Raw genomic sequence first — 60,948 nt, 5'->3', positions numbered from 1 at the left:
ATGATTTCCCGTGACAAGTGTGTCTTAAATCTGTATGGCCCCCTAGACCTAACTTTGGCTCTTAGATCTAACTATGGCCCCTAGAAGCTCTAAACTAAACATAAAAAGGTCGGACACCAATGAACTAAATCTAGACATTTTATTTATCAGAAAGAAGAAAAAAAAAAGCTAAAACTTGTGTGACAAATGATTGCGCCAATATCATTCTACTCTAATTTAGCTGCTCTTCAGTTGCCCATCGTTGAGCAGCAGTTGCCCCTCACACATACAGAGAAATACACAACGGCAAATGTCAAGATTAGAATAGTCAGATGAATACAGTGATGAGTGCGTAGACAAAGACACGACACACTAAGACATCTCTTTTCTCAAGTTTTTTTGTTGTCCCATTCTTTCTCTTTTTAAATGTTTCTTCTCTTGTGATGGCTTCTTTCTTTTCTTTTTTTTTTCTCTATCTGTGATTATTTCAAAACACGAATCTTGCGGGTAAATAAGACAAGACGAGTTTGAAGACTCCACGATGATGACAAGTTGTTGAGCACGCTTGAACGTCACCACAAGTCCCTCTCATTGGCTGTTACAGACGTCACTCAAAAACCTCTCAGGGCCTGGGAGTCATCCACTCCAAACACCCCGCTCTCCGACGTCCAATCGCAGCCGGGTAGAAGTGGGCGGGGCTGCAGCCAGGTCGATAAGGCTCGCAGTCCAGGACCAGCTCAGAGTGTTACCCTCCGGTGTCTTTCCCTCCTCCTCATCTCCTCAAGCACCCTCCCCTCCCTCCTGTGTCCTCTCTCGTCTGCTTCTTGTGCCAATGGACTTCAGCCCCAATGTGTCTTGATTCGTCAGGCACCAGGGGGGATTACTCCGGGTGAATGCACAGCTCGACAAAGGGTTCTCCTCTATCTGCTGCCTTTGGTTGGTTCGCGATGTCTTGAGATACTTCTCCAAAAGCTGTCCAGTAGTTCAAGTGTAGAGTTTCAAGTCTCTAAGTTTGAAGCTCTCATTCACGGTCAGTGATACTTGTGCAGATACGATATCTTCTATTATTATTATTATTTCAGTTTTTTTTTCAAATTAGCCTTCTGACCTTACACACTTTTCAAGTGGTCGGCTGTCCAGTTTTAGTGATTATCAATCGCGGCGTTGCTTGGTTTAACAAACTACCTTCTGGAGTATATTTCATGTTTATGAATTCGATCACAAGTAAAATTCACAGAGAGACCCTCTTTTTTGGTAATCGCTTAGTATATTATGGAATGGTGCTACCGAAGATAGATCTAATTCTATATTAAAATGTACCGCTTTCAGTGGGCCAACTTAGGTAGCTTTCTTACAGTGTGGTTTTAATGTGCCTACTCTAATTGGACTTATGGATTCTTGTTGCATTCATTATTCATGTAAGTACCACTTTATATGTTCAATAGTAACTCTGGTAGTATTTCAGGCGTTTAACATACTTTACAAATTATAAGACATAATATGGTCCCAATGATAAGTCGTGTCCTCTTTAAATAGAATTGTAATCAAGATTTCGCATTTGAAGAAATAAATGGAATATTCCCTGTAGATCTAACAACTTATCCAGTCTATCACATTGTTTTGTTTCATAGGTTTCAAACCTTTTCCTTTAGAAATTAAGATTATTACGTCCTCGGCTAAACTCACCTGCCGGAGGGAGGGTTCGAACTCTACTATTTTGATGACAGTCCGAAGAGTCTATCCCTCCACACGACCAGTTAGCCTATACGGTCCAAACCATAATGTCTGTTGAGTATTTTTCGTTTGTTAGTAGGAACTCTTAAGACCCGAAACCAAATGAAATTAAAAATAATAATAGCAATAAAACCTTCCTTGCTTACTGTATATATCAAAAACTAAAATAAACAAATATATTTTAAACAAATAAATAAAAATGAATGTAAAACTTAACACGGTCGTAGATTTAATATTTAAGTGACCAATTTTGTGCCCTGCTCAACTATAATGCATATTGCCTTATAGTTTGGGTTTTATTATTTGTAGAGTCTGCCTCTTTAGGCTCTGAGATCTAAAAGAGCTTTTGTGTTTGGTTTTCAAAATAAATACTAAGATATTTTAATTTTTTTTTAATTGTTAAAAAACAAACAAACAAAGAAAACAAATGATTGTTGGAGAAACAAATAAGAAATTCTGGCTTCCCTCCACCCCCCCCCCATCTTTGTGTCCAGAGTAAACATTTATTTTAACCGGTAAACTATTGCCGACCGATGTTGTTTGGTGAGTTGAACACTTTATAGCAGAATTCAGATTTATTGTACTAAAAAAACTCTACAATATTAGCCTCATTATTAGGCAGCGTTGCAAGCTATTCTGTTAATACACCCCGACGTAAGCATTGTAGAATGGAAATAAATGTGTAAACATGTTGTTGTTTTTTTTCTCGATATGTACAATTTTTTTAATATCAAACTATTGAACAAAGGCCTATTTATATCTGTACATATGTGTATTCACTATGATTTGAACTCATCAAATAAAGCCTGGGCGATGTAGATCACTAACAATGATAAATCTCGGCCGCCCTCGTCTTAATTAGTTTTCTTTACACTGTATGCGGATACATCAATAACAAACATATGCCGCATTGACTAGCGCCCCGAGTCCCCCCTGCTCCCTGTTCACGCTTTTAAGCCAGAGATTAGATTGTGTTCCAACTGGGGGACAATGCTCATTGGACCGGCTTGCAGTGCTCTAATGTAAATACCAAGCACGTGAGACGTCAGTCAGGGAGAACTCAGCCGGAAGACATTGATTCCTGAACTTATTCGAGGGCGTCTCTTGGTACCACACTTAGTAATTGGTCTACTCGTGTCTGGTAGTGAATGCAGGGTTAATACAGTTAGTGAAAGTGTACAATACTGTGTCAATATTTGCCCCTGTCGTCCATCTTGGTTGTGTGTCAAAGTGATGTGGACACAGAAATAAAGACTAGAGAAGCTTGTCATGATGCGGCTTTGTTTTGGTCTAAGTTTGGAGGCCACACATTTATTGCTTTATTGGAGAAATGTATTTATATTGAAAATAAGTTGTTGGTTTTAAAAGTTTACCCTTTGTTGTTTGTGTGTAAATAGTTGTAGGCCTATGTCTTTCATTATGAAATGCAGTATACATGAAACAGAAATGCCACTTACAATTACATATGCATAAGTCGTCTTAATAAGCAATAACAAACTTTACACACCGGTACAGATCTATCTTTCATTACATTAATAGTTGAAAATTGAATGTTACGAGGACTGCATAAAATCGATCCCATTTTCTCGTTGGGTAAATTTGATATTAAAAACGAATCGCGAGAAAGACAAAAAGCTTCATTCGTAAAATCAAAAATTAGAATTTATTGTTTCCTCTGTGAAGAATGAGAAGAAAATAAATTTAATAAAGAACAATCTTGTCAATGTCATGGTGTGGTTTGGTAATTAGCGAGACCTTTTTTTAAAAAAAATGTTATTTGAAATGTTTGTTCACCCAGAGATGATTTTCGCTGCAAGGAGCGGGCTCTGAATTTGAGTTGTATAAAGTCCATTATTATGTAGAACTACTCAGAAAAATACATTCCTGGTGAAGTGATTGTTAATTGATCAGATAATGTTCGGGTGGGCATGTGTAGCATCGATCAACATATGAACTTAGACATGAGATATGGTTTACAAAGTGGCCAAGGCTAAAGTAGCCCGTCTCATACGTATCGTATTTACACCAGGCTACCATCTCGCGGTCAAATTTCAATGCCATGGCCACTGTCCAAATACCGCTGTTCATCCTATAGATAGACTGTGTTGACTTAAGTCAAATGACTTACACATTCGTTGACTGTTAGCGTGTGCTGGAGAAGGATGGGCTCCCTTGTTATCTACACCTCGGCGACACACTGAAGCGACACACCTGGGCCACACGCTCCTACAAGGCCAAACCATGCATTCATAGAGTCACTGATAAAAGCGGACAGGATGGCCTATGACATTTGTTGTGTCAGCAATGCACTAAGCCCTAACTATTCGTGAATGACCAGGAGGCCTGTAAACTGCTGAGTTATCAGGACATTAAATAGAGCATGACTTTAGTAGGATGATATGTTCTGTGTCTCTACACATCGATATAATACTAAGAGATAGACATAGAAGCTGTCAGCTCTAGAGTCTCGTATCTCGTGGCGTGATTACATATGTACATTTTTTATTCAGTTGCAGAAATATGCTCCTGGATGTTAATAGAGACAAAGAAGATTTATTAGTATAAGGAATATTTTACCTAAATAGTTTTCAGCAGCAGTCATTCAATAACTTGCCTATGTCATGATTCTAAAAATTAATAAATAGAATAAAATACAATATATAATATATATATGCATAGATATATAATTTTTTTAGAGTACAAAGTATAAAATATATTAATGTGTATCGAATCTGAACTTTTAGAAATATTAATTTATTTAAAAAAAATACAAATTCACGATCAATCGGTAAAGTTCTCAAAATAAGTAAATATGTTCTATTTTTTCAACGATAGCATATTATCAATCCCATCTAGTATTTGCCAGCCTTGAGAAGACAAAGAAAAGAACTATTTTATCCGTGAAATAAGACTCGGCATAGAATATTAGCTCTATAGATCCGCCCCATTTCAAGGTTTGAAAGATAGCTAAAAGTTTGTTAAATAGATATAACTCACTTTTCTTATAGTCTAAAAAGCCAAAAAGTTGTGCATTTTGGTAAAAGTCAGAAGTTTGCAAGTTCGAATTTAAAAGAAATATTCTAAAGTTTTTGGGATGCTGCTAATATGTTTACATTTGGCAAGTGTTGTTGACTTTCTTTTTAATTGACGCTAAACAATTAGCTGTAAATTAATTAATAAAATTACTTGGTAATAATGCTGGAAACCTACAATAATCAATATTTAAATCTTAAAATCAAAATAAATTTAAATATTGATTATAGTGGGCCAGCATCTATTCGGCTTTGTCCGCATAAGTTGTAGCAAAATATGCAGGTCACAACTGGGTCTGCTTTGTTACGTGAAATGTGTCACTCATTATTCATCTTTGATCTCGAAGACGATTCCTCGCAGTCATGTGTCAGAAATTAGATTTCTCGTCTAGAGATCAGAAGGAAACAAGTCATTCTAAGCGAAAGGAAACAAATTAATAAAACAACACACATCCAGATGTCATTCGTTGCATCAGTGCGTTGCATCAGTGCGTTGCATTGGTGCGAGTCTACAGAGGCACTAAAGTACAATTTTGTACTTCTAAAAAAAATATGTTTTCAGACATAGAAATTTTCTGTCCACGATACCTCGAGAGAACGGCTTGTTTTATTGATTCAACGATTAGCTTGTGGCTTAGTCGGAGCCTCATATCTCATCGCCCATCTCAAAGCTACGCCCTTTTTCTTTGTACGAGAAGTGTTCGTAGTATGGATTATTCGTTCGACCGGTCTAACATGTGATGTAGTAAATACCTTATCAGAAAAGTTGGTTCAAACAATGATTCTATGAAAATTCTTGTATCCACATAATTTGTATGCGACAATGTATGTATATAAAATTGGCAGACAATAGTAGGCTACATGTTACCCATGTACATGATACTTAACAATTGTAGTATATATATATATAAACCATGTTATTTTCGTATGCAATACTTTTTTATTAAATTATCGCCTGCAAATCCACCAGAACAGATCCTAGGGGCCAATTCAAGATTGATGTGTTCCCCTTAAGTAAGAATTACGTTTTGACAATTTTTATTTTCCCTAAACATTGATTAAAATATAGTTATACGTCTCATGCATAATCTAATTAGTAAACAATTTTCAAACTGGTCGTCTGCCAGGGCAGGATTTTTATGGAGGCCCATACAATTTTTCGAAAACTTATGAATGAAAATATTTAAATCTTAAAGGATGCTAGAGTTTAGACGAAAGAAATAGAGTTCTTCTAAATTTTATCTTACTATCTTTAAAAGAAAAAACAATATGCATATTTTTTTTTTTTTTTTGAGTTGTGGGTAAAGGCGCTTGCTAGCTGTATTGACTTATTCCGAGCATGCTACAAGCGTACACTTCTTATCAAGACATTGTCGCCAGACGTAAAAATCGAATAAAAAAATAATAAAAATAAATAAATAAACTTAAAAGTTTCTGACCCGTCAAAATTCGGATATTTTTTAAATCTGGATGCCCCCTTTCTTGTGGAGTTCCCGGGGCTGTAGTCCCGCCTGCCCTCCCTCAAATCCAGCCCTGCTTACTAAGATCCGGTACTGGTTTTACGGCCGGGATAAATGGGGGAGTGGAAGGGGTCTTGAGCCAGAGATTATATAAGATAAGATAAGATATCCCTTTCGGACACTCCCAATGCTTTCTTTGAAGATTAGGGGGACGCTTAAATCTTCACAAGACTTGAATCTTTGTCTTTCTTGTTTGATAGATTTTTTTTTCGCCACGATTGAAGTCATGCGGTCAGGTTTTAAGGTCAGACTTAGAGAAAGTTCTGAGATGTGTATATCTCTTACATAGACAAGATAAATTCTGTATAGGTTATATAAATTGCAAATATAACTTTAGAAAGATACCTCTATCTATGTTTCATTTAACATTAGATGTAGGTTAATACAATGTTCATTTCTCTCCCTAAACACACATATTATAATTAAATGTCTCCAAAAAAAATATTTTTTTCAATGAAAAACATCGTTCGGAAACCTAGGGAAGCTAAAACTTATTCCAAGTAAAAAACAAAAAAAAAAAAAGTCCTGCTCAATTAATCCACAAGAAAAGTGAAGATTGTGCACATTGAGATCTTTCTTATTACATATAGCCTATTAAAAAGTTATTTTACAAAATGATAATAATAAATTCCCATGATTCTCAGCACCACTGCATCGTATTCAGTGTAGTACACTCACTAGCAGATGACCAGAACTTGGTTGTGTAATTAAATAAAGACTTGATACAACGCAGTCAAATCATTATCTCAATTATTACCAAATATAACATTGAACTATAACTTTGAAATATAACATTGGAATATAACATTGAAACAGAAAATATAAACATTTTAATATAAACACAGGGAGTGTTACGTAGTCTGTTACGATGAGTACTGGATAAAATATAATTCTCCATTTTTCCAGATAAAGAAACAAAAATGGTGTAGATAAACATGAATAATTTCATGACATTGTTTTTGGTAAATAATGAACCTCATTGCCATTGTTATTTTTATCTTCCATAACCAAATACTTTTCTTAATGCCACTGGAAATTTGTGGGACGCGGTAGCTGAGTGTTAAAGCTCTTGGCTTCCAAACCAAAGGACCTTGGGTTCGAATCTTGTGAAAACTGGAATTTTGAATTTCGTGATTTTTATGACGCCACCCAACTCAAATTAGTTGGGAAGAGTAAAAGGCGGTTGATTGTTTTGTTGGCCACATGTCATTGTCGTTAACCGTCGGTCATAGAAACAGATGACCTTTACATCATTTTCCCTCCCCCCTTTTTCTGTCTTGTGTTGAAAATATTTACACACTATTGAGTGATATATGGGCACTAATACTAGGCATAGCCGGGTGGGTAAAATTAGCTCGATACGAATATGTAGAAATAAATATTTATCAGGCGACCCGAAAGTAAAAACACGAATGCTTGCAATGGTAAGGAAGTTCTGTGTTGGCTTATCTTGTGGTAGCTGGGACTGCCCAAGTGATTAGTGGACATTCAGACTATATAATGCAACCGTCTTATTGATTGATACGGCAATAACTGGTCTAATAGAAAACTCATCTAATAGAAAACAATGCACGACGCAACGGCATTTTTTTTTCGTGATCGATGCTGATAATGTAATAGCTACTTATTCAATACACACACAAACACATACACACAAACGGATATACACACACGCGGGTAGAGACAATTGGGCAACTCCAGCCAAGACCATAAGAAAAGATGCCAAATTTATTAATAACTGACAGAAATGTTCGCCTGGTAAGACAATTATCGAACGAGACATCATGAGATTGGTTCATCTCGCGGTTTGTCTTGCGGTCTGACCATCATAGTCTATTAACAACTAGAGTCTTATGAACCCCCCTTCTCTCTCTCTCTCTCTCTCTCTCTCTTTCTCTCTCTCTGTCATAAAACCATTCGCGTTGTTACTAACAAACCTGAACCCACATTAAAATAATTTTAGCACCTCGTCATTGCTCTTTTATAAACTTTGTCTTCGAGTCCGAAGATGAATGAGGAGTGAGGTATTTCACGTGACAACGCAGCCCCAGCTGCGACCTACATACTTTGCCACAACAAGTGCAGACGTAACCATTGTTCGCCGATTTGGATTCTCTTTTTGAGTCTACGTCTGTTCTCGGCAGTGGATTTTCTATTCGTCTCATATGTGTGTCTCATGTGTGTCTCATATGTGTGTGTCTCATGTGTGTGTGTCTCATGTGTGTCTCATATGTGTGTCCCGCGGCCTTTGTATGTGACCTAAGACACGATCGTTCCCATTCTGAATTCAATCATTATATTAAAGCTTCCTTTAATAAAAAAAATACTTTCCTTTCTGCAGTATTGGTAGAGATTAAACTAGGAAGCACAGGATTTTATATTTTAGATACAGTAGTCTCTACAGGTATATATTGATTAGAATGGAACATGTGGTTTGATTTGACGTACGTAAGTCACTATTGATCACAACTAAAACTAGTTTAACGAAACACTAAAATATCAGTTTAATTTAGAGTTTTGATTATTTACATTCTTTCACAATGATAAATTTCGTTTAGATGAATGGGTTAGTGTTTAATAGTTGAGCCCTTGTGAGGCAAGTTGAAAAAAAAAATGGTTCAGGTCATTCCATCAATTAAAAGAATTCTATGGCGACATCTCAGACACAGAACGTAGAGGTAGGTGCGGAAATTTGGGGACATTCATTTATAGAGTTATAATCAATTTAGGTGATGTAACTGAAGGTGATAGAGATATCAAATGTATTTCACATCATTGATTAATTAATTTGGTCAAATTAAACATAGACTTTAGTTGTAGATCTCCTTTATACAGTGATATAAATTCTTACATTCTGCAACTTCAGACATTTTATTTGTTCATTAATAAAAAAAAAAATACAAACTTTATTTCGACCCACTCTAAATGGAAAAAAAAAACGTTAGTAAATAAATTGTTTTAAAATATTTTCCAGTGTGGGTCTGGGACATAATGAGGGTCGGGTCGAACAAAACAAAACAAAAGGTTGGCAGTGCAATGCAAGGTTTTCTTACTTAACAAAATGTCTCTTGCCACTAGGACTCATTATCAGGGTAGAATATTTAAGCGAAATTTTACTTGAAATATACAAAACAAACAAAAAACGAATTAGTCTCTAAGTAGATCAAGGAGAATTTACTTTAACATCTAGGACAAGATTTAAAAAAAAAAACGAATATAGACGCAAGTCACTTTGTTATTGAATTACCTCTACGACTTCATATCTAGCTACATGTCGCATAGTGCTCTCTCTCTATCTCTGTTCTTTAACATGTCAACGGGTGTAAAGTTTAAATTTAGTTCTTTTGCGTATTAAAACTATTTTCTCGCTCCAATAATCTTTAATGTGTGAGAAAAAAATATCCGTAATCCATATTTATGTATCTTTATTTTTAAAAAGGATGGTGCGACCGTGCGTCTACACATTGTCGTTTTAAATAATATTAAATTAAACAAACAAGTAATCAACTCAAAACTGGTGTACACATACAAACAAACAATTCGTTTTGCTGATACTCCTATATTAGTGACTATGAATTCATAATTCACAAAGTGTAGCAATGAACTACGGAACTGAGCCATTCAAACTTTCTCGATGATGTTGACGGTCTGATTGTGTTGTTCAGTAAAATTATATTTCAAAACAAAACAAAGCACCACATCAGAGACCATCTTCTTTAAAACACTGCCCTTTGTCCCTTTTAACTATCATTTGATATTGATTGCGTAGGTCCATTTGTTTTGCACTCTCCATCCAGACCTAGTGCTCCAAGGGGAAGATACATCCGCTCATCCATGGCCGACGGTCATTAAGGCCAGAGAAACTACCGACCAGACTTAGTTGTGGGTGGACTCAAGAGAAGTTCCAAAAATCCATACATTCGCATTGGTTAATTAATATGCATGACTAAATGCATGACGCGTAGGACGTAATCATCTTCTTTTTTGAAGTAACGTCTTTATTTTATAAGATAGGATCTCTGTCATTCTAACATAGGCGCCCGTTGGTTATTATCATGTTTGTTTGTTCAGCTCAGATTCAGCTGCCATTTCGAGTCTTCATTGGTGGAGGACGCAAGTTATGGGTGGGGGGGGGGGGGGAGTGATAGACTCGAATGAGACTCAAATCAAGTTTCCAGACATCTTTGAGGGTAATGTAGTTGGTTAACGAATTTACATATATTGGACTAGTAATACTTTTACCCAAGGCCCCGTTAGCTCTAGTCCCGCTCTGTTCTTACTTTTCACTCCTCTCCCCATTACGTCAGGATGTAGAGTATCAATTAACATCTTTCGTCGCGAGCCTATCGTCGAGTGACAGGGGCGCCTCTTTATGTTGTCCAATAAGTTTTTGTATCCACATTCAAGAAATATTTAAGCCCAGAAATCTTGATTTGTCTGAACTGACCAATGAGCTCATCGCTTCATGAATGTCTGTGTTAGTCCAGGCACCAAGTGCAATACCAGAAACTAGGATGACGGAGCTTCATGAATATCTCTGTTAGTCCAGGCACCAAGTGCAATACCAGAAACTAGGATGACGGAGATCTTGGGAAACAAAATGTATCGGTCCATTAATGAAGAGTTCGTTTCCCCCTCGTTAAACTCAACCTCCAGGACTTTCTTTTTCTATAGAGAGAACTTTCTAGAGAGTTCTCTCTCTGTCTTGTCTTCTTTCTTGCACAAGCACATAGTACTTTAAGTTAGTGGCCACATAGTACTTTAAGTTAGTGGCCACATATTACTTTAAGTTAGTGGCCACATAATACTTTAAGTTAGTGGCCACATAGTACTTTAAGCTAGTGGCCACATAGTACTTAAGTTAGTGGCCACATAATACTTAAGTTATTGGCCACATAGTACTTTAAGTTAGTGGCCACATAGTACTTTAAGTTAGTGACCACATATACTTAAGTTAGTGACCACATAGTACCTAAGTTTGTGACCATTGCGTCCTTTAATATATTTTGGCACTAAACTCCTATTATGCTACTAAGTACAATGCATGTTGGTCATTGGGTTGAAGTACTATTAGTATCATACCACAATAACCACATCAAATATGATGCTAAAAATATCCATCTATCTATCTATCTATCTATCTATCTATTGTAGTGAAACTGAATTTCCATTTGAATGGACCAATAAAATTATCTTATCTTATCTTATCTGTCTATAATATATTAGGGGGTATAGAATATATGTATACTGATAGAAACTTAATATTCATATATACTAATTGTTTGAATTTATTGAATGCAGTAAATGTTTGTATATTACATTTGTTAAAAAAATAAATGTTTTATGCCCTGGTGTTGTTAAGTATTTTGCTAATAGATTTCGCTTCATAGTTATTTTGACATGTAATTAAAAGTTTTATCAGGACAAGACTAGACCAAGACTTATTTAATACTGAATAAACTAAACTAAGAGAGCTATCTGATATACAACTTAGGATATATTATCTACATACTAAACGAAAAAACCATAACAAACACAAAATTAGATGTTGTTTAGAAACATAGTGAGCTCAAGTGATTCAGGTCTGTTTCTGATGGAGCCGAAACAGAAATTAAAACAACAGTACTTAGATATTGACACTACAGTATTCTAATAGTGTCTTTGTTTCTTGATTGCTTATTAATAGGCTCTCACCGCTATCACTATGCAGTAGAAATGGGAATAGTAAGTTATCTCAACAGCAGCCATTGATGTTATTACCAATGCCATATTATCATTATCCACCTATTCAATACAATTACGATTCTAATTTAGAAATAATTCTATTAGGATAATAATGAACGCAGCATTAATATGGTTATTCTATCGTGTTTGTTGCATAGTACGTAGGTATATCTATCTAGATATATATATGTATACATACATTAATAATTGTATTAAAATAGGTGAGTACTCTATTTACATTTAGTTAAAGTCAAGAGTTAGCAGTAATTCATTGGGAAAAGTAATTAGGAATTGCTTGAGCAATGCTGTGTTCTGAGTTATCAGTGTTAACAGGAGTGAAAGAAAGAGGGAGAGAGAGAGAGAGAGAGAGAGAGAGAGAGAGAGAGAAGCAGAGAGAAGAATGAATAGCTAAATGGTAGATTAATGGATAATTTATTTCTTTATTACAAAAGTTATCCAAGAAGAATCAAGTAAATACCAGACATAAAGGTAGTCTTTATCTGGTGGAAATTAAGTCAACAGCCTTCTTAATGAAGATGTCTTTTATTATATATGCAATCTAAATTGTGAATGCTAGATGACTGTGTATATTCTCTGACATTTTACTTTAACATAGTTTTAGGTTTATGCACCGATAATTACAATTATTTTCTACTTTTTGGGGCCACTTATGTTTAAGGGAACAAAGTTTATAAAAATTTGAATACGTCAAAATTTGGAGCCTTACTATTTTCAACTTTTGCAATAACAGAACACAAAACTTGTAAACTAAAAAACTCTACATATTACCCTTTAACCTCTCGGTATAATTAGATCTTCATTACAAAAAAAAACCATAGCTAAGAAATTTAGTTTTCGAATGTAGGAAACAGGGTCGGCCTTTGGTCAATTTGACCGATTGCTCCATATTCGGCCCCACAATTTACATTTAGCATATCACTATCGGTCATCGCTATGTCGCAGGCTTTAAGGGTGTAGGGGTTAATGGGTTAACATATCTAATATATAAATATTTGTGTGTATGATATATGTATATGTATGTGTATGATATATGTATATGTAACGTTGCTCTTTATTATTATGTTATGCCATTGCAGAAAAAGGGGGGAGGGCGTGATCCCTACCCCCTCAACCCTTAGTCTGTTGGACCATTGGGGCACCACACAAGATCTGTCAACCGTCTTTCTCCATTCCTCTCTGTCCTTCGCCTGGATAGAATTCCTTTCTTTGATGTTGTCTTCCCATCGCTTTCTCTGGCTTCCTCCTCTTCTTCTTCCTGGTACTGTTCCCTGAGGAGCTTGTGATGTGGCCATAGAGTTTGAGTTTACGTCCTACCTACCCCTACAATGGCCTACATCATTCTAATTCCCTCCCTGAGTGATGTCCGTCCATTTCGTTAATGTTTTCAGTGTTCTCTTCCCATCGTTTTTGACTCGAATCCTTTTCATCTAAAAATAATGTTCTTGGGTTTAATTAAATAATTTGTAATATTCAAATTTTTGAAAGCTGTATCTATCGCTTCATTAACAATACATCATCGAGAGGCTCTCCATTCTTTTATCTGATCCACAATAGCGGCTAGTCTATCTGTTGAATAAATGAAGAGTGCACATTGAAAAAGAAAAAAAAAAAAGGGCAGAGATTTAAAATTTAATTAAATATCGTCATCTTCTGTTGTTCTAATATGGAACATCAAACATAACCTCATGATATTTCAACTAACTTTGTATAAAGTTTCACTTTTAAAAGAAAAAAAAAGAATAAATCAAGTAATCTCCATAATATTGTACTATGTACCATTGCGTAGTCAGAACGCCATACATATTTTTTTTGTAGTCATTTATTTGTGTCCTATTATAATAGAATTCTGCATTCTCGTAAAAAGAAAAGTTTATTTCTCATCTTTATGACTTATTGTAAAAAAAATAAAACTGGTACAGTTTCTCGTATTACCTCCCCTTAATCTATGACTAGATTTATCTCAATTGATGAGGATATATTAGACTATAATCTCGAACTTCAATACATATACAAACATATAATAACAAACTCACGCTTGTTAGCTGTTGTGTGAGGGACAGATCAACAATACTAATCATTGCAGGAGAGATTTAAAAAAAAAGTGGCTAAAATATGACACTGGTGGTCATTATATACAGGTCAAGTACCTTTATTATTTCCGCAATTTACTTAGATATTTAGAGTATATAACACGCCAGTGCATAAAGATAGATAACACTCTTTGCAAATAACCGTTAAATAAAAGATTTAAAAATTAATTCATACAAGAAGTTGTTTTCCAAATGGCATTTCCTATCTAGTTTTATTATATCTTGTGGGTTCATATTGTCACGAGGTGTAATCTCATTATATGTAAAACTAACATGTTGCTTGATATTATGATATGGTGTTGTATTGTTAAAGAGTATACAATAGTAATAGGGCAATATATTATCATGTTGTTATGTGTTTTTTTCTCCTTTAGCATCATATTTCATCGATTTGTCTTTGCAGATTTAAATTAAGTGACTCGGCCAGTGGACATCTATCGTCAAGGAAGGCGGCTCAACTTAAACAGCGAAGACCATTCTCTTCTGGCATCGTTCAGCAGTTGACCCTTAGGAATTATTCAGGACAACGACGCCTGCAAGTAGTGTGTGAAAGTTCTCAACACCAGGCCACCTCCAAGGGTGGTAGCAGGAGATGTCATTGAGCCCTCGGCCTCCCCACTTACACCCCCATTCCACCCCGTTCTCCGTCTCCGACATTCTGCACCCGCCATCTGCCTCCGCCCTGGATCCCGACTTCAAGAAAACAGTGGAGTCAAGCATTCCGCCTTTGGGAAACTACCGGTCGCCCCAGCACCAGACCATGGGATCCATGGGCATGGGGAGCATGGGGGGCATGGGAGGCATGGGCGTCTCCGCGCAGTACGCCAACTACGTCCCAAACTTCTCACACCACGCCTCCTCTTTCCCGGGACAATACTGCACCGGAAGTGACCTATCAGCGTACGCTGACCCCACCGGCAGACATAGTACTGCAGGATGGTACGGACCTAGTGCAGCAGAATCAAGGTTCAGTTGTAAGTACCTGTTTATTTGACTTTTACATCCATACTTTAAGCACATATACACAGTTCAGGCTGGTAGGCGTCTCACTTTTGTAAGCTTAAAGCACTCTTCAACAAGAAAACGAGTCAGAGACAGTGCTTTGCCTATTCTTGTTCCAGAAAATCAAAACATAGGGATTCTCTCTCAAAATGAACAACTAATCTTCCTCTTGTGAAGCTACCGATAGAAGCCATTGCACCTTTGTTGAGTGACATGCTAAAGTTATACACAAGATGAGACTTATTAGGTGTCATTTTAAAGGCCTGTTTCTAAGACTTGACTTGGCACGATGACCTGTTAGGGTTACGACACTTTCGGCAATAGGAGGACATTTCCTTCGTTTCAGGGGCCGTGTCTTCCATCCGGATGGCATTGACCTAAATTAGGAAAATGTTCGTCCTTTACTGTGTTGTTTATTGCAATGACCTATGACCCAGCCACCCTTCATCCTTCCGGTTTAAACAGACAACGTTGAGTATGACACAGTTTGAAATCTCCTATCTGAAGTGTGAGGTCACACTGTATTTATGTTACTTTAGCTTAGTTCTAGTCTCTTTAAAATGTGATATTAAAACACAATTACGAAGTCATAATTTCATTACATAGTAATAGTATAGTTTATGGGGGGGTCAATGTAGTTCTATTGAAATAATATTTCAGAGCATTAGCATGTTAATTCAACAAAAATGTCACTAGACTATTCGCCTAAGACACGAACTAAAACTAGCATAATTCCACAATGACCACAGTCACACATTTTAGACTCCCCCCCCCACCTCCATTTAATTTAGTTCTCAGAGAACTCTACTGACAAAAAAAATCAATCTAGGTAAAAGAAAAAAAAAAAGACACCGATCCCATTAAACAAAATAACATAATATGCAGGCCACTTTCGGCCCATGGCCCACTGTCGCTCTGCGGCAATTTACAAGATAGTCTCACTGAGTGAGTGACCTTGTTTTCGTTTAGCTGGAAAACACGACAGATGGAGATCGATAGAGGGACAACAACAAAAAAAAAAACTCAGTTTGACTTTCACTCCAGACCAAGTACCACTCATAAATTTACTCTCTCCGCTCAACAAACGCACACGATTAGCGTAGTTACTCACTCATAAGCTGCTCGCCTCCATCTCCTAACTCTGTCTCTAAGGGTGGGCGAGCATTGGTCCGCGGGCTGGATCCGTACCCATAGGGCATAAGTATCCACTTTTTGGATTTGTATGTTGTAATGTTTGGTTGTTTGCAGTTTGTTCTATTTAATATCATGTCTAAGTACAGTAGTTTACATGAGCCTATCACATCCAAGAGTCTGGCTAGAACATCTCTAGCACACACACACTCCTTTAACACGGACACAGGAAATCACAGCCACACATGCACGACAGTTTAAAACTGTGAGGCCTTCACATTTGAACAAGATGCAACTATTTTAATAAGAGATGCAAATTAAGCATAAGAAATTTAAATTACAAGTAATATTTTTTTTGTATGTACACATTTTAGAATTAGTAATACTAATATAATTAAGTGCATTAATTGTTAAGCTTTAAAAGGGTAGGAGTCTCCGCTAAATCCTATCCAGAACCTCCATTTGTAAAATCTGGCTCTGTGAGAAATACGAATAGATTGTAATTAACTCTTTCTCTCCGTAATTATTTACCCCATTCTGGTGGAATCAACGTTGGTATCGTCAGTTAGGAGAGAAAGAGTTAATCTTGATCATCCAGCCGGTCTATCCCATTTTCCCAGGACAATTTTAATACAGATATCTGCAGACTCCAGTATTAGTGTGTACACACCGAAAGGCTTTTTATTCTTATATGCGTGAGTTTGGAAAAAGCGATAATAGTTCAATGCGAGTTGAGTTGTTAGTTAAGAATCTCCTTCAGACTTTAGAAATATAGATTAAACGTTTGAGATCCACGTTGAGTAAATTCGATACATTTTAAAAAAAAAAATCGGGGTTTAATCGTTTCCCAAGTCGAGGCATAACCCGACAATGATTTAAACTAGAAACAATGTTTTATAGGGTAGCGGCTCTAACTGTACCACTTGTGTAAAGCTGATAATCTCAGAAGAGACCCAAGAGTCTCAAGGTATCCTCAGGTAGGGGCTTACCCTACAAAAGAAGGCTATTCAGAGATTTACAAAATACTTGAAATGATTTTCATAAAAGGTAGACAAAAGTGTTGTTAGTAATTTTTGCCTCCACATGTCAAATGTCGGTGTTGTTTGATTTTGTTGTGACGCGAGCGTCGACATTTGTGGAAAGTTTTACTGTTGATACTTAGTGCTTAACATCATTGTGCATCGACCACTGAAACAGTTACTGACACAGTCGCTGACACAGTTACTGACAGTCACTGACACAGTTACTGAAACAATTGAAACAGTTACTGAAACAGTCGCTGACACAGTTACTGACACAGTTGCTGACACAGTTGCGGACACAGTTACTGCAATGTGACTATGAACATAGCATACAGTCTAATAGAGACATGAGCAGTTTAGAAGCTAGTATTATAGCTCTAAGGCTCTATATGTGTTAGTGTGAGGAGTAGGCTATCTGTGTAAATGTTGGTGTGTGTGTGTGTGTAAGCGCCCGAGGTCTCTTGGGATTAAGAAATTCAACGTCAGATGTCGTCAGAAGGTAGAGAGGAGTCTCCCTGGAAGCTGTGGAGGTTGAAGCATAGATATAAACCATAATGACCCGCATGGCATAGTGACTCTCATCTACAGCTCGGCCACAATTATGTATCATGTGTGTGTGTTTGTGAGTGATTCTATCTATCTATCTATCAATCTATCTATCTATCTATCTATCTATCTATCTATCTATCTATCTAACTGTCTGTCTGTCTGTCTGTCTGTCTGTCTATCTATCTATCTATCTATCTATCTATCTATCTATCTATCTATCTATCTATCTATCTATCTATCTATCTATCTATCTATCTATCTATCTATCTATCTATCTAACTATCTATCTATCTATCTATCTATCTAACTGTCTGTCTGTCTGTCCGTCTGTCTATCTATCTATCTATCTATCTATCTATCTATCTTTCTTCCTCTCTTTATAAATATTAAGATGCACCTTCGACACTTACTAACACTTACACTATTTTGGTGCGTCATCTAACAGAAAGATGTTGTAGTTATTGCCCTTGAACTGAAGACAATTGCATGTCGCCTCTCACTAAAATATCTATGTACACTTATACCAGTTATTACTAGTAATGTCTAAGCTGTGTCTAAATATAATAATAATAATAATAATAATAATTGTCTTTATTGTCCGTATGGAAATTTGTCTCACAATTTGTGCATTACACCAAACAAAAAACATTATAACTATAAGAAACCAAAATATACATTCACACCAGACTCACTCATAACTTACATGTGACAAAGTTTATATCAGATTCTACATATGTAATGATCATATTGCCAGGGAACAAAAGAGTGTTTGTGTCTGTTTGTCTGTGCTATAGGTGTCTTGTATCACTTTTGTGATGGTAAAATCACAAAATCTTGACACAAAGGGTGATTCTTTATTTCTATGATCTTGTTAGCTTTTTTATAGATGTTTGTCTCAAACAGCTGCCCAAATATCACTCACTAACGCTCACGCAACGCAAGTGAATTATATTAGCTGTACAATAAGCAAATTTAGAAACTTAAAGAATTGAGAGTAAAAGTCATGGTTAAGTGTCATGTATCAGGTTTTAATTTTCAAGGAAATCTAGATATCTTTGCCTGGCTTGTAGATCTTGGTCTCAGAAGAACTACACTTTTTATAGTCATGATGGTACCAGGTCAAATAGTTGTTCAGTTGTCTTCTTTACACTCAACACTTCCAAGGATCTTTAACTCTAGCCCCCCTGACACTGGTCTCCGTTTAAGAGGTTTAACGGAGCGGTTGTGTTACTGCCTGGGTCCTCTTTTGTCCTAGCACAAGGACATTGGTAAAGCTTAGTACTTGATTGATGGCCGAGAATCGATTCTGCCTGTTTGTCAGGACGATACTGTAAACTTAGAAGGGTGCGGAGAAATGACAGGGATTTGGAAGGGGGGGGGGGAGTAGGAATTAGGAAGTATGCGCAGGTCAGAATGCTGCTTTAAATATACCTTCTATTCACACACAATTGAGTATGTGATTATTAATATATCTGAATTTAGCTTCTTACGTATTCTTGTGTCGGACACTGTGACTGAGAGGTGAGGCCCAATGTACGCTTGTTTTTTGTTTTTTTTTAAAGTATTATTTTGAGAGGATCAGTTGATAAGCCATGGTGGCGACACGTATGCTGTTCTGTGCTGGCCACGCATTGCTCAGTTTAAACATTGACCCCAAAATGTAACCATTTCCATAGTCTGTTCATCTTCAGGTTTAAAGGGTTAATAATTTTTTTTTCTTGATGAACGCATCTAAGTCACAATAAGGTTTGTGTTCGAGTCCAGAGTCAACATAGTCTTCAGAACACATACACAATGGACATTTACACACACACTCACTTTTCACCACCTTCTGCAGTATTACCTTCTCATAACTTATGTCCAACATATGTCTAACTCTAACTGTATAATTTATTTTCCTTTGTGTAATTGAACAGTATACAAAGGACTGTTCGAGAGTACGAACTAATTAATGAATTGTAGTTAAATTCAATAAAAGTCGCAACTAGGTTTATGCAAAGTAATTGCTTGCTTGATAGAAGTTTGGAGCTTCAGAAATCAAAGTCACTGTGTGCAGAACAGCACTGGAAAGGGGGGGGGGTGGAAGCGGCAGGGTTCAATCTGTGGACTAACATGATGCCAGTTCGAATCGAATACCACATGACCAGGTAGCCAAGCAATCCATCTATGTTATATCAACTGTAGTCTCTTGCTAGCCAATCAAAACGAAATCGAATCTTGTACAAGAGATTACATTAAACCAACGTTTTCATTTTGAAACTGTCTCGATCTTTACCAATGGGTGTGATGTCTCCTTTTAGTCCGGTCAACTGGTCACAACAGTGACAAGGCCGATTGTGTTTCAACCTCATGTACCCTCCACTAGTTCCCCCAGGGCCTCGCATGTAACACAGACGTGCAGAAGGAAAATCGGTAACAATCAAGAGACTAAAATAAAATCCTGGACACTTTGAGTTCCTACACCCTCACAAATGGAACAGCAGCGGCATTAAATAGGATATGGCTATCGATTACCCACTGTTTGTCTGTGCGTGCGTGTGTTGGTGAGCGCAAGAATTGCATATCATTGCCCTCGTGAATAAACTGTCATATCATAGGATTGTCAGATTAAAACAATATGTTTAACGAATGTATTTAAATATGTATGCTGAGTATTGGTCAGGTGCAATTTTAGCATGCAGCCAGACGGTGCTGTAGTGGAATTCTATTGTATCAATAATTTTTCATTATCCGTTCCCATCTTACAAAACTAATCTTGTCTTCTTCACCGAAGAACTGCCGTGTCCAGTCTTTGAATGGCATCCCCTCCCCAGTTTTAAAATGTAAAAATGTAAGTTGTAATCAGCTAATTATTGCTTTGCGTGTCCTCTGTGTCATTGTTCTTCTTCGTCTTCGTCTGAGAAATCTTTTTTTTTTCTTCTTCTTGATCTTACATTACATTACTTTTGTCCATCTCTCTCTTTCTTTCTTTCTGTCCATCTCTTTTGTTCTTCCCGTCTTTCCACTTTGTTTATCCTACTTTAAAATCGTTTCACCCCCCCCCCTCCACCTTTGTCAACTCGTACTTCCTTCCACGTCTCTCCGGTGTGTGCACTTAATTAGATGTATCTACTCACTAATAGCATACAACACAGACATCATTGCAACATATTACAGGTGTACTGGGTCAGGCTTGGAACAAAGGTCAACCAGTATCAGACAGCTAATCTATCGACTGCCCTGACTTTTCTCCACCCCCACCCCACCCCCACACAGCAGAGAGAAACAACCTAAAAGCAGAATAGAATAGAATAGAATAGAATAGAATAGAGTAAAGTAGAATAGAATAGAGTAGAATAGAATAGAAAAGAATAGAATAGAATAGAAAAGAGTAGAGTAGAGTAGAGTAGAATAGAATAGAATAGAATAGAATAGAGTAGAATAGAGTAGAATAGAGTAGAATAGTAGAGCTAGGAAACATCTGATACTTTAATACTCTTGTTTTGGAGTCGTAGAAACATACAAAGTTTCACACAGTTCCGTTCAAAACTAATCTTTTTAATCTTCTAATTGATTGTTAATTAAATTGACCAAGGGAGAGATGATTTTAAAAGAAAGTAACACAGATCGGTTAGAAAGGATACCATGCGGTCACTTGCGGTACCGTCCCATGCGAAGGTCGGGTAGCTATATTAGATTAAGGGCATTTTACGTGCACTTTGACCTTTGAGCCTGAACTCAGTTCCGGGAAATGTCACAGGTCATTTGTTGCCTATTAAGAATAAAAATAACCCTTCTCATACAGTGCCATAGTGCGGGTTGGCTGAATCAGCCAGGAAAACAAATGACTCCATTAAGCATGCATGACTAGATTAACACACATGGATGCGCGTAAGAAGTAATTATCTTCACTTTTGAAGGAACATCTGTAATTTATAAGATAAGATAAGGTAAGATAAGATAAAACATTTAAATTCTTTCTAGCTTAAAGCTATCTGTGGGAACAGAAATGTATAAAATGCAGAAATTAATACTCTAAAAAAAAGAAGTTGAATAAATTGGAATTATTTTTGTTTGTTTCGAAACAATCTAGATCTACATACGCATTAAAAAGTAGTCCCTGAGTCACAGTCTCATGTGTAGGAACACGAGTTGATTATTTTAATCCCATCATTCCCTACCTCAGTATCCGCCATTGTCCCAGCGTCTTGTTATGATCCCATCATGCGGCCCAAGGTTTAACACACGACAGACGGACAGACCAAACCCGATTAGTCCCGTCCACATCAAAGAGCGGCATCGATCTCAGGTCAGAAATATCTTCGATCAGTCGCATGGAAAGATCGTAAGGAGAAAAAGAGAGAGAGAGAAAGAGGGAGAGAGAGGCTAACAGTTTAAGACATTGAATGTTCTAGTATGATGCTTCTATCAGTAGAAAGCAACAATTTCAACAAGAGTTCGTTCGTTCAAACGTGTAATGGTAAAGTACCACTTCCGTCTGTCGAGTGAATTAGACATGACCTCTAATCGTTGACCGACATGCTCTCTTTCGATTTTAGACTTACCACAATGCAGTGGCGCCGTGCACAATGGCTTCCTCCGACTTCCGTGCAAATTATGTATGTCTCATTGGCTAGTTAGATACATTCTATTGGAGTAAATATCAATACATTGACTAGTGAACATTTGCAGGTCTTTGTAGTTGAATTCGAGTCTCTGAGTTAATCTTATGTCTCCATCCACATAGACATAGTATCTAAAGAGAATTAGAACTGTATTGGGTTAGATCTTAAAGACTATAAAGAATAGTTCAGAAAAACAAAAAGGTCATAGTGGGCAAGACAAAAAAAACTAACTTTAATACATTTAAATCATTTAAACAGAATTCAGAAATCAAGTATCCCCTGAACTGATTGACATATTTATTTGCATCTAGATTGATTGTTTGGCTTATCGATCGCTTCATTGAAAACCTTATTCATTGATATATTGAATGTATTGTTTATTGATTATTTATTGATTGATTCATTAATTGACCCATTGACTAATGCACTGAGTGATGTATGGATGCTCATATGAATTCGATGATTGACCATATAATCATTTTCATCTAATATTAATACATTCTTTCTGATCCTATCCGCTTACATACAACTGATAAAATCGCCTATGATCAGCTACCTGGCAATGACTGACTACATTCTACCATTACTTGCAGGAAGTCTAGGCATTTTTTTTTAAATTATTTACCCATGTTGAAAACTAACTAAAGGCAACAACCAGAAATTGCTACAGTACAAACACTGGGATGTCTCCGACCTATATACACGCCTCAGCTTAACAGACAAAAACATATTTAAAAACATGAAGGCAAAAAAAATATAAAACTGGAATTAAACATTTCTGTGGTCGTAAATTCAACGTGAAAGGGTTAACTGTGATAGTACAAGGGAGTAGGTTATTAGGGTTGATACATATTTAAACACCTATTAGGTTTGATAGCAGGCCATGGAAGAAACGCAGAATGGAGTCGAGAGCTGTATAGAGCGTATAATCTCCTCCGGAATCGTCATGGGAGCCTTCTTAAATGACGGACGATTGGTGTCTGAGCGAGACGGCCGCGCTCGGAAAACGGACGAGATATGGTAGAAATAAGTTGATGTTGAGGCCCTTGTTTTTAGTAAATGAATATTTCATACGACTATATTAGTGATACACCCAATGCAAGGGTAAGTGATTTTCAATACCAAAAAAAAATAGTCCATTACATTGGTATTTCATGGTTCAGAGGACGAGTACAACAGTGTATAGAATACTTTTTTTTTAAGTTAAAATAGGCAAAGGGGATTATGAAGACATGGATGAGTTATGCATGTGGCACCATTGTGAACACATCAAAGCCATCAAGGTCAATAGGTTAAACGAATGCACTTGAAATGTTTCTAGAAAAGTCTGGATACTTTGGAAATTTAAACCAAAAATCAAAGTATACATCTGGTGTTTCTTCCAGAACATTTTTTTAGTTTTTTTTATACTTAAAAATAAACATACATTTTTAAAAAGCTTTCTCTCCTCTGGCCACTGCTAAATCTGGTCATTAGGTGTACACAAAACCAGTCATAAAAAGTATCATTTCATCTACACGGACTCTTCACAAGAAGAAAGCTCAACTGAGTCAAATAAAAATGGAAAATTTTAACTTCATTTGGGGAAAAAATATTGCTATTCGAAGTTTGAATTTTTGTGTTGTTTTATTTTTATTTTATTTCTAAGGTGAACTCAACATCATCTAATAGGCCATCTTCATGTTCATTGACTAGATATCTGTCATCAGTGTTTGAATAAATGTCTTTCTTAGCTAGATGTCATCCATTGAAAATACTGTATATTTCTTTTAAGCAAACTCACAGCTGCGGTACACTCTATATAAATAGTAAAATATGTTTTCGGTATAGAAATATGTTTATTTTTACAAAGCTTATTTGCACTCACTCTGTCTGTCAGTCTGGTACACATTTTTTTTTACATTTTATTTCTCCCACACCGAATCTCAGATCAAGTTAAATTGTTCACAATTATTTCTTCTACCTGACAAAACAAGAATCAATTTTAAAAAATCTAACCAATAACTAACTCAATTATTGAAACTTAATTATTTTGGTTGGTATCGAACAGCGGAAAGATATTGTACTTGACAGATGTGGCGGTATACGTTGAGTTAGTCCCCTTTACACTTTGTTTAGAGACTTACGTCATCGCTAAAAATTTTAAAACTATGAAATCCTCTTATTTTCATAAGCACTTCGCTGGTATAGCGGTTCGTGTATTGGCTTGAGGCGGCTTGATTCCTCGAGTTCAAATCCAAGTCGTACATCTTTAAAATATAAAATAAATTTAAAAAGCTATCACGGTGACCTTCAGCCATATTCCACCTTCTTTCTCCACCCAGCCCTTCCCAACTGGTCCAGACAAGTGAGAGTATTATAGTGCATTGAGAAAGCTAAAAGCAATAAATTATGTTGAACAAAAACAATTAGTAAAAATATATATTTTATATTGCAAGTCTAAATCCATTACAAATTTAATGACATGACTGATCCAAACTACTTGATATAATTATACCAAATGTAATCTCTGTTTAAACAAAAATATATCTTTTATATTTCTCTTGTTCTGTGTTAATATGTTATATTGAATTCTTCTAGTTCTAACGCGATATCAGCGCCTGCTTGACCAAACAAACCAAAAGACTTATGGCAAACCTTTTTCACAACTTCCGCAATCCACATAGTCAAAGCCACATCGGTGCGCACTTTATCAAACACTACCATTCTTACTACGCGCCCCCGAGCAGACACCGAGCGCCCTGAATTCATCTATGCCTATTCCGTTCATATTCGCCCGATGACAAACAAGAGATTTTTTCTGTAATGAACATAACATAACAAAGGGAGGGAATATACTCCCCCCCCCCCCCGAGATAAACGAAATAGTATCTAACAAAAAGTCAAGGGCTAATAAATATTAACTCTGACAACACAGGTATAAATGAGGGGGAGAGCGGTCTTCTCCCCTTACCTTAGTCTGTACGGAAAGTTGTTCATCATCTCTACTGCGGATAATGCGCGCATGGTCGTATACGTTATTCAACCGTCTTTTTTTTTTCTTTCTATCCTAATATCTCCAAACTAAATGGCGTATGAGGGCGATAGGATGGCCGAACTGTAAATCATTCAACAAATTGACGCCCACCTATCTCTCTATCACGATCCAAACTCCCCCCCCCCCTTTTTTTTTCTCCTTTCCCGTCGTGTTCCTTTCTGGCTACCTCATATCCTCACCTGGGGTTTATTAAATTACCATCTGATAAACGCTTCGGGTCGGAGGAGGAGGGGGGGGGGGAGAGGGAGTCAGGGAAAACCCGCGGCCTGCACGTCTTGTATGTTCAGCCTCACTTGTTCTTTTGTTGGCCGGATAGACGGAGGGGGGGGGGAGAGAACCCTAGCGGAAAATTTGAAGCTTTAATTTGAGAATTCAAATGCATGTCGGTCTTAGATTTAGAATAGATCACAGGGAACAGAATAGGAAAGGTTGATAGAAAGATAGAGAGGAAAAGAGAGAGCAAGAGAAAATAGAGCGCGATAGAGAGAGAGAAAGATGGAGTGAAAGAGAAAATGAAAGAGAGGGAGTACGCGAGAAAGAGGGAGAGAAAAAAGAAGGAAAACGAAAAAGGGAGAAGGGGAGAGAGAGAGAGAGAGAGAGAGTCAAGATGACCATGTTTGATTCTTGCCTATAATTGTTTATTAAACTACATTTAATAAAACTCTAAAATGTTAATAAACTACATTACGATTACTTTAACCCTGACCTCTTTTGACTTGAACTTTCCCATTCACCAAATTAGAGCTTTTCTTTTACGAGCACAAAGCTAAGCACACACACACACATAAGGATACACGCATATATACACACTGACTTTCAATTCATCAACTACAAGTATTTGTAATGTCATAAAATCTTCGTAAAATTATTTCTTCACAGGTCAACTTATTCCCCATTTTACATCAATCTATAATCTATAATCTCTACTTCCAGCTATTCTCATTCACCTCATTCTATATCTGCGTAGAGTCATTCTTTCAACGTTACAGTAACAGTCACAGGAAACATCACAAGTCCAACAACAAGCACACTATTTCCAGATCTTAATGTTTTAATAACTTTTGGACTTAACACTTAGATCCTCCCGCGCCGTTCGGCGCATTGGGCAGTAAACTGTCTCCACAAGGATCTGTGTCTGGCAATGTCCGATGCCTCTACCCACCTGGTGTCCACAGCTCTGAGGTCCTCCATGAAAATGTGGCGCCCAGTTATACGAGGACGTCCCTGTTTGCGCTTTCCTCGTATTGGCCTCCATGTCATTGTAACTCTTGGTACGCGTATTTCATTTTGTCGGAGAACATGTCCCGCAAACCTCATGCGACGCTCGATCACAACACCATTAAGTGGTCGACTTCCAGTTCAGCATAGGATTTCCTTGTTTGAGAACCGCTCCCAAATGACTTATTAAACTGAGACATAAAAAACAAACAGTGACAGGACCCCCCACCCCCGTTTTTTTTTGTTTTGTTCTTCATTCAGGTTTGAACTTTATTCTTTTCTATATTAGTCTAACTAGTTATCTGATTATTTTACAATCGTAGTGACTGGAAGAAAGAGGAGTTTGATCCGTGGAGAAGTCAAATTTCCTGCAGAGCTTATGATGACATAAACATCTTGTAGGCGGAGAATGTCAAGACCCTAGGAGTCTCATCACCACAGGCTTCGAGAAACATTCGACTTAAGATGAGTTCACCTCGGCGCTAGCATTTATTAAAACTGCTGGGGAAGATCGCACACACACACACAACACGCGCGCACACTCTTACACACTTGCACGATTTTATAGAAACACACAACTCTACACACACACGCACATGATAGGTATTTTATTTTGGTTGAATGTTTCAAAGATTGAACTTTTCTTTGACAATTATCCCAGCACTGGGCGCGGTCATTACCGCAACTTGAAGTCACTCAATGCATGGGGGGGCTCAGCAAGAAACAATCGACTCTTGCTGGAACAGGCACTCCGGACCGAACCAAATTGAGCGCCGTAACGTTTAGCGACATCCACAGCACATCACCAGGGCAGTCTCAAGACAATAAACACGTGACGAGTGGTCCACTCCTGTTGTAGCAATCACCGCGCGCATATTCATATCTGACGCCCGATTGTCAGAAAACTTATTTTGGCTTACAGATGTCTCGATGGGAGGTAACCTCTAATGATGCCAAGGCTCTTCGTCCCGTGGAAAGTTTACTTACTTAAAGATCTGCATTGTTGAGTGTATGTGTCGTGTGTGTGTGCCAATGCGAGTTTCACTTCAATACAATTAGCACTCTGACAATGACTCTTCCCGAAAAGGTTAAATAAAATTTGACTCAAGACAAAAAGGTAAAGTACACGAGAAGAGTAGTTTCGAATCACGCTCTTCCAGTTATCACAATCCCTCCCTCACTTTAAAAAAAAAAAGTATATTATCGGTGGAAACATTTAGAGATGTTGCTGTTGATCAGGTCGCCTGGTGAAACCTTGTGACATTCCGAGTCAATGACGTCACGCTTCGTGACAAACAGAAAAATAAGTATACAATAATTTGTCATAATTATGTTATTAGGGAAAATATCCACCTCATTGGAACAAAGTTTTCCAGAAAAAAAGGACTAGAAAAGTATGGCGCCCCTTCTAACCTCTTATTGTTATCATTTGTGTTCTAAAAAGATAATGTGTACTCTTAACAAGTTGTAATCAAAAGGGAGAAACATTTTTAGATGTGATTACCTCCCCTTGGATGAGATTTCGTAATTTGAAAAAGGCCGAGCAAACAGTCTGGAGTTCTTCGAATTGAGGACTAAGCTTATAATCAGCAGCATGAGTGAACAGGACCAAACAATCTGATTAGTTTCATTATTCAATAAGTTATTTGAATACTCAATTAGAAATACAACTAACCATTTTAATAAATATAAATTTAGTAATTTATAATAATAAATAGTAATTTATAAAACGGATGACATGGAGATCTAATTTTAAAATAGCCTATCTAATTGTGTTGTTAAATATATGGCGTCTCTCAATTTGGGTTCTTACTATTGTACATAGTTTATTCATTTTAAATTTCTCCTAAGTCCATCCCTAAGCAAAGGCACAGTTAAAAGTTCAAATATGTATTATACCTGGTGAATATATTTCTCAATGAAGGTAAATTCACATTAGTAAAGCCACAAAGTTTGTGTTTAGGTGCGGGTGGATTTTTACAGTTGAGATGACTAGTTAGATCTACTTGAATTGACGACTACATTTTAAGAGGTGCAGTACTTCAGCATGGGTTAGTGACAGCGATTCGCTAAACCGAGACCCATCGTCATAGAAGGCCTGACCGCTGACCTGCAACGTCGCTACCTTTGGGCAGTGGAGACCATAGTTCGTTGTTACGTCACAGGTCTGTGCGACGTGGCAAAGAGCTATTGGTCTCTACTGCCCACAGGTTGTGAAGTCAAAGGCCAGTGTTGAGGCCTGATATAACGGATGGTCTAGGCTAAACTCCACCTAAACTCCACCTAAACTCCACCTAAACTCCACTGAATTTCTTGACCAGACCTCGTGTTTTTTTTTTGTATTGTTTTTTGTTTATTTGGATGTAACTAGGTCGGCGCTGTACCACGTGATAACTGAATCTATCAGTGACGTAACTCCTGGTAATGTTGTCAGTAATTGTCATATTACCCGCCCCTAATCTCCTCTCTTGGAGTGTATGAGACTGCGTCCCGGAAAGTTGCTTAATTATGTTGCTATTACCAAATTACCAGTCGATGTGTTCCAGACATTACAAGCACGTGATGGTGGGTTTTATTTTTTTTTTTTTCATAGAGAAACTTTGAACTCAAGTTATCAAATGCTATAATCAGACGAACATACCATTTCGTCATGTATACAAATGTCGTGCATTTAGCCTTACATCCACTAAGGATGGTTTAGTTGACTCTTAAATCATAATATTTTGTTCTGGTGCAATTAGATTTTCTGTCTGTCTGTCTGTCTTGACCCAGATATTTTATTAACTATGACGGAGACAAAGCGCCGTTAACTGCTCGGGGTGGAGGGGTCTATTTAGGAGTTCCTCTAGTCGTAGGCCTATGTACCTGACTTCGGCAGTAGCTAAATTATAAAATATCAACTTTTCATCATGAATCGGTTGTACATTTTAACGTTGCGCCAGTGTGATTCTGTGGTCAGTGATTTATTAAGAACTTAAATAGCCATCAAGATGGCCATCTTGTATCAATTCCCAACGCTATTTCTAGCGCACATAAGTTTTCTTATGTACAGAGATGCGGATCTGACCGGATTCAAACTTATGACATTTGGAGAGGCGTCGACTGTTGGATGTCACCATCCTTCCATAGAATGTCTTTGTGTGTGTGTGGTTATAAATTGTTTATTTTTTATTTTTTTTACGGTTTGTTAATGTCGATGTGATCGTATGTTAAACCCCTTTTTTTTTGTTGATTTGATCTAATTATGTGTTATTCCCCTTTCATTCAATACTATTACATACTAGAGCTGAGAAGACTAATTAACCATCCACATGTCACTTGATGAAATTATTTAATTAATAAAAACATATTTGAACAGTTATGATGTTGATAGAGTCACGGCCACTACTTCATTCTACTGAATGGGCCAGCTGAAACATCATTAGTGAACTCCCGATAAAACTGGCGGATGTTTTTCGCAGATAAAAATGTTAGCAAGCACTTTGAGAGGACGAAAATAATGTCGGCCTGGTGCTACAAAAAATAAATTGATATTATGCGAAATGTAGTAACCAAAATTGTGATGATTCAGAAAAAAATACGAACACGTTCTGATTCTTGGCAAAACAATCCCACAACTACTGCACTACAATATACCTGCTTTTAAATCCAAGATAGACAAAAGGATTTAAAGAAATATAGTGTTCTACCTTCTAGGGAATGAAGAAATGTCTTCTATAATGCGTTCTCGGCCTTTCTAGCCAGTGCGCGCTGTGTACCCACTGTACCATGCATATGTCATATCAATGTGCTTTGTACATACTGCAACAAAATGTTGCGCACATACGCTTATAAAACATTAGAACAATGCTGTTATACATATTACTATTTTTTTTAATGTGATGAAGTCTATTAACAGATTGTTTAAAATATCACAAGCGAAATAGAAAATGTCCTTTTTAAAAAACAAAGCCTATCTTAAGGGAAAGAACTCCTCGCTTATAACCATATCTGTCAATTATGTAGAAGTTATTTCCCTTATTTGATATCAAACAAAATAATTAATTACCAATAATTTATTGAATAATTGGATTATTTTTACAAATGATTTATGTTTTGTTAAACACAATAAATAATTGTTTCAAGTTTTACATTGATCCATGGGGAGGGTGTGGGAGAGAAATGCGTTCATTTCATTAAGGGGACGAAACCCTACTTTTTAGCCGTATCTGTGAATACTGACGGATTCATTACCCTTGTTAGTATAAAACAAAATAATTAATAACCAGTCATTAATGGACTAGTTAGTTTTTTTTTTTTTTAATTTATACTTTGTTTGGAATAATGAATAACTGTGTACAGTTTCAAGTTGAATGGTTGTGGAAGAAAAAACGTGTACAAACCATTTACCAGACAGACAGAGTGAGTTGATATTTTATTATAGCTTTTATATAGCGCTACTTTCATGCTTATAGCATGCTCAGAGCGCCTTTGGTCCAATCTCATTTGTGGACCGGTTGGGGTATCTAGGAGTTGGTTTTCCGTGCTGCCTTTAGGCACTCAGTAAACGCAACTCTGCCCGAGTCGGGTGTCGAACCTCGAGCCTTCTAGGTAGCCAAGACAAGCCAAGTTCAAGCGCACTTGGCCTCTTGACCACGCTTCCCACAATAAACTTTGTAAGAATCGATGAGCGTTAAGCTCTACCATATTTTGTTTTATCTGGAATTTAACACAAACACACACTCACAACGTCTTGCAACAAACCGAAAGCTAACACATAGACAGGCACAAACACACACACACACATATGCAGAGAGACATATATATATATATTTGTTCCCTTAATGACATGCACGACTACAAACTTAACCCATGGGCACGTGTCCAAACTAATCATCTTCTTTTTATAAGGCACATGATTAATTTATATGGTAGGATTACAGCTAGTAAGAATAACACCAATTGTCGATAAATCATTTAAATGTATTAACTTTTTTTATAGACAGATGTCTAAATAGTCAAAGTTGTTAATCCCACATAAAATATAAAAACTTTACACAAGAACTTGCACAAAAACATGCAACACTTATAAATAGACAAGCAGAAATTGTATATTCCATATATGAAGACAAAAACATACAAGAACCATTTGTTTTATAGAACTATTTATAGAACGCGGATGAATTCAACCTCATTCCGCGCCACGTCAATTGGTATTGACCGAATTTAAATAATCCTTAATGTGTCGTCACTAGAGTTCATGAAATTAATCATTTAATTTTGTACAAAATAAAATGTTAGTCTGCCCTACACGTTTTTTTGGATCGTCTGCCTATCGTTTAAAACATCGTCCCCACAACCTTTTAATGTGCCGGTGCCAGGGCTATTGATTTCACCCGATCCAGGGGAAAGTTGGCGCACCCTCCTTTTCTTTAGCAAGACATAGTGTCCGCCATAATTTTTTTGTTAAATACAAGAGGGGAAAAAAGAAAAAGATGCTAGCTTTTTGGAACAAGGAGGGGGAGGGGGGAAGCAGAATAGAGGAAGAAATGGAAGAGGGCGGAGGGCGCTCCATGTTTGCCTACAGAATCTGTTGCGTTGTCAGTCGGAGAGAGCAAATAGGAGGGTGGTTTATATTCCCATTGACACAGAGGGATTTCTGTTTGGCCACGGGTCGTCCGATGAAGGCAGGTCTCGTTGGCCGATGACACGCCGGTAAACACAACACATTTCTTCCATTCACCCTCAGCATTGTGGCAGCCAGATTGAAGGAAGAGACGAGGGAAAACGAATATTAAAAAAAAAAAAGGCGGAAGCCACCCTGGCCACCCTCCACGAGCTGCCAGGTTCACTTCCAATTTCTACGCCAAATAAATAGGGAAATTCCGATCATATGATACCGGGGGACTTTGAAAAAGTAAATACGAACTGGATTTTGATAATAATTGGACAAATTATGGCAAGCCGGCAAAGGGGAAAAGGAGCTTTTAAATGTGTCGATCGACTTGGTATTGAAATGTATTTAGACAAGACAGCTCGCTCATCAAGGGTTAGTTGACATCGTCAGACACACTAGAGACACGGGGCCATCTTTTTTAAAAGCACACGTATTTGAAGATTGAGATTTAGGAACACGGTTTGGTCTGAAAACGGACGTCAGTCGAGTAGAAACAGTTCCAGCCTGTTGGGTACGTGGCAGCAAGGACTACATTGACTCACGGATACGCGTAGGACGTAATTATCTTCTGCTAAGATAGAACGTCCGTGTATTTAGAAGATAAAAAAGATTACGCAGAATGTAAAAGAAACAACACAAAATTTTTTTAAAAAAAAGATTATTTATTTTATGATGTTTATCAAAATTGTGATTAATGATTAATGTGTTTGTAAAGTAAAGCGAGTGTCCATGCTAGCGGGCAGTTTGCTTAGTTCTCTCTGGTCCTTTCCGTGCAGAAGTGTAGAACAGGCAAACAAAAACTCCCCAAAATAGCGAAGTCTCCATCGGGACTCGAACTCAAACCCCCTCACTTAAGTAGACAATGGCGATATATCATTCAGCAACACGCAGCGCAATATTAATATATAAGTTTCCACATTGACCGCCACATTTACAAATAGCAGCTGCGAAAGAAGTAAAAACAGAAGTGCCTTATACTTTGGACACGTTTCATAGGTAAAAGTAATTTGTTTAAAAGTATGTTATCAATCGACCATTTTCAACTATAAGGAACGAACTGGTGTAAATGTTTGAACCGTGTGACGATAAATTTACAAATCATTCCATTTAGCCTATATAAAAATAAAAATATAAAAATAAAACTTTGAACTAAATTTTAAAATCTAGATCTAAATCTAGAGGATTGTTCTTCTTTCTCTCTCCCGTGTTCTTCTCTCTGGAGTAGACATTGCTCTAGGACTTGACAAACATCATTCTTATTAGAAAACATGCGTCCATGGTACACTTTTGTAAAAGTCTCATGGTGACAGTCGCACATTTACCTAACATCTTCCTTGGGGGTCACAATGTGGGGTCTGAAGCAATCACAACCCAAGGTCGTAATATAGGCCTACGTATTAAAAAGTCAGTGTTCTCTGTACTTGTCATGAAAGTCTATGATCGCTGTAGATACTTCAAAGTCGAGACTATAACTGTCGTTAGACCTGGCAAACAAGCGCATGCGTACACATACACACTACCACTAAACACACACACACACACACATGCATGCGATAAAGTGTAAACATACTCACAGGCTGATCTACACACACACACACACACTTACACCAGGACTAGAGCCATATTTAATGGAGCATTTTATAAGGCCGGGTCACGGGTCAAGGGGGCTTAGCAAACAGATCGCGCCTCGGCTCTTTTTAGAAGCAGACGTCAACTTAAAAGGTACGCGGAGACTTTATAGTGAGCTATTACAAGTGTGTAGGCATGTTTGTCTCCTGCCTGTAAGTATGTACACATGTACACCTAGATGTGCCATAGAGTGCATATTCAAATATGTAACATATTATATGATTATAATGGTGTACAGTCGAGGTCAGGATGAATTGGCACTTCTCGAGTTGACAATGGCGAAGTTATTAATATATGAAATGTTAGCTTTTGTTATCTCGCTATTATGGTGTTATTTATATCAAACAAATGTGAGCTATGGCAGTACGATATCTTTAAGTGAATGAACCATATCTAGATATATAAGTCTTGGTTCTACATTAAATGAGTGAATGAACCATATCTAGATATCTAAGTCTTAGATCTACATGAAAGTCAATGCAGTAACAAACTGAGAAAGTTTGGAAGAACTCACTAAAATAAAATTCCCTCTCCTCCCTCTTCCTGTTTCTTTTTCCCCTCCCTCCCTCTCCCTCTTTCTTATCTTTTTTTTTTTTTGTTACTTTCTGGCGAGTGAATGTGACATTTATGAATGACATTGAACTTACCAAATGACATTTGCAATGTCGTCAGTTCGGTCACGTGATGCGTAACAACAACAAAATCCCTCACCCAGTTCACATCAATGTGTGTATCAGTCGTCTGCTCTTATGTACTTCCGGGTCATCACACCCGTATAACTCTCCGCGTGGATAGACATTTAGAGGCATGCTATAAACAAGATAATATTTAGAGCATTACATGTCTGGGTAAAATAGTCCGCTTTTTAAAAACTTTTTCTCTCCTAATCGACGATACCATCGTTGATTTGACCTCATTAAATTAAATTAATATTTAATTTTTTTTTTAAACTTGGCTTTGTGTCATATGAAAAGAGCATGCATTTCCTTTTAATTCTATACCAAATAAAACATTTTCTGATAACAAAACAATAAAGCTATTGAATCCCACTAAAACAGGGGTAGTGAAATAGTAATGAGCAAATACAAGAATTCCTTCAAAACGTGGAAAAATAATTACGGAGAGAAAGAGTTAAAAATAAAGTACCCAAACGGAGATTACAATCAGTGACCTCTATGACATTTTGAGACAAAGAAATTAATTACATTAATCTTCTCTTTGTTCATGCGTTGGTTTCTTAAGATACAGCGTATGTTCTTGATACGTTGCGCTTGTGTGGTTGAGATTGTGTTGTGACACTATAGTACTAGATAGGGATCACCCAAACCCCATCGTATTTCCGGAGATACTTAATTCAACGAAGAGGCAGAACATAAATCATTTTAACGAAATAAAATGCTTTTAGTTCTTAATTAGGATTCACAAAAATATTACTTTAGGTACTATGGTTTTTCTATGTCTATTATGAGCAAATTATCGTAGTTGCTGGAAGCTAATTAATTGTAAACAACGTATTTATGTAAAAAAAAATAATCCGCCCTTGATGCGTATTTACGAGTAAGTCCTTAAATTCAATACTATAAGTGACATAATTGTTCCGACCATGAGACCTTGACGCGAACATTACGTGACAGTTCTATATGCAATAACGTTGCGTAAGAGAGTACAAGAAGAGTAAGCGATATAAAGAAATGCGGTGGCGATATAATGGAAGCGAAAGAATAAAGTTTGAAAATGGGAAAGATTTTTAAATAAATAGACAAAACAAAACAAACTTAAGGACGCTATTTTGAAAGGTCACTGCTACTAAATAATGAGAAGTGTTAGGTCTATGTGCTACAAGCAAAAACACAAAGCTTAGAATTTTGGTATTGCACACAAATTATCTAGTTAATAAAATACTTCTCGTATCAATACTTTCGTATTGTGTACACCGAATTTTGACCGGATACACCAAAAAAGTATGCTTTTTATGACGTTGCTTCCGTTAATAAAACTCTCCTCATAGTTCATGTGTCAAGTATTTGCCAGCAACAAATATTCACCTCGAGTCCCTGCCCCGGAGCCTGATGGATCTTCTACGCAGTGTTTCCCAAACTTTGTTCTTAACGGAACACATTCTGAATATTTATCGGAACACTTGCTTTTTTTTTAGAAATTAATTCATCCTGTGGCGTACTGGTTAATTATTACCGTGGTTCATGCAACACTTACTCAGGAACACTTCGCGGAACACTAGGGTCCTGCGGAACACAGTTTCGGAAACACTGATCTACGGCTTCAATATGTACAGAGGACATAACTTGAGGTGCCGGATCTTGCCCGTGGCCCGTAGATTAGTCATTACGCTTCTTGTACTTTAGTAACTCAGTTACAAACTAAAAATCGTTAGGAGTTAACAAAAATGTTGAAAAACACCTTGTGTAGTTTCGTCTTGTATTAGTCTGTTATAATGAATATATTGTAAGCATGTTGCAATTAGATTGTAGTCTACGCTCGTAATGATTCCTCTCACTTTAGACTTACTATATAACTTGTGTACCTGTAAGATTATACAAATACAATAAAAAGGTTAAAAAAAATATTTGGCTATTCACCAAGCTAACAAAACATTCCAATGTCGTGTGAAGATAATGTGTAGGTCGGCAGAAGCTATACTGGACCTCGTCCGTTTTAGCGTCGGCTTCCAACTTTGTCTCACATCCCCCCAGAGTCGGATACTCTCTGCACTTCTGATAAGCCGGACTTGTCAGGTGTACTTATGGTGTCACAGGTTCTCTACAGCTGAGAAAAAAGCAAGATGACCAAATTTGGGGATTTCGTCTTCCGGTCTAAATCGTGTCTTTGGGACGTCAAGCGGTCAAGCTGTCCACGAAGTAGCTATATGGTTTGAAGTGTTGCAGATTAGGCGTGTCCCAAGACACACTTAAGACGAAACATGAACATTGAAAAGTTTGGCAGATCAGTATTTCAGTTCTGGCTAGTCACGTGATCGTATGGTTCGGTTTGTACTAAATGTATCAAGACTAAAACGATACAATGTGTATCATGCCACGGATGGACATTATAAGCCTCGCAGCGCATCGTAAGAGCTCCACATCGTATTCTCTTGTATATGTTGGAGCGTTCAGATGACTGGACCAATATCTGAGATGAACTGCGCAGTGGTTTTCAAATCAGGCAGCTCTCCATAGAGTTGTTCTTCTATAAGGATGTTTTGGAGGCTACTTTCTTGTTCAGGCCTTTTTTTTTTTGGGGGGGGGGTCAATATTGTTAAAAGAAGCTTTTTGATTTAGCACACCCTCCCTCTTTTTCCCTCCTAGCCGGCAAATATATTTTTGAATTTCTGATAACTTGTATTCTAACACACCATCAAACATCTTCTTAAAAATATTTTAAACACACATATACACATTTACCAAATAATATATGGACTGTTATAATCATAGTTTATGGTTGTTACTCCGTCTACTTGTGTCATTAATACCTTATTATTTATAATACAAGTTTTGAAGAGAAAGTTGGTTGACAATGTTTTGCATTTTCTTCTCTTTATTTCTCTTAGTATGCAGAATCTCAGAAATGAATTATTAGCTACTGTCTCTCTCTTCCCTTTTATATTTCTCTTTCTCTGTCTATCTTTCTCTCTTTTTCTGTCTCTTTCTTCCTTCTTATATTTCTCTCTCTCTCTCTCAATCTCTCTCTCTCTATCGTTGGTTGTTTCGTATTCTATATATTCAGTGTACCGTGAGATTGAAAAAAGAGACCAAAAAAAATAAATAAATCCAAAAGTATTTCAATACTTATTTCCGTCTCCCTGCCCCTACTCCATAGCAAACGTTTGATTCTCTTCACTGTGTTGTCTCAACTAGTCCAAGTGTCTGTATGAAGAGTCTGTGCTTGTAGTTTGTAAACGCCACTGCTCCGACGAGAGCTCTTTTAATTTGAAACACCGATTCAATCTGGTCATTTTAGCTTTATTTTTCCCACACACACTTATTAACACACACACATACACTTCGTCACACACACACGCGCACACACAGACACACACACACACAGATAGAGAGGGAGAGAGAGAGAGAGAGAAAAGCGGGTTACGCACTGCAAGACTGGCATAAAGGTTTAGAAAGAATTATTTTGTAAGCATTGTTGAGAAAGGTTCCATGTGTTCAGTGCAGAGAGCGCTGACTTTGATCACGTTGTGGTAACTACTGACTTCGATAAACTAATTCAATCAAGTAGAACACAATATGGAGGCCAACAAGAAATAAGTTGATCACCTCAAATACATTTCATGTATCATCAAAAACTATGCAAACACCTTCGTTGCTGCCACTACGATATATAAAGTCGGAAAACGACTTCTGACTAGAACTGAAATGCACAGGACAGGAGTTAGACTTGATAAGGCCCTAAGCTATTTAAGATATAGAATCAACTTAAGGCCCTAAGCTATTTAAGATATAGAATCAACTTAAAGCCCTGAGCTATTTAAGATATAGAATTAACTTAAAGCCCTTAGCTATTTAAGGTATAGAATCAACTTATGGCCCTAAGCTATTTCAGATATAGAATCAACTTAAGGCCCTAAGCTATTTCACATATAGAATCAACTTAAGGCCCTAATCTATTTAAGATATAGAATCAACTTAAGGCCCTAAGCTATTTATGATATAGAATCAACTTAAGACCCTAAGCTATTTAAGATATAGAATCAACTTAAGGCCCTAATCTATTTAAGATATAGAATCAACTTAAGGCCCTAAGCTATTTCAGATATAGAATCAACTTAAGGCCCTAAGCTATTTCACATATAGAATCAACTTAAGGCCCTAATCTATTTAAGATATAGAATCAACTTAAGGCCCTAAGCTATTTATGATATAGAATCAACTTAAGGCCCTAATCTATTTAAGATATAGAATCAACTTAAGGCCCTAAGCTATTTAAGATATAGAATCAACTTAAGGCCCTAATCTATTTAAGATATAGAATCAACTTAAGGCCCTAAGCTATTTATGATATAGAATCAACTTAAGGCACTTTCATTTTTCTTTACTCTATCTTCAAAATGATTGCAAGTATTCTTAGAAAGATTTTTTGGGAGGTCCCTTAGCAAGTATGAGATGGGATTTCCAAATTTCAAAATCCCCCCGGGCCCCCACTTGAGGGGACCCCCCAAATTAGTGTCCGAAATTTGTTTTTTTTTACTCTTAATATTACGCCATTATCTTATGATGTCAAATGTCAAAATGCAGGGGCCCCTAAAGAGGTCAACCCCCCCCCGGCCCCCAACTCCCCAGCTAGGCCATTGCATAACTTTAAAAAAAATATATATTTCTATTCCTTTTCCTCGTTTGTTGAGTATGTCACAGTCGCTAAAAGACAATTGCTAAAAAATAAAAAATAAACAAATCCCAAATTTTTCGAGCCAAATCTAATATTAAATAACTTCTACAACTTCTACAACTAAACGCCATCAATCATATATGGCACTTTTTTTTTCAGTAAATTGAAAAAAAAAAATCTGCCAGAATCGAACCTGACTCTAGAGTGTACAACCTTTTCCACTAGTTAGTCATGTACATTTCAAGCAAATGGGATGGGGGGTTGGATTTGGCCCATGGGCCTTAGTTTGAATATCATTGGTCTAGTGTATTGTAGTTTGAATATCACTGGTCTAGTGTATTGCTTTGACTATAAGCACGAGTCCAAGTGATTCTACAAAAGGGAGGTAAATACAAAAAAAAAAAATGGAGTTGTCCTTGTTCTTGCTGTTATACATTATCGGAGTCATTTAGAGTAACTATCAAATATGAGGACCTAAAATATATAAGAGTGTCCACCTCTTAAGTGACCGACACTCAAAGTGACCCTCAGTCAAAGAGCCAATCTGTTAGCGAGAATATTAATTAGAGTGATCATCAATTAGATTGACTAGCAGTGACAACTGCCATAAACTCTTTCATTACTTGTATTTTTCTGTTCCACAGTGTCCAGATTCGGCATGAGTCCGAGCTCCTGTATGGCATCCTCTATGGGAGGCATGGGTGGGATGTCTTCCGGCATCAACCCCGCCCTCGGGATGGGCCACCTCGGGGATCCAACCAAAGGCGCCATGGCTGGCTTCTCCATTGCTCAGAGGCGGAAGAGGCGAGTCCTGTTCTCCCAAGGCCAGGTTAGTAGTGCTTCAATCATTCATGTTTATATCTAGCCAAATCTTACGCCGGCTCAACGGGCATCGAGCAGAACAATATATTCATAAATCAATAAGCAGATGTAATTTAGCGGCTCGAGCACTACAGCCTGCTTAGTTTATTGTCAGAAAGATATCAGTAGCGTATAGTGATACTACCATTCTGCCACTACCGCTGATAACGTTGGCTCTACCACTCGATTGCCCCTAGCTGTAGGACTTTAAACCAAAAAAGAAAAAGTTCGTTCGACCATTTTATTTCAAACAAAACAATAAGGCTTTAAAAATCTCTAGAAATCTATTTTTAGTTTCGCTATAAACTGGAGAAATTTTAATTGTGCTTGAAGTATTGTTCTTACTAAGTCGAGATCTAAAAAAATATTTGGCTTATGTTGTGACATTCATCTGTCTCATAGATCGCAAGGTCGTAAAAGGGTGTTTGACTTTATTAACAGTGGTCAATATTTTACTCTCTCATAATGCTGTCCTTTTTCTGTATTTCATAATTCTGTTTGCATTTTACTTTTTTCGTCAGCATGTCGTAATTGTTCCTGAGCTCATTGAGGAACTAATTCTACCAGCTCGGAAGTTATTTTGTCTTTACATTTCTTTCCATCTGGTTGTCCTTCATGTTCTTCCCTGGGCTTCCAGGTGTCTCTCTGTAAAGTTCAACTTTCTTATTGACTTGGTGTGGTCTTCTAGTGCTAGTCTACCATTAACTTTAAGTACACACATCTTTCACCTTCACCTGTCCCTTAGTCTGTTGGACCGTTGGGGCACCATGCAAGATTTGTCAACCATCTTTCTCCATTCCTCTCTGTCTTGGATAGAACCACTTTCAATGGCAGGCAGGTCCATTCTTATTTCTTTAAGAAAAAATAAAATAATAATAAATGCGTGATATAGTAATATTTGACCCTATTGTTATATCAGCCGAAGGGTTAACGACAACCAAACCTGCAGACACACTCGAAGCCCTATGTGTCCCTAAGAGGATCCTTATTACCTGTCAAAGGGTGGTGCTTAGTGGACACTGATATAAGGGATTTCAATAAATTTTGTTTCCTCTTGAAAGAAGCTCGACACTGACGGTACCAGGGAGGAAAATTTGTTCGTTTCTAACAAAGAAATAAAAAATAATAATTCAGACTTGGTGTTTAACGTTAAATAAATAAATGTTAAAACTAATTTTAATTCTGCTCCGCAGTTTAAAAAGACAACTAAAAGTCTACATTACTAGGGTTCCTATAATTAGACACAAAAAATTGGTTTAAATTATGATGCAGCTATTGAAGTTTTGAACCATAAACCAAACGATGTTAAGGACGCGTGACTGAACTTTACTGTTGCCAATTAAAGAAGAAAAACTTTTAGGAATATTCGGATATGTTCCAGTTAATGTTCATATCTTCTTTACTATATTAGGCCTACCCATGTTCTTAATTAAGTTTGAAGACATACAAATGAGAAAGTCTAATACTTCCTTTATATTCCAATTATTTTGTGCAACAATTAGAAGATCGTAAAAAAAATGATTTTAAAATGCTAAAAAGTGAAAAACAAAATGTATCCTAATAGAATACTATTGACACTTCCTTTAGTTTGTACACCAGATACACCAAAAAACAATTGCTATTTATAGTTTTTTCGCCATTAATGAAAATCTCTAACGGAACATCTCTACGTTCTCATTGTATTATAAAAGTAACACCTTAGGGATATATCGGAGATTTTTCAAGATAAACTAAATAATTTTAAGGACGCTGAATTGGACGTTAATGTTACAAACTAAATTAACAAAAAGTTAAGGTAAATGTGCGTCTATGTATTTCTCCCATAATTTATAAATAAACAATTAAACCCTAGTGTTGGCTTTTTTTTAAAGCCAAGTTTTTATTCATATAGTGAAAAGCCATGCTTTCTTCTTATTGAAATTATTTTGTACTAAAAACAAAAAGAGCTTAGCAAATTTCATCAGATAATGTAGGTAAGTGCATAAAAACCATGATATACCTTTAAAACAATATTGATCAACGCTTCTTTGATTTATTTTGTACACCGCATACATCAAGAAAGTTTGCCATTTATAGTTTTATCGCCTTGTAATGAAAATCTCGCCAATATATGCACCACGAGAAGCGACGCATTTCAAATCAAATATTTCAATTCAAATTTCCCTTGTACTGACTATGGAGTGTGAGCTTTTCTTCTAGAATACAATATTTTTTGTTTTTTGAAATAATATGTCGCTTTAAATGTGACGTCAGGTGATACAAAGAGCGTCTACAATTTCTTACGAGCCTCATCGTAGACTAGTCTCCCTTGTCGTTTGCAGAGTCACGTGACCCTGTGTTGAAATATTCATCCAATCATTGCATTTATCAGTTACTGTTTTTTACGACTATTGTTTTCGACATTTCGTTTCTATAAACACGAAAAAAAAAAAAGTAACACCGCGCACTATTTTACGACAACATTCTCTTTCTATCTCGCCAATTTTTCTCCACCCTCCTGCCCCCCCCCCCCGGGGGTCCATATCTTTCCCCCCTCCCCTCAGCTTTTATTGAACTTCCACCTTAGCCACGACCCCGGTCATCCATTAGTACAGACTTCAACTGCCGCTCCAGATCGGCTAAACCTTTTTTTTTTTTTCATTTTTATCTGTCCGGGGCTTTAGCGCCCCCATACTCCCCCCCCCCACCCCCTCCAAACCAACGCCCTCACCTTCCTCTCTCCTTCCCATTTCTATGTTGGCGTTTACCTCTGTTATAAATTATATCCTGTTGGAACTGTGGGCGCTATCTTTAGATCAGTGATAACGCCATGTTTTTATTTTTAAACTGGGAACATATCGCTTTTAGTTCAACCTTCGCTACGAACTGACCAAAACAATATGGACGACAGAACAAGATTTCGTTCGTTGGGAATAGTGTTGTTTGTTTTTCAGTTCTATTATTGGTATAAAAGAACGGTTTTTAAATAATCTTTGAATGTCTATCGAGACAGTAGTAGTTTGCGCAAGAATACAGCAATAGCAATGGCATGAATTTTGAACTAATTTTAGGTCCTTTATTCCTAAGTAAAGAGATAAACCACACAATATATACGTCAGTTGCAAGTGAGGTCTGCTAGATGCTATTTAGTTTCCCGCTTCTAGGGATTCAAATCTATTAGCGAGATCTATGTTCTAGATCTATGTTCTAGTTCTATGTTCTAGATCTATGTTCTAGATCTATGTTCTAGTTCTATGTCCTAGTTCTATGTTCTAGATCTATGTTCTAGTTCTATGTTCTAAATCTATGTTCTAGTTCTATGTTCTAGATCTATCTTCCTTAAAAATTAAGAGTAAAATCAAGAAAAATCTTGCATGCCCCCCCCCCCCAAAAAAAAAACAGGATTCCATGGATCTATTTTTATGGAAGAGTAAAGAAAACATTATCTTGTGTTTATTATTTATATCTCGAAAAGCTTAGGGCCTTTTAAAGTCTAAATCCGGTCCTGATCAAGACAACCGCAAACAGGCAGCCATCAACAGTTTACCCAAATGTCAATAAAACAAAAAGCAGAACAGCAACTGTATTGTCCTCACAAGCCCGTAGTCAGCTTTGTATACAAGTAGATACAATACATACACGTCGAGAGTTTAGTTTTTCAAGACGCCGATAGCAGCTATCTCGCCTCATTCATTAATAACGAAATCATTTTCTTGTATTTTGTGCACTCTTTCAAAGATACAATTTATGGATTTATACCTCCCCACCCCCATTTCCCCAAAGTATAAATAAGTAATACCCTTCGTTTCTATTCAGACATATTTCTTTTTTTTTTTTGCTTCCCGCATCGCTTGACATTAAGGCTTTTATCACTGTCATATCAGTGCCAACTATCTTAATTCCACGTGTCAGGCCCATATGTCAATTGTCTTTGTTATAAGTTTTATAGCGGTATTGCAGACCTTGTGTAATGAGACGAAACAACGTTTTTACTCTGGAGAGAATATAAAAAGTCCCCCAGCCGCTCACATGCCTCCGTTTTTTTGCTCGCCTCGTTTTCATTATTTATGCATGAACTCTTCAATATCCATTTTTTATGCAATTGTTATCTTTTTAAATTTTATGCAACAAAATAATTAGGTAATTGGAGATTTGTTTCTCTGACTGATAGCTATAAATAGCTACTTTTATGCTTTTATGGTGTATCCGGTGTAGATAATCAAGATGTGTTGATCATCTTTTTGAAAAGGTGTTTGGTCACTTGCTGCACGTTGAGCACTGAAGAATCGAATTTCCTAAGCACTGCCCTTGTAGCTTTTTTTTTTTTTAAATAAAAAGTTGGCAACATTGAAGCTTAATTTAGCGGGCAAGACATTGTTTATTCAATCGGGAATCTACCTATTTAGAGATTCACATCTATGACATATAGCTTTGATCTTGCTTTTCGGTGCACAATAGCACTACATATAACAAAATGCAATGAAAATCTGTGCATTTTAAAATACTTATTTTTGACGCTCTTAGCACTTTCAAATCAAATGTCGCTACCAGATTAAAGTGATTGTTATTGTTGTGGTTGTTGTAAAAAAAAAAAATCTTTCCAGAAAACTTCCAGAAAAAGACGAAATCAATCGAAGATCATGTAGTTTCCAGCGCATTAAACATTTCCGATAAATCGAATGTAAAAAAAACAACTAAAGGTAAACTCAAAATACAGTCTGGAAAATATGAAACCTTGCTGGATATTTCTAAAAAGTTTATTTCTTTTTTAAGATAAGGACGTGATAAAAAAAAAAAAAAAGCCACCGCTGCTATGGTAACGGGCTTAGGTCTATCCAATAGCAGCCAAAACCTACTCATACCTATTTAACAAGTATACAGAAAACGCCAACACACATTGGATGTAATGAAAAACGTAGCCTACAGAAGTACTCAATGATGACCTTGTTCCCCCCCCCCCCCCCAGCTTCCAGATACAATCTTTTAAAGAGGGGAGGAGGTGTAGGCATTGGTCTCTCTCGTTAGTCGCTGTGGGATTTTTTGGTCATCAGGATGGAATGCGGGAGGAAAGACTGTTTGAAGAGAGGCGGGGGGAAATCGGAGTGGGTTATGCTTTACCGTTATTTAATGATACAACAAATGCAGTAAATGGCACTAAAGAAAAAAGGGGCGGGGGCCCTTCATTAAAAAATCATGTGTTTTTTTTTGGGGTCCACAGTAAAATATAATCCACATTAATGGAAGGCATCTTATCTGATTGTTGCGCCCAGTAGAGTAATGAAATGGCGCAAGCAAGTCAAGAAGGGTGGTGGGGGGGGATGTGGGGTGGTATGGAGAACTTAATGAGATTAGGATACGTTCATATCAAAATCAATCGAGGGAGTTGAGTTTTAAAAAATCAGGAAAAAAAAATGTTTAAAATCATTACTGATCTATCATCGTATCAAGTAGCAGTCAGATTACATGTTATATAGGGGACGCCCCGTGTACCCCCATGGTTGACCCCCATTCGACTACCTCACCCACCTACGCTCCCGCCCTGTTTGAAGTGGATCGATGCGCCCAGCGTTTAGGCGGCCTTTCTCTCTCTCTCATTTCTCTCTAACTCTCTCTCTCCTCTCTCTCTCTCCTCTCTCTCTCCCCCATTGTTTCTCCTCCTAGTCCTATACTAAATGGAGGTTACGGTCCTCCTGTTTCTCCTTCAACCCCCTCCCTTTCTCCCCCCCCCCATCTGCACGTGTTGCTGCCCAGGTCTGATTGATACGAGTAGATGTCACGCTCCGCTGATCATGATTGAACATTCGCCAGACGATCCCGGGACAAGGACTTTCATAAGGAGCATGAAAAGTGGGGATAGGAGTTTCCCCGAGTATTCTAACAGAGTGGTAATGAAGCCACTGAAACGCGTCGTGCCGGCTCCAGGACTAAAACCTTACGTCTGCCAGGTCTGCATCTTTATTTAATAAGATGAGGGATTTAAAAAAAAAAGAAGGTTTAAACCCCTATCACTGTAATAAAGACTAGATCAATATCAGGTTTAAAATTGTGATTCTTAAAACATTTTAATGAAAAATTGAACATCGATTATTTTTATTACCTCTCCTCCCTTACCTCTTCCTCCTCAGACACACGCACACACACACATAAACACAATCACACACACACACAGATACTCTTGGTTCCATCTTAATAAACGTCGTGCCACGATTTGAATGTTACTTAATTTAAACCCCCAAGTAATAACATCTGATGTGCCGGAACAGCAGTAAAATTAGACTTAAGACTCGCGCTTTTTTTTAAATTTAAAGATAGACAATGACACTAATTTTTAATTACAATTCATTAGTACTAGCGTTAGTACCCGGCTTCAGTAGGGACTCACATAACTACTAGTGACAGAACCCGGCTTTGGTGGACACAATTGACTGCTCTATCATGTAACATGTCAATATTAGTTGAGTCCTCAAACAAAGCGTTTATTAATCCAATCGGCGCACCAGCTCAGCTCCATTAGATAATTAACATTTAGTTTCAAACGGAGAGAACTCTTGGAGAGGTTGTGTAGAGGTAACTCAATACTCTAATTAGAGTGATCGAACATGAGTCTGACAATTATTGTTCTAATAATTATCAAATTTTTAAAAAGTTGTATTAATAAATTTTTACAAGTTTTTATGAACGCGAGAGTAAATTATGCAAATACAAAAAAAGAACAAGAGTATATCATTAATAGCTTGGTGTGATAGCATAAGCCTAACAAGTAATATAAATAAGAATAGAAAAAAAAATAGGGTAAACTTTAGTATTTTATTATTCAATAATGCACATGTGGAAAAAAAATAGGCAAACATAGGGATTAAATTTAAGACATTCGCATTATTAGCTTGACTTTCTATCAACTGAACTAACCCTAACCCTAACCAGCCATACTGCTACTACTATGTGCGAAATGTTAGCTTGAAATAAATTATTCATTTTTTTTTTTACTTCCAACTTCCACATTTCCAGCTTCCACATTTCCAACTCAACTTCCACATTTCCAACTTCCACATTTCCAACTTCCACATTTCCAACTTCCACATTTCCAACTTTCACATTTCCAACTTCCACATTTCCAGCTTCCACATTTCCAACTCAACTTCCACATTTCCAACTTCCACATTTCCAACTTCCACATTTCCAACTTCCACATTTCCAACTTTCACATTTCCAACTCAACTTCCACATTTCCAACTTCCACATTTCCTACTCTTCCACATTTCCAACTTCCACATTTCCAACTTTCACATTTCCAACTTCCACATTTCCAGCTTCCACATTTCCAACTCAACTTCCACATTTCCAACTTCCACATTTCCAACTTCCACATTTCCAACTTTCACATTTCCAACTCAACTTCCACATTTCCAACTTCCACATTTCCAACTTTCACATTTCCAACTCAACTTCCACATTTCCAACTTCCACATTTCCAACTTCCACATTTCCAACTTCCACATTTCCAACTTTCACATTTCCAACTTCCACATTTCCAACTTCCACATTTCCAACTTCCACATTTCCAACTTCCACATTTCCAACATCCACATTTCCAACTTTCACATTTCCAACTTTCACATTTCCAACTTCCACATTTCCAACTTCCACATTTAATTCTTAGTATCTTATATTCCTATAATGTTATATACTTCTTCTTGTATAACATTTATCTTATACTTATTTTATAATCATAATATCTTATATTTTTATAATATTTTCATCTAATATAATTTGATTCTTGCAGGTGTATGAACTGGAGAGAAGGTTCAAGACACAGAAATACCTCTCCGCCCCTGAACGGGAGCAAATGGCTATGAGTATAGGGCTGACGCCGACCCAAGTGAAGATCTGGTTCCAGAATCACAGGTACAAGCATAAGCGACAACAGAAAGACAGAGAGAAAATGGAAACGTCCAGCCAAAAGGAGTCTCCTGGACACAACGGATCTAGTCACAAAAACTCCGGGTCGTCATCATCGTCTTCTTCCCCGAGGAAAGTCTCCGTTCCGGTTTTAATCCGGGACGGCAAGTCCACGTCCGATGTCGGCAACGGGGGGCTGGGTGGTGGCTCCTCCGGCTCGTCTTCAGCATCCTCCGCGTCCTCATCTTCGTCTCTCCTCGGGCACGGGCAGCATCACTTGGGCGGAGGCGGCGTCGGTTCGCCCCACTCGGTGCTCCACTCCTCTTGCGCGGTAAACAAGAGCGCCCTCTCCCACCACCACCATCACGACAACTTTCTCAGCACCCCGTCTCCGGATCTGACCGCCACCCTCACGCCGCACGGACTGGGTCAGCCCGGCCTCTCCCACCACGGCCTGCATCACAGCATGGGCTACGCCACTGGGGCGGTCAACGGCAACGCACTGGCATCGTCGTCCCCTTATCTCATCAATGGTAGGACATGGTAACGATAACGTATTTAAAAAAAACAAAAACAACAACAAAGGACATCAACAACAAAATAAGGACAATAAACATTAGCGCACAGGACATTGTCCTTCTATGTCGGAGTAGTGCTTCGACCTTCAACTCCTTAATGTGACCCCACTTTCTCAGCGGCGGAGCTCCGTATTGTCCTTCCGCTCCACAACGGGTCACCACGCTCCACTGAAGCCTGCACTGCACATCATTGTTGCAGGTCTGCCGACATTATAATTTCATGTTATGTGAATGATTAGCTGTCCTCTCAACCAACGCCCACACCGGAGCAATATCCACAAAATGAGTAATAGCCACAAAGGAGCAATATCCTAAGCAATATTAATGGATCTCTGCTAATCAAGTAAACAACACATCTTCGACAATATTGATGTTTTTTTTTTTAATTTTCCTTTCTGTAACATTCGGTGCTGAGCGAGCACCGCCCAAAGCGTCCAGCAATGTCTTTTCAAACACTATCGAGATTAGAAGCTCTTGTTCGCTGACTCGTAATTGGATGTACCTGTGTTCCCCGTGTGGGGGAAAAGAAAAACAAGAGGAGGAGGGGGAGGCTGGATGCTCACCTTGTGGCACCACCATCGCAGCGCACTTCATAGCATGCACAGTTCGGTGAGCACATGAAAAATAGATGCTCTTGTTCCGCTCCCGTGAGGATTACCAAGTCAAGTCTTAACCATGTGTGCTGTCTGCAAACCTCACGCCTGCGTACGTCAAGCACTCTACCCTCCAGGCATACATTTTTTTTTACCACCTTTGACCTAAATGGAAAAAAAAAAACACACACATACATACTGACGTCATTCGTATACTTTTGTGAACTGCATAGGAACTATACCGAACTCTTTTGCGTTTATTTTCATTTGGAAAGGAATTGCAACCTCGACTCAGAGGGATCAAACCTCGACTCAAAGGGATCTAACCTCGATTCAATGGGATCAATCCCTGACTTGAGGTCATCAAATCTTGACTCAATGGAAAGTAATTGAACTTAACAAATGAAAACACTATATTGAACTCTTTGGAACTCTTGCTTTAAAACAAACATTAAGATTTTGATGCTTTGGTCCGCTCTTTTCGTTTCCTCCGTGTGACGTCAGAGAAGGGACAAATTCACTTTAAAAAAAAACAACTGTTAGATACTTACATGTTAAAAAAACAACAAAGCAACAAAATGATAAAAGTTTACAACATCAATGTACAATATGTCTACACAAATCTGTTGTTATGTGTATTGTTATTTTTTTTATAACTCTGCAAAGTGAGGGCAGAGTGCAAGAAAGTAAACATAAAGTGTGTGTGTGTCTGTGTGTGTGATAGAGAGAGAGGGAGAGAGAGAGAACAAAAGAGAGCCAAGTGAAAAAATGATTTAGATATTTCCAACTAAATTTGATGCACTTGTTTGTTCACTGGTGTACATTTCTGTTACTTTTAAAATCTGATTCTATTGGCATGTTCGATGCTAAGATTTTTTTTTTCAATTTCTGCTTAGATCTATATAGGCCAGGGTCAATACTGGATACATGCATTCAAATTTTGTCAGAACCTTTGAGATTTAATTGTCAGCTAAGAATATCTTCAGAGTTTCAATCTACAAGACTTTACTGTATGTTGTATCTGTATAATAACACAAAATTCTATCATGCTATCAACTTGTAAAATTTATTTTAAAAAAAGATCTACTTTGTTTGCTTATTAGAAACCTAAAGTATTGTTCACTCTCCTGTAATGGGTTTAAAACACCAGATTCTCTTAAACTGTAAACTTGATTTTTTTTTTCCAAATGCATCGTTAAATATTATGACAAAATAAAACTAGTATATTTAAATCAAGTGATAACATTAGAAGATCTGAGTATGAAATAGTTTGCGCTAGTTTAGTGTAGCCTCAATAACAAAAAAAAAAAACAGTTTTATGCCGAACTATCACTGAACAATAGAAAATGCATAAGCATAATGAACTCATAAGATGCAGCTGAACAGCTACTGTAATAAAATCTAATATATGTAACGCAACTGTTAGGGAGTCAGGTTGGAGTACATCTTTTAAAGTGTGTAAATGATTTCTAGTTTGTGCCATTCCTAAAGTTAATTTTGTTTGTACTTATGTTTCTTGTACTCGCTAGTGATGCCCAAGCTTCGGCCCGCGGGTTATTTCCAACCCCCGAGACGGTTCTATTTCTATCTACTTGTACCAACAGTACATGATAAAGCTGCATAGTCTTGGTGTACCATTGAACTCTGCGAGTCCCTGGCTGTGAGGCTGCCCGTTACAAGTGTTAAAAACGTGCCTGGCCCTGAGACCGAAGAAGGTTGGTCACCACTGGTCTATGTCCATTGGTTTATTAAATGTTAAGAGATCGCTCTACATAAACATGATTGTAATTCATTTTTCGAACCAATCAATTAAAGGACATTAGAAAATATCAGGCCTAACTAACTAATCGCCCTTTTTAAAGTCCCTTCTTTTCTCAACAGATTAAAGGAATCGCTAAACATTTTTTTTTCTGAGATTATTTACAGAACGCTTTATAACGTCAACCATTCCAAGGGTCGTTGTTTAGGTCATGGCAAGATTTGAATGTTAAATGGACAAGTGTTTGAAGGGAGTGCGCCTTAGTCTGTATATGTTTATTCTTAATTAAAAATAGATGCACTATTCAATTCTCCTTGTTTGAATGGAGAAAATGGCAAGACTCTTTGGGAGATTCCACTGTCTCATAGGACAACAGCGAAAAGTTATATCACCGTTTTTAAGTGAAGTTTACTTTTAGGAATATTTATACAATGCAGGCAACAAAAATCACCTTGATTAGGATTTGCGTTCAAATCCGGACAACTTTCTCTAGATCTGGTTTAATCTCTGACATCCTCACTTTTTGCCCACTTTACGTTTGAACTTAACAAAATAAAGAATCCAACATTTTATGATAGATTTTATTTTTATTTGATTGATTTAAAATTAACTAACATCTCCTTCGTAATTAGAAACGTCTATTAATAATTCATAATTAATTATTTTTTTGTCATATAAAATTACATTTATATCTTTTGTCCAAAATATGGATGTTGGCATCTATCAACAAATTAAGCGTTCCGTAGGAAAATACATAAAGGTCCGTGTATATTTCTACACTAAAAACGATAGTAAGAAAACATATTGTTTAAATAATATAAGACTCATATAGTGTATACATTTCCCCTGCATTAGATCACCAGGTCTACTTCAGTCGTAGAACGACTATAGTTCATCCCGAACATATTACAAATAAACACAATTCCTTGGGAAAACATTAAGAGCCTCGTTGATGAAATCAGAATAATAGTCTATCTCCATTATAGAATTGATAAAGTTCACAGTTCTAGAAGATCTTGAATCATTTCTTTATAACATGAACAAAATTTAGCACTGCCGGAATTGCCGTCTCAATCTCATTGTTTTCTTTATCTTTTGGTGAAATTTGACCAAAACATACAATCATATAAATCTGATTTTGCGAAGTTCCATTTTCACTTAATTTACAAAGTTTATTCTTTAGTTCTATGTCATGTTTAGTGTTTTCTTGTGATTTCTGTGTTTTTTAAAGAGAGAACAAGAAAGCAATCCACTTATTTCAAAACATTTTTTTCTTTAACTTATGAATGGCTTTAATTTTGAGAGGCGTTGTCATGCTCTATGTTTCTGTTGGTGTCTTTTTTTCTTCTGTTTTTATTCTGTATAATTTATGCATTTATAAAGATAAAACATATATTTATAAATATTTTTTTGTATGAAATAATAATGATAATAAAAAAAAATATTGATAAGAAAAATTATTCTTTGAAATGATTTGTGCTTAATTTTTTCTTCTGTTGGTTACTTAGATGTAGACCTACATGTAGAGATTTGTTTGGAAAGATAATTAAAAAGTACGTTTAGAAATATGTTTATAAGTACATTTAGAAGTACATATAGAAGTAAACTTAGAAGTACATTTAGAAGTAAACTTAGAAGTACATTTAGAAGTAAACTTAGAAGTACATTTAGAAGTAAACCTAGAAGTACATTTAGAAGTAAACTTAGAAGTACATTTAGAAGTAAACTTAGAAGTACATTTAGAAGTAAACTTAGAAGTACATTTAGAAGTAAACCTAGAAGTACATTTAGAAGTAAACTTAGAAGTACATTTAGAAGTAAACTTAGAAGTACATTTAGAAGTAAACCTAGAAGTACATTAAGAAGTAAACCTAGAAGTACATTTAGAAGTAAACTTAGAAGTACATTTAGAAGTAAACTTAGAAGTACATTTAGAAGTAAACTTAGAAGTACATTTAGAAGTAAACTTAGAAGTACATTTAGAAGTAAACTTAGAAGTACATTTAGAAGTAAACTTAGAAGTACATTTAGAAGTAAACTTAGAAGTACATTTAGAAGTAAACTTAGAAGTACATTTAGAAGTAAACTTAGAAGTACATATAGAAGTAAACTTAGAAGTACATTTAGAAGTAAACTTAGAAGTACATTTAGAAGTAAACTTAGAAGTACATTTAGAAGTAAACTTAGAAGTACATTTAGAAGTAAACTTAGAAGTACATTTAGAAGTAAACTTAGAAGTACATTTAGAAGTAAACTTAGAAGTACATTTAGAAGTAAACTTAGAAGTACATTTAGAAGTAAACTTAGAAGTACATTTAGAAGTAAACTTAGAAGTACTTTCAGAAGTAAACCTAGAAGTACATTTAGAAGTAAACCTAGAAGTACATTTAGAAGTAAACCTAGAAGTACATTTAGAAGTAAACCTAGAAGTACATTTAGAAGTAAACTTAGAAGTACATTTAGAAGTAAACTTAGAAGTACATTTAGAAGTAAACCTAGAAGTACATTTAGAAGTAAACTTAGAAGTACATTTAGAAGTAAACTTAGAAGTACATTTAGAAGTAAACTTAGAAGTACATTTAGAAGTAAACTTAGAAGTACATTTAGAAGTAAACTTAGAAGTACATTTAGAAGTAAACCTAGAAGTACATTTAGAAGTAAACCTAGAAGTACATTTAGAAGTAAACCTAGAAGTACATTTAGAAGTAAACTTAGAAGTACATTTAGAAGTAAACTTAGAAGTACATTTAGAAGTAAACATAGAAGTACATTTAGAAGTAAACTTAGAAGTACATTTAGAAGTAAACTTAGAAGTACATTTAGAAGTAAACCTAGAAGTACATTTAGAAGTAAACTTAGAAGTACATTTAGAATTAAACCTAGAAGTACATTTAGAAGTAAACCTAGAAGTACATTTAGAAGTAAACTTAGAAGTACATTTAGAAGTAAACCTAGAAGTACATTTAGAAGTAAACCTAGAAGTACATTTAGAAGTAAACTTAGAAGTACATTTAGAAGTAAACCTAGAAATACATTTAGAAGTAAACCTAGAAGTACATTTAGAAGTAAACTTAGAAGTACATTTAGAAGTAAACCTAGAAGTACATTTAGAAGTAAACTTAGAAGTACATTTAGAAGTAAACCTAGAAGTACATTTAGAAGTAAACCTAGAAGTACATTTAGAAGTAAACCTAGAAGTACATTTAGAAGTAAACTTAGAAGTACATTTAGAAGTAAACCTAGAAGTACATTTAGAAGTAAACTTAGAAGTACATTTAGAACAACATTTAGAAATACATGTAGAAGTACTTTTCAGGATCTAGCGAAAAAGTAAATTACCTTCCAATCTGCTGAGATGTTAGTATCGTCTAGGACTAGGTGCTTATGTGTGGTTAAGTGTGTGTTTGAGTATTTTGTGTACGAATGTGTAAGTTTAAGTGTGTTTATTTAAGTGTTTGCGCGTCTGTGTTCGTGATTATACCTATAGGGGTGTGCAGTGCTTTTTTTTTTTTTTTTTTTTTTTGTAAAAAAAATAGGTGTCGGTACTCATTGATGGATATACTAATAGATTAATAAAAAAAAACAACGTTAAAATACAAGAAAAGTCATAACTTTTCCCCCACATTGAAAATGGTGCCGGTACGCCACAGAAAAAATCACTGGGCGTGTGTTTATATGTATAGGTGCGTGTATAGCGCTCTGAGCATACTATAAGCATGAAAGTATTAAAAAAAAGTATAAAAAGCTATAATTATTATTATTATTATATGAAAATAATGTTTGCTTGTGTCAAGGCTCAATTGGCAAGCCTCTGACGTATTGCTAAACAAACCTGCAAACAAGTGATTCAAAGATGGAGCTATTATCTTTAGCAATAGTCGACAGAGTTGAGCCAAAGTACTTGAAACTCAATGAAACTCTAGACCAGCAAAAAAATAAAAGCAGAGCTCCCTTCCTCCGGGCTGACTGGACAGTAGTTCTGTTTGAGAGCGGTCCGAGCAGATGTCTAGATCTATGTATCGCATATATATATATATATATATATATATATATATATATATGTATGTATGCATATGGCATGTATTTATGTCCAGTGTCTTGTGGCCTCGGGGCCCAGGAAGCTCGAGGACCTCTGCCGATTTTCCTTCACTATGCCACGCTAACCGTGCGGCACTCGCGTTTGAGTTGTGCTATGGTTGGTTGAGCTCTTACAATGAAATTGCTCTGGTACTTTAAGCAATCTAAAAGAAGTCTTATTTTAGTTACTGACTAAAGATCCGTTTCTTAATTGTATGTATTAGTTGCAGGGCCGGTCCTAACGATTGTGGGGCCCTATGCGAAACGGATTGCGTGGGGCACAGTCTGGGTAGGGATACGAATAATTAGTGAAAATTAAGATTTCTAATTAGAAAATAAATTCGTCTTTGCATTTTATTAATTCTTTACTGAGTTTAATATCACGATAAAATTTACTTAACGAGCCTTGCGTGTAGCGAAGTCACACAGTATATAATACAAATTCTGTTTCCTACATAGATCACGCTCAAAAGCAATAGCAAGTATTGACAAATTGTTCATTCTATCTTCGTGAATTAATGACTTCAAGTAATTGAATAACACCCCAATATGACAATTTTGTATATTTTTCAGGAGATTTCCATGAGCCGTGGAAAATCAGGAGGCCGCGGGAAACCTGTAATATAAGTTATAATGGTTTAAGTTAACAATATACACCTAGAATTAGCGCGGGGCCCACTGCGGCCGCATAGGTTGCAGCTGCCTAAAACCGGTGCTGATTAGTTGTATAAGATTGTTGCGATCAGTCTAAGATTATAGCTTTACTTCTTTTTTTTTCTTATAGCATGCTCATAGCGCTATGGTCCAATCTCATTTGTGGACCAGTGGGAAGGGGGTATCTGGGAGAAGGTTTTCCGTGCTGCCTTTAGGCAAACACTAAACACAACTCTGCCTGAGTCGGGTGTCGAACCTCGAGACTCCTTCATAGGTAGCCAAGCCAAGCCAAGTTTAAGCGTACTTTAGCCCCTCAACCACGATTCGATGTCAGGAAGCACAAAATAGGTTTATGTCGGCGAAAGACTTCAGAAATGTAAAACAAGTCCAACATATCAATCCATAGTATGAAAAGTAGGCCTACCCTCAGAGGGACAGACACTTCCATGTTACCAAATACCATTAACATGGCCATGCCATCTGAATGTTCAGAGAAATGTCCATGTGGACCAAAACTAAGTTAAGCAGACACACAAATCAACTAAATAAAAAAAAATATTGTTTTATTGTACTCTCGCTCAGTTTGATAAGCCTGGAAAGAAAGTACTAACTATTTAGTATACCGAGTGCCATAAACAAGGAGACCCACTTGAACCTGTCACTGGCACGTCCTCAATAAATCACTGGCATGTATGTCAGCACAGCACATAGATCTATTAGCCAACATGCTCAATCTTATATAGTATGTCTGCACACAGATCTGTTAGCCAACATGCTCAATCTTATGCATTATATCTGCACATAGTTCTAATTCTCTTCATAATGTCCTTGGCTAAACAATGAATAGTCCTTACAGTTTGATTTTTGCTCTTACCAATTATATTTATGAGATGTTTATTAGTTAATTTATTGTTCTTATTATGAGGGCTGGATTTAAAGGAGGGCAGGTGGAGCTACACCCCAGGGGAATCCACAAGAAAGGGGCCACTACAAAAAAAAAAAAAAAACATATTTCGACGGTCAGAAACTTTACGTTTTTTTATACATTTATTTTTCCCATTTTTAGAAGACTTTCAATCTTAGAGTTGGCAACACTGTCGAAGTGAAATGTGTCCGCTTCTAGTCTGCTCGTAGTCTCGTGATATACTTGGAGTAAACCAGATTGATTGCATAAACCCTAAAAAATTACATTTTTTAAACTAAAATATGCATATTTCAATGGGATTTATCTCAACGAAGGAAATTGTAATTTATTTACAAGGACAAGGCGCGGTGGCTGAGTGGTAGAGCGCCTCTGAACAGAGGGATCTCGGGTTCGAATCCTGAAGATTTTTTATTTTTTTATTTCGGGATCTCTGGGCGCCTCTGAGTCCATCCAGCTTTAATGGGTACTGACATTGGTTGGGGAAAAGTAAATGCGGTTGGTGGTAGTGCTGGCCACATGACACCCTCGCTTACCGTAGACCACAGAAACAGATGACCTTTACATCATCTGCCAGATAGACTACAAGGTCTGAAAGTGGGACTTTACTTTTGTAATTTCTTTGATAATATGTCGCGTCCTTTTAGATATTAGTATTTGAAGTGTAAGGGCCTCCACGTACCTATCCAGGCCCTGCTTTATAATAATAATAAAATTATTATTATTATGATTATTATTATAAAAGTATAACTTAATTTTTTTGTTTTAATGTGGGAGATATTTTTTTACCTTCGTTGAAGAGTATCTGGGCTGTGAATTGAAAAGCAAAGAATATATATATATATATATATATATATATATATATATATATACATAAACAGTGCAGTATAGTTTGTATAACTCTATTCCGAGTAACACTGTGTTTCAACAAAACCAGGCCTCCTTCTTGTCAGGTTTATATTGCTGCATTACATACAATCGTTATTGGTGATTCCTAATTCAACTTCTAACTGAAGCAGACAACAAAAATACATCCTCCACCTCCTCGACTTACACCAACTACTCACCTTACACACACACACACACGCACGACTTTCTCTTCATCTAGACATATCCTATCCCTCATCCCCCAAATCCCTGACATGCTCAGCACATGCGCCCCTTGCTTACTTGAGCGAAACCTCATTATTCCCTTTTGTTTTTCCATTCCCTTATTGCGGTCCCTAAACGGCGGCCCTCATGCAAGCCCTGGTGTGTTAGTGCGTGCTTGCGCTGGGGAAGCCAGTGAGAAAGAGAGAGAGAGAGAGAGAGAGCAGGCGGAGTGTTAAGAGTCAATAAGCTCCCAAGTCGTTAGGTGAGCATGTGTCGCAGACGTCACCGGGCGTTGCATTTTTAATACGAAAAATTGTTCAGGTGGTCTAAATATAGAATTGTTTTTCTTCGGGTGACTTATTGCCTTCCCCTCCTCTTGTACACATTTTGTTTCGTTTCTAACGCACACACACAGACACACATAGACACATAACAAAGACACACAGAGAGACACGTGATACGGACACAGAGAGTCACAAAGACAAACCACAAAGAGACATCATGAAGAGACATCACAAAAACACAGACACATTACCGAGACACATTGCAAAGGTACATTTAAAAGGCACACAGAGATACACACAGAGACACACTCTGAGACATCACAAAGACACACAAGAAAGACACATCACAGAAAGAAACAAAATAACCAAAGTGTCCTTTGTAGTTTGTCTGGTTTCTTACCGTCCACTCGATGGTCCAGAGTTTCGAAACTCATTCGCTGTTCTCAAATTAGTCTTATCAATGCCCAGTCCTTACTTGGCTTTTATACTAAACTATACTATTATACTATACTAACTCACTCTCTCAGTCGTGTGAAAACTTTTACTGCAATCGCTCCTATCGCCCTTCCCACTTTCGGATCCGCCTGTGCTTTAACATTCAGTAATTAAATTTGTATTTGGAATATTACTACAGCGATATTGAAAGCAATAGGATATTCGTGCATTGAAGAGTTTAATATGAGGCGGGGAAAAAAACGTAGCTAGCTTATTGGTGCATCAGGTGTCTACAATAAATAGCTAGCTTATTGGTGCTTCAGGTGTCTACAATAAATAGCTAGCTTATTGGTGCATTAGGTGTCTACAATAAATAGCTAGCTTATTGGTGCATTAGGTGTCTACAATAAATAACTAGCTTATTGGTGCATCAGGTGTATACAATAAAGTGTTGATAAGCATTCGGGTGTTTAGCAGCACTGCCCAAAGGATTCAGTTAGCAGCACTGCCCAAAGGATTCAGTTAGCAGCACTGACCAAAGGATTCAGCAATGTCTTTTCAAACACCAGTCAAGATTTGAAAAACATCAAAGAAGGGACGGGTCTGTCAGTGAATGAAATTCTATCCAAGGCATAAGGTCAGAGAGAAATGAGAAAGACGGTTGACAGATCTTGTGTGGTGCCCCAAGGATCCAGCAGACCCAGGGCTAGGTGAAGGTGAAGGAAGGTAACTTACTAGCTGTAATAAAAGAAACTTGATACGAGGCGGTCTTGAGTTTTTGTCCTTGTAAAAGAAAGATTTGGAAATCTAATTCAAATTTCGAAATTCTACATGGTTTTAACATGGGAGTTAACATGAGCTGTTTTGGAGCTAACTACAACTCATACCAAGTCACATGACTCTCTGTTTATGTAATATAGGCTTTAGATTTGAACGAAAACACAAAACTAAAATCTCTTAATTTATACGAGAGAATTTACAACGTATCTTCAAAACAAAGAGACATACTTCTTCTTTGTTTTTGTCGTTGTTGGTTTTTCAGAGAGTCTTTGATGCACATTTGATTTACTATCAGGAACCAAATCCAGCTAAGTCCAGCTCTAAAACACCATAGCTTTAATCAGGACCGGAACTCACGTCTTGTTGGCCTATTGAAAATCTGCTGAATGTCATGTTGATCTAGCAGTTGTTTTCAGCCACAACTTGCAAGGCTACAAGGAACCAGTCAGCTGAGGACACAAGCCGAAAGAAATTATGCGTATCATTATACACAAATGACAAAACTGATCAAATAGATGCGGGCCAGGTGATAGAGCTTATAGACCATTCCCACCGATATCTCGCATTAGCATCTAATATACATAATTAAATGTCAGGTCTAGATGTTTAACTGATGGTCCGTCAGGCTGGTGATGGGTTCAATGGTCGTTGGTTTTCGACATTTTCAAGTTTTCAAAAACATTTCCTTTGTCCAAACATTGGATGGATTCATTTCTTCAAGAGATCCAGCAAGAGCTTACTTTAGAATGTCTTTGGGTTTTTGTCTGATGTTGTTGTTTTTAAATAAAATTCTTAATAAGAAAAAAAATCGAAGAATCCTTTCAGACTCATGAACCTGCAAGGTTGCTTGCACTATTTGCATTCATCTATATCCTTGCCTTGGCCATCATTTGGATTCAAACTCGATCCATTTCGCCACAAAACCCGAGCACTTCACCATTCGACAACCACAATGTTGCAAGCAGGACTAAAACTATTGATGACTTCTAACCAATAAAACTTTGAAATTTTCAAATAAGATCAAAGAAACAAGGTTACAAAAGACAGTTTGTGTGGAAACACAAACTCAAAATCGGCCCCCGAAGTAAAATATTTTACATAATTCGGATAATCCTTCAGAGTTGAAGATAGTTTACTTCCTAGTCCAAACCTTCCGCAGGACGACGGGGGATGGGAGCAGGCAGGGTTTGAACCTTCGACCGTCGATAAATCCGAACGACAGTCCAGAGCGCAAACCAAATGACCAGTGGTCCACCCAGGTAGGCTTCAATATTTTCAGAAAGAACATCCGAATGAAATTATATCAAAGACAAATGAGAGATAAGAATGGAGAAATAAGGTTAACAGATCTTGTGTAGTGTCCCAACGGTCCAGCAGATCAAAGGATACGTGAAAGTGAATGTAAAGTTAGATGTGAACCTGACCTAACTAGTTTGTGGTCTATAGGGCAGATGATGTAAAGTTCATCTGTTTTTGTGGCCTACGGTTAACGAGGGTGTCATGTAGCCAGCACAACGACAAACCGCCTTTACTTTTCCCCAACTAATGTCAGGTACCCATTAGAGCTGGGTAGACTCAGAAGTTAAAAATCCCAGTTTTCACCAGGATTCGAACCCGGGACCCTCGGTTCGGAATAAATAATGTAATTGTTTTGAAAAGGCTCAATCTCATATTCGAATCCTCAAAAAAAATAAATAATAAATTTCCGCTATATAAAAAAATGTTCACAAAAATG

The 60,948-nt window shown here is 36.9% G+C and overlaps 1 protein-coding gene across 2 annotated transcripts; it reads left to right on the top strand.

The window, feature by feature from the left end:
* Positions 1 to 860: 860 nt before the first annotated feature.
* On the top strand, positions 861 to 49,942 carry LOC106055366 (homeobox protein Nkx-2.1-like). 2 transcript variants are annotated; one of them, XM_013211588.2, is made up of 4 exons: positions 861 to 1,009; positions 14,504 to 15,074; positions 39,945 to 40,129; positions 47,924 to 49,942. In XM_013211588.2, the coding sequence occupies exons 2-4, from the start codon at positions 14,693 to 14,695 to the stop codon at positions 48,584 to 48,586; spliced, it is 1,230 nt and encodes a 409-aa protein (XP_013067042.1). In that variant the 5' UTR covers positions 861 to 1,009; positions 14,504 to 14,692; the 3' UTR covers positions 48,587 to 49,942. The 2 variants fall into 2 exon arrangements, with proteins under 2 accessions (XP_013067042.1, XP_055879346.1); XM_056023371.1 differs by having other exon boundaries at positions 861 to 1,397.
* Positions 49,943 to 60,948: the final 11,006 nt, after the last annotated feature.

Source organism: Biomphalaria glabrata, chromosome 3 (genome assembly GCF_947242115.1).
Source record: "Biomphalaria glabrata chromosome 3, xgBioGlab47.1, whole genome shotgun sequence".
NCBI classification, from domain to species: domain Eukaryota; kingdom Metazoa; phylum Mollusca; class Gastropoda; family Planorbidae; genus Biomphalaria; species Biomphalaria glabrata.
The sequence above is the reverse complement of the archived record's forward strand: the minus strand, read 5'-3'. Positions and strand labels throughout refer to the sequence as shown.

Excerpts from the sequence above, each read along its gene's own strand:
- LOC106055366 (XM_013211588.2), top strand. The coding sequence starts at position 14,693 with ATGTCATTGAGCCCTCGGCCTCCCCACTTACACCCCCATTCCACCCCG. Across the intron at positions 15,075-39,944 it reads AGCAGAATCAAGGTTCAGTT|TGTCCAGATTCGGCATGAGT; the intron begins GTAAGTACCTGT and ends TCTGTTCCACAG. Across the intron at positions 40,130-47,923 it reads TCCTGTTCTCCCAAGGCCAG|GTGTATGAACTGGAGAGAAG; the intron begins GTTAGTAGTGCT and ends TGATTCTTGCAG.